This window comes from Artemia sp. Qi Xiang Cuo, chromosome 19 (genome assembly GCF_049724085.1).
Source record: "Artemia sp. Qi Xiang Cuo chromosome 19, ASM4972408v1, whole genome shotgun sequence".
Taxonomy (NCBI): Eukaryota; Metazoa; Arthropoda; class Branchiopoda; order Anostraca; family Artemiidae; genus Artemia; species Artemia sp. Qi Xiang Cuo.
The window spans coordinates 32124306-32196394 of NC_142812.1; the positions used below are offsets into that span (position 1 = coordinate 32124306).

Here is a 72089-nt window from a genome sequence, read left to right on the forward strand (position 1 = left end):
ACCAAGCTTATCAAAACGGTGCTGACGTTGTCGCATGGCAGCGCAGATGTTGAGTGTGGGTTCTCGCGTTCTGATAGGATTCTCGGTGAAGACCAGGCCTTGATGTCTGAACGCGTTTTGGATGCGAGACTCATGGTATATGACACGTTGAGGCTTTATGGAGAAAAACCAGAACGGTTTGTTGTTACAAAAGAGCTATTGAATCTTGCACGTTCCGCACGGTCTCGGTATCAATAATATCTGGATGAAAAGAAAAAAGAAAGCTATCCGAGAAGGAGAAAGCAGTTTTCGAAGAGGAAAGCAAGCAGAAGTAGCAGGAAGTCCTCGACAAAAATAAAGAAGTCGAAGACCTGGAAAGCAAAAGGAATAAACTTAGAGCATCACAGCAAGAAAAGAGAGCAGTAGCGGATGTTATACTTCAGGAAGCGGACGACAGAATGAAGAAGGCTGCCGAGTCCAAGAGTTCCATAGACATTGCCCTAGCTGTTTCTTTGCTCGAAGGAGCTTTGAAGTCCAGAACTAGTGAAAGAGAGCAGATGGTGGGATCTGTGAGAATGGAGCAGTCTCTTGCAAAGAGAAAAACTGACCTCATATCAAAATTGATGCCCAAGAAGCAGCGAAAGTGATTCCAAATGTTTGACTTGTATCATTCAATCATTAGCAAACTATGTTTATCAGATTTTTTACTGTTTTTTACTATTTTCACCGTTTGTATTTGAAATAAAAAAAAAAAAAATAAATGCAAAAACTCGGGACATGGCGAATTTGTTTGACCAGGCATCCCACGCCATCTACCACATATCTGATCCCGAGCACTTCCGAATCCTATATTTGACCTATATTTGGGGCCAGGAAATCCTATAAAAATAGGATAGAGCCTATAATTTGAAACGAACCGACCTGTCCGAACCCTGTTATCAGAAGAAATTGTTGGCCCTTTTTGGAACGTATTTTAGGACAAAGCAATATTTCCGAGAAAAAAAATATTTCGGCCTTGTCATCCCCTCCCCAAGCATCAAATTTCAAGTTCTTTTATCCCGCCCAATACTCCCTGCAATGTTTCAAATTAATCCCCCTAGCTGTTCCCGAGACATTACAACAGTGGAGCCATTTTAGGGGGGGGGGGGGGCCGGGGGAGCCCTGCCCCCCCCCCCTTATTTTTTGAAGGGCCCAGTTTTCAACTCTGAAGCTCTTAGTTTATTCTTCCTTTTCCAAACTTTTTTGTTGCTTTCGATTTATTCCTGAAAAACCAATAACCAGGTCATTCAAAAACAGCAAATTGAAGACACCTAAAGATTTGCAGCGAAGTCACCCATTTGAAGAATATCTCTTTTGGCATGGTTTCGTCGGATTCGGCCTATCACATTATACTGTTTCCCGTAATTTATGATATGGCGTGCTAAAAACATAATATCATATGATATTATGATAAGATATGGCGCAAGAGAATTCATCGACGTAGGATTAAGAAAGTGAGAAGACATTTCAGAGCTGGTAAGGCAGCACGAAAGCAGTGACCGGCTCACAAAGTATGTTCCATTTCCTGGACCCAATTTAAAACTATTCAGACGGAGACGGCCGAATCAGATGCCTCATGCCTCTCCAAAGAACGGGGAAAGGAAATATTAGAGAACAAAAGGTATGTAAAGGCTCTGCAAAAAACTACAGCCTTACTTGGACGGCAAGGTCTTGCGTTTCGTGGCCATGATGAAGGAGAGTCCAGTGCCAGTCGAGGGAATTTCGTTGAGACGGTAGGTCTTTTAACGGAAATCAACCCGGATCTGATGGACAAGTCTCACAAGGCCTATGGCCATTACTTGTCACACAAGTACCAAAACGAACACATTTGGGTCATAGGAAATAAAATTTAAAGTTCTATCGCAAAAGAAGTCAGAGAAGCAAAATATTTTGCCGTTCTTGCTGACGAAACAAAATACCTCTTAAAAAAGGAACAACTTGCGATCTTAGTGTGCTATGATCATGATATTAAAATCAAAGAAAGAGCCATAGGTTGCTACCACATGCGCAAAGTTAACGCTGAGAGTTTGACCGACTTGATTTACAACGAAATAAAGGGTATCGGCCTTGACTGGTCAAAATGTGTTGGGCAGTGCCATGACGGGACGAGTGTAATGAGCGGACGTTTTTCAGGAGTACAGGCCCGTCTCCTGGAAAAAGCAGCGCAAGTGATGTACACTCACTGTCATTCCCATAGACTTATACTTGTTATTGGCGATTGCATGCAGGAAAAAATGAAGAATTTCGTCAGTATTTTCAGTTTTGCAAATAGTTATGGTTTTGTGTCTAACAGCAACACTCGATACCAGTTGTTTGTCGAGGCCCAAAAAACTGTCAACGTGTCCATGCTAACGCTTGAAAGGACAGTTGTGACACGTTGGTCTCGCTGGTATAGATCAGTGGCTAAAATTCTGGTAAGTTATGATTTTATGCTCGCAGTTCTGTCAGTTGTTCAAGAATCTTCTGACAGGGAGGATGTAGCAGAAGCTACAGGTCTTAAGAATCAACTAAAATCGTTTCCCTTCATATTCAACTTGCATGTAATTAACGAAGTTCTAGCAGTGATCAACCCTCTTTCTGAACAAGTGTAGGCCCCAGATCTGATAATTTGAGACGCCTACACTTTAATCACCACAACAAAAAACCAACTGAAGACAATGCGTGATGTATAGTATTTTCGAGTCCTATACTGCAAGTCTAAGGAGATGACTATTAATGTCAGAGCTGATCTGTCGGAAACAAGAGCTCTTGCTTCAACCATACCAGCAAAATCAAAACCAGTTCAGAAGATAACTGGAAGACTCAGGGACTATTTGATGACATCAACACTTGGAAAGCACAGCACTGAATATGAGGGCACAAGAACAGAAGAGAAAATGCGAAGAGAGTTCTACGATGTTTTGGACAGAGTAGTAAATGAGTTTGAAGAGCTTTTTTCTGTCCATTTGCCAGTACTAGAAGCCACGCGATGCTTTAACCCCAAATCCGAAGATTTCATGAACACAGATTTACTTCTCGAGATCGCGAAATACTTTTGATAAGGCTGGCATCGATGTTATAGAGCTGAAGAGTCAAGCTTTGATAGCTCGTGCATATGTATCGCAGCTTCCACAGAAACTGTCTAACGCTTTAAATCTTTTCGAAAACATTAAACTGAGCCTTTGTTAAGTTACCTTCGTTTAACATACTATCTTCAATTACGGCATTATTTGTGTATGTATAGGCCTTAAATTTTGTTTATTACTTGTGCAAGATACTGCTTTGCTGTTCCACTGTTATACGTGTATCGTTATTACAGGTTTTTAAAGAAATTAAAGTCGAATATCACCTAGTTGAATTAGATGAGCATCCCGAAGGATCTGAGCTGCAAGCAATTTTGCATAAAATGACGGGTGCTCGCACGGTAAGTTTATGATGATTGCCTTTCTTCGAATTGTTTCGATTTTTTTTCTCTGTCAGAACTACTGGTACCTGTGTTCAATATATTATGTGTAATACGCGAAGTTTAACTTATTTTGTGTGTTTTTACATTTTCCGAGCCAATTTGCAGTTATTGCTGAAGTAAACTAATCTGTGTACGGGTGGACGTATATAAGTGTGTATTTGACATTGTTAATTAAAATGAAATCATTACAAAGTGAAAAATTGAAATTATTTCAGAATGCGGGGCTAAGCTTAGGCAATAAATAGGTACTATTTGGAAGATGAAGATGGCTTTAAACGATTGTTTGCCTGTTATTTCAAGCAAATTAATGGTCCTGTGTCAATTCTAAATTCTTGGTCAACCTTCTTAAGACCATAGGCGGGCGTGCCTTGTTTGTCTCTCATTCCAGGCAATCTAAAGGTCCTATGTCAATTCTAAATTCTTGGTCAACCTGCCTGAGACTCTAGGCGACGCAGGCGTGCCTTTCCAAAAACTAACAAACAAGTATTTGTCCAATAAGAGAGTTATACTTACTCCCGCCATTTACCCGTGCAGCCATTTAAACATTTGCCTCTGAATTACTTGGACTATCTGTCTTGGCTTTTTCTTTCTACAATTAGCCATGTCTTGATGCACACTACTGCAAAATACTTGATTTTCAATTCAATTTTCGATGAATTTTAAATTTTAAACAAAAATTAGGTGTCAAAAGACTAAATATTATATAAAGACTGGCCGGTTATATCTTGCCGAAATAACGTATTAGGGTAATTATGATTTATTAATTAAAAAGACTTATCAGGAAATTGATTTTTTTTAACATCTTTTGCGCAAAAAGAGATTTTAAAGAAAGATAAAGAGTAATATAAAAACTTCAAAGAAGCAGGAATGAATTATTGAATGAACTTTGTTCGAACAGAAATATGAATGAACAACCAATTTCAACGTTAAATGAACAGAAATCACTCGAAGTTAATAAATTAAACCTCAAACGAACAGAAATTAAAACAAAGTAATCAGGTCAAACTTAAACCTATCAAAAACTACCAGAAGTAATTGTGGGGCTTCCATCTCTTCAAGCAGCTGAAAGGCTAGAGTGTCATTTACCCACAAAAAGCAACAAGTCATTTCACCCACATAAAGAAATAAATACCCACATAGCAACAAGATATTCAATATCCTGAAAGATAATTGGCCCTTGAAGTTGCCCTAAGTGACATTGAGCATTTTTTTTTTTTTTTATACCGTATTGGGTATCTTTTTTGCCAAGTATAAAGACATTGAAAACATTAAACAGGCAGTTCCGTGGATTTCAGTGTGACTTGAAGTCGTCTTTTTGCGACTTCGATGGTCGTACTAAATCAATACTGCAGTATTCAATACTAATCAATAGATACTCTATAGTTTAGTTAAAACTTCCACATACCATGAAATTTAAAAAAAAGAATAGAGTATTTATTACTCTAGTTCTAATAGGCTTTGATGATGTATCATATTTTAAGGTTCGTTATGTGTGCACTTTTGCAAAGCTTACGGAATTTTAAAACAAGTTGTAAACGTCAGCTCTCTGTGGAATAACTGGTGAGTCGCAGAAACATTGTGTCAAGTCATAGATATGATAGTGCAGAGAACGTTTGACGCATCAGCATTGTATACACGACAATAAGAATCCGAATCTATGAACTAGCGTGGGCAGCTCTCCTCATAGTGAAGCCTGCCTTAAAACGAATAGAAATTACCATAGATACGAATCAAACTACTGTCCCCTCAATCCCATTAAAAGTTAGAGTATTGTTTGTATTTTACGGAAAACAAAATATATCCAAGCACTTTTTCTCCTATCATTATAACCTTCAAAAATTAAGTTGTTCAAATTTGAAGAATTATATATTAAAATTTAGAAATGACCGAGTTTCAGCACGAGTAGAGCCGCATTCCAATAATTTCTTATTACGAGAGCCAACAAAAATAGAAATATGAAAAATATCAGTTGTTACGGAAATGTACGTTTGCAAACATACATGTATTTGAATTTTGTTACATGTCAGCTATGTTGTCTGGCAGATGGCATGTGTGTTCGTATTTTGACTGTGAATTTTCTTAAATTGGGTTCGTAGTTTGTTTGCGCAGTATGAATTTATTCCGTTAAATGATCATTTCTGAGTTGTGAAAGGTTCATTGATTTTATAAGCTACTTTGTTGGAAAAAATGACTCAAAACCATATGTTATGCTGAACACAAACAGTACTCTGGATGCATTTTTTTCTTAAGTTTATGTATTTTGATTGTGGCACGAGTTACCAAAACTCATTTGCAGATCGTAATGATCCATGATGTATTTTGAAACCCGTTCTTCTTCTTCTTCTATTTCACAGCAGGCGGGCTTTTCAGTTGATACTATTTAGCCCTTTTCCTTTTGCTTCACTCTGTGGGCTACAGAGCTACTGGCTTGGTAGTCTCTTATTTAGTAGATATTCTCAGATACCTTTCAGTAGATCTTTCGACTCAAGGAGTTCAAATATAAGATGATAAATATCGATTTCTCTGTTCTGTGTGCAGGTAGAGTTGGCTAGACTCGTGGCTGATAGTGAGATTATGTGGTGTTTGAAGAACTTTAACAGTTTACAGTGCAAGGTATGCTGTGCAGACGTCAGCATATTACATTCAAATAGGCAGTGGTCAATTATTTCATAATACAATACCTGCAAAGAGGGTACAGGGGAACTGAACCACTTGAATTTGGAAACTGATACGAGAATGCAAGAAAATTTAGTCCATTTGTTCCAGAACGAATTCTATGATAAATTTTAGAAAAATACTTGTTGGGAAAGGAAGAAAGAGTAGGATTTTTCTTATTAAACATAATATCTGATTGTCTTCATCGGTAAATATCTAATGGGGATTGGTCTCCTACTTGGCTGGTCAATATTTATAGCATTTTTTGCTATTTCATCAACCTGATGATTACCACTTATACCAGAGTGGCATGGAATATACTGAAGATAAGTTCTTATGCCACTTGAAGCAAGATTATCTATAATACTAAGACAATGATAAGTGTCAATATCCAGCTTATACTGAGGAGCTGAAGACAGCAATTCAAGGCTTGATAAAGAGTCAGAATAAACTGTAATATTATTTGAATTAGCAATCAAGGGTTTATTTTCCATAAGGTGTTCTAATGCCATGATTATGGCATTTAACTCTGCAAACATAATAGATACATTATTATACAATATATCACCCATTGGAATTTTCAGGTGAGGAAGGAAAGCACCACTTGCTACCTTCTCATTCATTTTGGACCCATCAACAAAGATTTGAAAATGGTTTTTATAAGTAATTGTATTAAGGTCAGCGAATTTCTTCTAGACAAAAGCAATGGGGTTTAACCTTTAGTCCACTTTGAGAAATCAGTATTTATTATGGGGATTGACCAATTCCATGGCGAGGATTGGAGGAAAGTTGGTGCAATAGACTTTGCGGGTACAGGGAATTTCTTCTGAATATTGGCATACTCATTTGCAATGCCTCTATACATGGCTGGATTTTTTAACCAATTATGTAGGGTGTGTAAGCTATTTGATTCAATTTTTGTAAGATGTTTTATCAAGAAAAAGCTACGTCTCTCCCTTATTGTTGTTAATCCACTTTCCATGAGCAGAAACTTGGTGCTTGTGGGTTTTCTAAGACCAAATATGAGACGTATTATATCGTTTTGTATTGTTTCAATTTTTTGCAGCTGGGTCTTTGCCCATGCACCATAGACGATGAGCCCATAGTCAATATGGGGCCTTATATATCATTTATAAAACTGGAGTAAGGTTTTCTCCTTACAGCCCCAGGGTGTGGAAAGAAGTCTTTTTAGTATACTTGTTTTTCTATAACATTTTGTTATTGTGTTTGAAATGGGGAGGTGGAAATTAAGTTTTTGGTCAAGCTTGAGACCTAGGTAATTAGTATGATTATCTTCTGGAATAGTTTTTCCATTTAGAGTTAGTCTTGCATTAACATGAATTCGCTTTCGGTGAAATTGGATTATTTTTGACTTGGTATGTGCAATGGGTAAATCTGAATGTTGAGAGAATTTTTCAAATTGGAAAAGTGACTTTTGCAGCTTTGACTGTGCAATCTCACCAATCTCACCCTTGATGCTCTTGAAGTTCTAATAATTCTATTTCTTCTGCAATTATTTGGCAATTATTATTACAATAACTTTTATATTTTGTTTCAAGACATTATGATGGTACAGTTAGGTGTGAATAGCATAAAGTTTTTCAACATGTTTTCTTGATTTTCATTACAATTAACTATTATAACCAATCCAAATCCCGAAGTACTTAAATTCATTGACCTGTTCAATAAAGGGCAGCTAAATTCTAGTAATAAGAAGTAATATCAGAATTCCTCCAGATGCATTGGTCAATCGCTTTTATTTTGTTATAGTTTATTTCAGCAAAAAAAGAAAAAGAAAACATACGCAATGACGGATCATAAGACTGATTTATTTGTAGGTGCCAAGAGTTTTCATTAATGGTACGTGCATTGGTGGTGGTACTGAAACTAGGCAGCTGCATAGAGAAGGAAAGCTGCAAGCTATGCTTTCATAGTATAAATTTTGTCTGAAGAATTCTCAGTACTGGATCTTTTTGTCTTTTTCAATGATATAATTTTGTTACTGAAGTCGTTTGACATACAACGGTTCTAGTTTAAAAAGATACTAATTTAGCATATGATTGAAGCAGTAAAGATTATCTGTATCTAAATAATAATCATAAATGTGTAACACGTAGACGTTGGACATCTGCAAGAAGAGGGGCCAGATGCTTGACTTCCCCTTGAGACCAGAACAAAAACAATAATCCCCGGTGCCGGGAAAAACTTGCTCCTTTGCCCCCCGTATTCACACTGCTGTGTTTTTTATTATTGTTGTTTTTTGTTGTTTTTTTTTTCTGATACAAAACGGCTCTCACATAATGGGTACAGACAGACATGAAAATTGGAAAATAGAATTTCGAGAGGAAACAGCCTTAAAAGCTGCATGTTCTAAGCTATGAATTAACTATGACTTTGATATTGGAAAACAGGATAAATTCCTCACATATAACATTATTGAATCTGTCTAAAACTATCATTTCGTATAGAATTTAGTATACAAAAAGAATTTTCGAAATAGAATACAAAATAGAGTTTTCGTATACAAAAACATTGGTTTCGCACGAAAAGGTAGCTTTGTGAACCCAACTCCAGATAGTCAGAAACCCAACTGTTCGAACCCAATCGTTCAGAATCAAAACACACTGTTGTAAAACTTAGCTTTTGAACAATTATAGTCTGGAGTTTCTAGATTGCTTGGAAACTGGTCATAATATTGTTTTGATGATAAGAACCAAAAAATCGGGAAAATTTTCTACCAATCTAATAAAATGGACAAAAGCATATATTTTGGCAACAATCTCCTAAGCCCTTATTAGTGCGAAAAATATGTTAAAGAAATTAAAATTGATATTGATTTGTGTTGACAAAACCAACACGTTCGTCGTGAAAATCAGCTTACTCATCAAAGTTCACGAATCTGAACTTCTTTGATAAAGCAGAAAAATAAATCGCATATGAGGTAAACTAGTTCAAACAAAGTGGATATTAAAAATTGATCCTGGCCCTCTGAAACTGTCCATTTATTTTACCTCAAGAGCAGACTGGTGGGCTTGCAAGCATGAGCTATGGTTTCAGAAGAAATAGGAGATGAAGGTAAGATTTCTCCGACCTTTAGTATATTTTCAAATCAACCCCTGTAGATAGACCTATTTTTTGAAATCTCCTTGAAAACAAGTGCCAGTTCCTTTTGTTCTCCTGCATTAATTTTATGTCGTCTGTGCCTTACAGCGATAGCGAGCACTATGCTGCTACTTATCTAGTAGTGAAACGTCTAATTTAGCGCAATGCAAGGTGGTCCTGGCAGTCAAACTGTTAGCTAGATGAGATAGCCATCCAGGAAGGAACCTAATAGCCACATCAGGTCCTGGGAAATTACTCTCCAGCTTCTATATCCGCTTGTGTCTGATTTCAAATATCCTGAAGATTTTGAAATTCTATCCGCTTAACATTGAATAGAGCTAAGATTTCAGTATGAATCCTATATTATTTATTGCACTAACTTATAACATTTTGATTAGGTGTATATATGAGGGCGGCTGCTTCGTTAAGAACAACTGCTCAGAACAGTTGACCGACAATCCATACCAAGGGCCGTTGGTATGGATTAAGAAATATTTTTAAATCACTATAAAACTTTTTGTTGGTTTAGCGGTTTAGTCACTGCCACCTCCCGAAACCCCGTTCCTTTACGCTAGAGTCTTTTAGTGCTTTGTAATGTAAGATTGTGTCAGAGCAGTAGTTTTTAAAGAACTGAGATAAAAAGTCAAACTTAAGGGTAAAAGACGGGGGATCAGGAGGGGGCACCCATTAAACCACCCAAAATTTTATTAATAGTTTAAAAATATTTCTTATTCCATACCAACTGATCCCTTTATTTGAGCAGTAGTGCTTAAAGCACTGAGACAAAAAGTCAAACTTTAGTGTAAAGAGGGGTGGGAGGCTCAGAAGGGAGCAGTCTTCCTCATATGCGGAATAAAATTTGTTTTATATTTGGCTCCTTACTTGTTTTTTAAGAGGTTAAAAAAACTTATTGATTTGATTTAATTTCTTATGAATTTTCAAATCATGCCCTAGACTATCTAAGTTGTATTGAAGGGCCACCGCCCCCATAAACCCCCACTGTTTGCTGTTAAATTGTATAAATCAATACTTTTTTTTATCAGAAGTGTCTTAGATTATTAGCGTAAAAATTTCGTGCGGATTAATTTCTCTAGCACTTGATTTTCTTTTATGTAGTAACAAGTGACTAAAGTGATCGAATGCATTTGAATAAATAAATGTCAGAAGAATATCTAGGGTGAATTTGATGTGTGAGTTCAATTTGGGAATGCATGAACATAGTTGTGAAAGTGTTCCCCCATTTTTGTAAAATCCCTATCATACCCGAACCCCATTGATGGTTTCCCCACCATTTTTATATCTGAATCATTGAGACGCCTTATATACCTTCCAACGTTCGCCTGTACGTAATAATGACCTGAGGTGAAATTAACACCAGTATGAACAACAATGGTAATTGCTTCATCCTACGATGCTCATTTAGTAGTCCTAGGTCATCATCATGTCTATATTTAATCTTTCTGTGGAGTGATGCTGATATGGTAGTTTTAAGTCGATAAGTCTCATCGTTTTCATATTTGCTTTTAACTCTTGCTGAAGCAGATATGACAGAAGGACTCCGATACTCCTCGTCGTTGGTTTATGTTTTTAAAATCTGAGGTTTATTGACAAGCTGCCGTCTTCTAATCCTGTAAGCGTCTGTTTTTACACTCGATTTGATAGCCCCATCGTTTTTCTTGTAGTTCTTTTTTTCTGCTTTATTTTTTAAGCTCGACTTTCTTATATTTTTTTCTCTTAGTTTTTTCCTCGATATCATGATACCAAAATGTTTGGATCTGGTATCGTACCTCAGTGGCTATTTTTTGAAGTCATTGTTCTTTATTAGGGGATTCACTTAAAATGGCTACTATACCCCGGAATTAGTAATCGAATAATCCCTTTCAACCTCCTACCATCATTCCTTCATTATGATGTTGTCTGGAAAATAAAATTCTAATTGCCTCACTCCTTCCTTATTATTAAACTTCAGTATTAAACTATATTTCAAAGCGAAAACACCTATGTGAATTGTTTGCATCTCAAAGGGATTAAAGTATTAAGTGACTTTTCATTCTGACGCAATCTGGTACTGCTTATATTTTTTGGACTGACTTAATGCAGTAATTAAGGTTGATCAAAAATCAATCTAAAGTTGGATTTTCGGATATATATTCGTGATTAATGATTATAAAATATAGACATGGAAAACATCATTTGGAATGCGGTGTTAAATTTTGTTTCAAGAGCAATGCTTGCCGGAATAAAACATCAATTGATTATTAATCGCGCTGTGGAGTTTTTTTCCAGAGATAATATACTGAGTGCGAAAGAATTGATCCTACAAAAATCTGACCTACCTTCTGTAAATCAGTTAAAGATGAAGAAAATGTCGTGGAAAGTTTGAAATTATTTGCCACATCAGCTACAGAAAAGCGTCAACTTCCTATATTCGTCATTTTTGAACCAACCGAGGTCCCTGCATGCGGAAAAGAGATAACTACATGCGTAGCAACCAAAGTAAATGATATATGCCGTCATTTTGAAGGCTACATGGAACGATTGAATAAAGGTGACTTAAATCTTTTCACTCGAACTAGATTCCCTACCCAACCAAATGCCGCCACAAAGCTGTCTTACCCTGTAGTTGTTACAAACCCTCCGCCACTGAAAACCCCATCGGAGCGGAAAGCGTTTATAGAATCTGCGTGTGGCGAATCCCTTGATGCTTCTAAGGTTAAGCTCAAACCAGGAAAAAATCGGTGGCGGGTAACCATTGCGCAGAAGACTACTGTGGAGAAATTGGCGCTTGGGATTAATAATCAAAACCAGGGTTCCAGTGCAAACATCAGAACTCCCTCACACAACGGTATAGTTAAAGGGATTCACGAGTCTCTTAGTGCTGAGGATATACAAAGATTAATAGTCGGCTGTGAGAAAACCGAACAATATGGGAAATCACGCACCTTCAAGCTGTATTTTTCAAGTAGAGATGCTTTTGACACCGCCGCACAAATGACGATAAGAATTGACTTCGAGCGTTTCAAAATACAAGAATATATTTGTCTCCCGAAACGTTGTTTTAATTGTTATGAAATCGGCCATATGTCGACACAGTGCAAAAATACCAAGAAATGCGGCCGTTGCGCCCAAAATTACCACGGTGCGACGAAAGAAAGCCCGTGCCAGAACCCGATCTGCTGTTTGAATTGTCAAAGCACCAAACACTCGTGCTACCATGCTAACTGTCCGTTCAACAAGACTTTGAAGCCAAAGAGCCAATCTGTTCGAAATGGTTGAGCCCTATATTAAAAAGAGCGTCTTGTCATGGAACGTAAATGGTAGTCTCAGTGTAAAAATCACCGTGGTGGAACAACTTTGCCTTACTATAGAAATTATATGCTTACAGGAACATTTTCTCTCTGCCGATAATATGAAACTACTCGATATAGTGTCATCACATATGCTCCACTTTCTAGCCGCAAAAAGGCCCAGGAAACAAGGCCACCCCTCGGGTGGACTTGCTAAAATAATAGATATACATACTAACTCTGAACTGTTTGCAAAACCTGACCATTTCCTTGCAGTTAAAGTGGATGATACTGTCATTGTTAATGTATACCTGCCGAAAGACTCTAGAGACGAAAATTCTGAAACGAAGTTTGCTCTAGCATGCAAAAATTGGGTAAATGAGTAAAATCAGAACCTCGCACTTCCATTGGGTTCTGTTGGGGGACTTTAATTGTGACCTATTGAAAAGTGATAATCCACGTACGGCTCTGCTTCTTAGCCTGATTCCAAATGAAAGTGCTCTCTTACCAAAATCTACTGATTTCACATATATACACCCCGCAGGATCAGTGTCAAATCTTGATCATGTGCTTGTTTCCGGTAGTATTGCTAGTCGTGCAATAAGCGTGCAATAACCATTTGCCGTTGTCTTTCAGCATTATGGTTCCATTTAACCGTGCACGGGTAATCCAAGATTCTAAGTGGTATACTGTGGTAGAATGGAATAAGATTTATATACCCCAGTACCAGAATGACAATGATAATATTCTCGCAAAGATAAAAATACCATTTAAACTTCTCCAGAATTCGGTTCCGTCTTCAATTAATGAAAATCGTATTAAGTTAAACATATATGCGTCTCTTATTTCACATGCTTTATTACAAGCAGAAAAGCAGTTTGTCCCTCGCACTAAAGTACGAGTCGGATCCCAGGTGAAGGGCTGGTCCCAGAATTCTTTACTTGTTGAGGCTTGTAAAAGGGCAAAATTCTGGCTAAGTATCAGGATAGATTGCGACCGTCCCAGACCTGGTATCGTAAACCAGATCTGTTTATCCGCCAAACGCCGTTTTTCAAAAGAGCTAGATAAACATAGAGCTACTATTCGTTCCAATTTTTCTGAAAGATTTTAATAACCCAGGACTTTTGTGGAAAAATTTTACACATAAACTAAAACAAAATCCAAACAAGTCATTTAATATCCTTCCCGAACTATGGGAAAAACATTTCTGCAAATAGTTTTTAGAACCAGACCCACTAATGGAAAATCCCTCCAAAATTACATTCGAAAAGATACTTTCGATAAGGGACAAATCAATGTTTACTGTATCAGTTTTGATGTTTATAATATAATTCTTAAAACTGAGAAACCTTTTTCAAGAGGACAGATCACGTTTGTGCCAAACACCTCCTATATGGAACCCCTTTTCTTTTTTCCCACCTTGCCCTACTTTTCCAAATGGTGTTTACAAAAGGAATAGTTCCTGCCTCGTTTTCAACTGGCGGTCTTACTCCTGTCCCTAAAAAAAAAATAAACCCCTAAATGAGTGACAGTCATCCAACTTTTTGTATAATTTTTGAGAAGTTGATAATGCCTGAGCTGGTTGATAAATGCTATATGCCCCCACACCAATTTGGGCTCCAGAAAGGAATAGGGTGCACTCATGCACTGTCGTCGGTCTTGATTGATTCTGATAAATCTGGAGAGCCGCTTATTCTAGGGAGCCATGATGTCAGTCGTGCTTCTGATTCGATAATTCACGCGCATATCCTCACTGAATTGTATAAACGCGGGGTTTGTACCTGTATTATTTGTGCTTTGTATGATATGTATTATCATTTAAATGTCATTGTTAATCTGCCTCATGGAATAATTACAAAGATAACCATACCTGTTCGTTGCGGAGTAAGGCAAGGCGCCCTTACAACCCCAATTCTGTTTAACATCTGTATTCTCGACGCACAATCTCAAGCAGTTTCTTCCTGTATTTTAGAAGGGATAGACGTGTCTCTTATTGCTTATGTGGACGATGTCTTTAACCCCAGCCGAACGGTAATGGAGTTTGAGAAAATTTTTTCCATTTTGAGTCGACAGTATTCAAAAATACATCTTAAATTTAATGCTGAAAAGTCAACAGTGGTATTCAACTGGGGCCCAGTTCCCGAAGGATTTAATATTGATCTCAATGGAGTATTGCTTGCTCCTAAATTTGAAATGAATTATCTTTGCGTCCCAATCGGTAACTCCCTTAAAGCAACTAAAAAGCTTCTCATTCACCATTTCCAGCGCCGAACGTCCAGTGCCTACGGCGGCATAGTTTCCAATAAACTTCGTTTTAATCGCCAGCTGCTAGCTAAATTATATACCTCATATGCGCTCCCGAATTTTTTATACCTTGCACCTTTTTGGCGTACCTTTTCGTCAACGGAATCAGTAGGGATGGGTTATTACATACTGAACCTACATGTATGTTTGTTTTTATGTTTTTTCTCACTGAGGATGTTTTTTCATGTTTTTTTTCACTGTTGTTGGATGTTTCTTGGATGTCAACAATAATTTCTGGATGTTTCTTGGATGTCAACAACAATTGATGGATGTTTCTTGGATGTCAACAACAATTGCTGGATGTTTCTTTGATGTCAACAAAAATTGATGGATGTTTCTTGGATGTCAACAACAATTGCTGGATGTTTCTTGGATGTCAACAACATTTGCTGGGTGTTTCTTGGATGTCAACTACAATTGATGGACGTTTCTTGGATGTCAACAACAATTGATGGATGTTTCTTGGATGCCAGCAACAATTGCTGGACGTTTCTTGGATGTCAAAAACAATTGATGGATGTTTCTTGGATGTCAACAACAATTGCTGCATGTTTCTTGGATGTCAACATAAGTTCACATCAACAATTGTTGGATGTTTCTTGGATGTCAACAACAATTGGTTGATGTTTCTTGGATGTCAACATAAGTTCACGTCAACAATTGCTGGATTATCGATCGACTCTGAAGGGAAAAGATCACATGTCTCTTTCTATGTCAATTCATTGCTTGTTTCTAAGTGTATTGACTCCGGGACGAGATTTCATGTCCTTGGTAAAAAGTCTGAACGAGATTTAATATCATTGAAAAAAGTCTGAACGAGATTTAATGTCCCTGGTAAAAAGTCTGAACGAGATTTAATTTCATTGGTAAAAAGTCTGAACTGGATTTAATGTCCTTGGTAAAAAGTCTGAACGAGATTTAATGTCCTTGGTAAAAAAAAGTCAGGAAGAGATTTAATGTCCTTGGTAAAAGTGTTCTTTCTAGACCAGTCAGGGAACTTGGAAATACTATGGGGAAAATGTGCATGCGTACAGAATTCTAACGGTACAATGTTATTGAATACTGACACTACACAATTTATGCATGGTGTTTTGATCCGCTAACGGTACATAACCGCATAGACAATGTTATCGATTCTAACGGGACAGAATCACATGTCTCTTCCTAGGTCAATGGACTTACGTAAGTTTCTCTTTCATCACAATTCATTCTTGAGATTTTGCTTATAATGGACATGCGTTGAATTATCATACCGTCTCAAGACATTATGGAGATAACATCGGATATTGTTGACTTGGAAGCTTTAGCTACAAATATTTATAGTGTGAGTTCTGTTTAGTAAATTTTCTTAGGTTGTTTCTCAATAAAATCATTTTTTTAGTCTCCCTCCAGTATATTCAAATTCAGGGCGTAACCCCTCCCCATAAAAAAAAATCTCCATTAAGCGGTGTTTATAGTCGTTAGAAAGCATAAAATACGCTCTTTTTCCACTACATAAACCCCTCATCCCTCCTCCCACCGTTTATCACCATTTAATTCTTTCATTTGAAGTAGCTTCTCAAATTGTCTTTTCACATGCATTTAAAACCAACAGAATCGGTACACTCGTTTTATAGACAAAAACTATGTGATTATATCTTGAGAGGGGAGATTTAGTAAACAACCTCAGCACGCGCCTTATCTAAATTAAGAAAAACAAAGGGTGGTCGCAACACATTGAAAGGATTAAGATTGCGGGCTCGCATAACTATGAAAACTATGCTTTTTAACTATGATAGTATTAGGCTAGAAAGCAAAGTCTTTAATTTAGGAGGGGGGACGGTTGCTAAAATTAGGCCTTTGTCTCTTACACTCTAAACGAAATACCTCTTTTATTATTAAAAGCGGGAAAGACTTTCTTTTGCAGACATTTGTACCTTATAAGGGGGGTGTTCTGTTCTTGAATGGCTTTGATGAAAGCAAATACCTGAAGGTAATGCTAACAGGTTCTGTTGGTTTTAAATGCATGTAAAAAGACAATTTGAGAAGCCACTTCAAATGAAAGAATAAAATGGTGCTGACTGGTGGGAGGAGGGACGAGGGGTTTACGTAGTGGAAAAAGACCGTATTTTACGTATTTTAACGACTGTAAACATCGCTTAATGAAGTTTATTTCGGGGGGGAGGGGTTACCCTGAATTTGAATATACTGGAGGGGGGCTACAAAAATGATTTTATTTGGAAATAACCTAAGAAAATTTACTAAACAGAACTCACATTATAAATCTTTGTAGCTAAAGCTTCCAAGTCAACAATATCCGATGTTATCTCCATAATGTCTTGAGACGGTATGATAATTCAACGTATGTCCATTATAAGCAAAATTTCAAGGCTGAATTGTGATGTAAGAGAAACTTACGTAAATCCATTGACCTAGAAAGAGACATGTGATTCTGTCCCGTTAGAATCGATAACATTGTCTATGTAGTTATGTACCGTTAGCGGATCAAAACACCATGAATAAATTGTGTAGTGTCAGTATTCAATAACATTGTACCGTTAGAATTCTGTACGCATGCACATTTTCCCATAGTATTTCCAAGTTCCCTGACTGGTCTAGAAAGAACACTTTTACCAAGGACATTAAATCTCTTCCTGAGTTTTTTTTTTACCAAGGACATTAAATCTCGTTCAGACTTTTTACCAAGGACATTAAATCTCGTTCAAACTTTTTACCAATGACATTAAATCTCATTCAGACTTTTTACCAAGGACATTAAATCTCGTTCAGACTTTTTACCAAGGACATTAAATCTCGTCCCGGAGTCAATAGACTTAGAAACAAGCAATAAATTGACCTAGAAAGAGAAACGTGACCTTGTCCCGTTAGAGTCGATCGATAATCCAGCAATTGTTGATGTGAACTTATGTTGACATCCAAGAAACATCCAGCAATTTGTGTTGACATCCAAAAAATATCCAGTAATTGTTGATGTGAACTTATGTTGACATCCAGATCCAGCAATTGTTGTTGACATCCAAGAAACATCCATCAAATGTTGTTGACATCCAAGAAACATCCAGCAATTGTTGTTGACATCCAAGAAACGTCCATCAATTGTTGTTGACATCCAAGAAACATCCAGCAATTGTTGTTGACATCCAAGAAACGTCCAGCAATTGTTGTTGACATCCAAGAAACACCCATCAATTGTTGTTGACATCCAAGAAACATCCAGCAATTGTTGTTGACATCCAAGAAACATCCAGCAATTGTTTTTGACATCCAAGAAACATCCATCAAATGTTGTTGACATCCAAGAAACATCCAGCAATTGTTGTTGACATCCAAGAAACGTCCATCAATTGTTGTTGACATCCAAGAAACATCCAGCAATTGTTGTTGACATCCAAGAAACATCCAGCAATTGTTGCTGACATCCAAGAAATATCCAGCAATTGTTGTTGACATCCAAGAAACAACCATCAATTATTGTTGAAATCCAAGAAACATCCATCAACAGTAATAAAAACCAGGAAAAAACATCCACAGTGAGAAAAACCATAAAACATACTTAAATTATGTAAGTTCAGTATGTAATAACCCATCCGTACTGATTCCGTTGCCGAAAAGGTACGCCAAAAAGGTGCAAGGTATAAAAAATTAGGGTATATAATTAGCGCATATGAGGTATATAGTTTAGCTAGCAGCTGGAGATTAAAACGAAGTTTATTGAAAATTATGCCGCCGTAGGCACTGGACGTCCGGCGCTGGAAATGGTGAATGAGAAGCTCTTTAGTTGCATTAAGGGAGTTCCCGATTGGGAGGCCAAGATAATTCATTTGCAATTTAGGAGCAACCAATACTCCATTAAGATCAACGTTAAATCCTTCGGGAACTAGTCCCCAGTTGAATAGTTCCACTTCTGACTTTTCAGCGTTAAATTTACGATGTAGTTTTGAATACTCACGACTCAAAATGGATAATTTTTACTCAAATTCCATTACCATTTGCCTGGGGTTAAATACATCACCCACATAAGCAATAAGAGACTCATCTATCCCTTCTAAAATACAGGAAGAAACTGCTTGAGATTGTGCGTCGAGAATACAGTTGTTAAACACAATAGGGGATGTAAGGGCTCCTTGCCTTACTCTGTGACGAACAGATATGGTTATCTTTGTAATTATTCCATGAGGCAGATTAGCAATGACATTTAAATGATCATACATGTCATACAAAGCGCAAATAATACAGATATAGACCCCGCGTTTATACAATTCAGTGAGGATATGCGCGTGAATTATCGAATCAGAAGCACGACTGACATTATGGCTCCCTAGAATAAGCGGCTCTCCAGATTTATCAGAATCAATCAAGACCGACGACAGTGCCTGAGTGCACCTTATTCCTTTCTGGAGCCCAAATTGGTTTGGGGGCATATAGCATTTATCAACCAACTTAGGCATTATCAACTTCTCAAAAATTTTACAAGAAGCTGTAGCTACCGTTATTGGCCGATATGATGAGCACTCATTTAGGGGTTTATTTTTTTAGGGACAGGAGTAAGAAGGCCAGTTGAAAACGAGGCAGGAATTATTCGTTTTGTAAACACCATTTGGAAAAGTAGGGCAAGGTGAGAAAAAAGAAAAGGGGCTCCATATAGGAGGTGTTTGGCACAAACGTGATCTGTCCTCTTGGAAAAGGTTTCTCAGTTTTACGAATTATTTTATAAACACCAAAAACTGATACAGAAAACATTGGTTTGTCCCTTATCGAAAGTATCTTTTCGAATGTAACTTTGGAGGGATTTTCCATTAGTGGGTCTGGTTCTGAAAACTCTTTGGAGAAATGTTGTTCCCATAGTTTGGGAGGGATATTAAATGACTGGTTTGGCTTTTGTTTTTGTTCATGTGTTAAATTTTTCCACAAAAGTCCTGGGTTATTAAAAATCTTTTCAGATAAATTGGAACAAATAGTAGCTCTATTACATTAAAACTAACATACTCTTAATGAAGACATACAAGTTTCTCTTAGAAATAATATTTTTCATCAGTGATATCACTCTTTCAGCTTGAACTAGCAAGTTCTCTATAAAAGTTGCCATATTTTTTCTTACAATTAACAATTTGATGATTGTGAAAGCAAAATTTCCGTCAGAAGGAGCAGCTTCTGCTCACAAAAAACGAACGTTATAATTAAAGTAACACAATTCTTCTTTAATACTAACATGATTTAACTGAAAACACACAATTTTCTCTTAGAAATAATATTTTTCATCAGTGATAACACGTTTTCTGTTGGAACTAGCAAGTTTTCTGCCAAAGACACCAAATTTTTTCTTAGAAGTAACTTTTCTTTGATCGCGATAACAACTTTTCTGTCAGAAGTAACAAGTTTTGCTTAACACTAACAAATCTTCTCTTCAAAGTAACAACATATTTCTTTAATACTACCGTACGTTTACTTAACACTAACAAGTTTTCTCTTCGAATCATCAATTTTTCCATAATACTAACATACTTTTACGTAAACACCCAAATTTCTCTTAGAAATAACACTTTTCATCAGCGATAACACGTTTTCTGCTTGAAATAGCAAGTTTTCTGTCAAAGATACTTTTTTCTTAGAAGTAACATTTTTTTGTTATGATAACAAGTTTTTTGTTCGAACCAGCAAGTTTTCTGCCAAAGATACCACATTTTTTCTTAGAAGCAACTATCTTTTGATTGTGATAACAATTTTTTTGTCAGAAGTAGCAAGTTTTGCTTAACACTAACAAACCTTCTCATAAAAATAACCACATTTTACCTTAATACTACCAGACGTTTACTTAACACACACACATTTCTCTTAGAAATAATATTTTTCGTCAGTGATAACACGTTTTCTGTTCGAACTAGCAAGTTTTCTACCAAAGATACAAAATTTTTTCTTAGAAGTAACTATTTTTTGATTGTGATAACAACTTTTCTGTCAGAAGTAGCAAGTTTTGCTTAACAATAGCAAATTTTCTCATCAAAGTAACAACATTTTACCTTAAAAGTAACATACTCTTACTTAACACACACAAATTTCTCTTAGAAATAATATTTTTCGTCAGTGATAACACGTTTTCTGTTCGAACTAGCAAGTTTTCTGCCAAAGATACCAATTTTTTTCTCAGAAGTAACTTTTCTTTGATTGTGATAGCAACTTTTCTGTCAGAAGTAGCAAGTTTTGATTAACACTAACAAATCTTCTCTTCAAAGTAACAACATTCTTCTTCTTTAATACTACCAAGCGTTTACTTAACACTAACACATTTTCTCTTCGAATCATCAATTTCAGAAATAACAAGTTTTAAGTCAAACACAAACTATCCCTAACACTAGAAAATCTTCGCATCGAAGTAACAACATTCTTCTTCTTTAATACTACCAAACTTTTACTTAATACCATCAAATTTCTCTTAGAAGTAACAGGCTTTTAACAAGTTTTCTTTCAAAGTTAAGTTTCTCTACGTTTAAGTTAGGTTCATCTAACCTCCAAAACCATAGGTTAGGTTAGGTTAGGTTAGAAAAGGTATAAATAAATATCAATAAATAAATAGAAACACTTCTCCATGTTTAAGTTAGGTTAGGTTTTGTTAGCTTATCATGAGCGCTCATGATAAGCTAACCTAACTTAAACATGGAGAAATGTTTCTATTTATTTATTAATATTGATTTTTACCTAACCTATGGTTTTGGAGGTTAAATGAAACTAATTTAAACGTAGAGAAACCTAACTTTGAAAAAAAACTTGTTAAAAACGTATTACTTCTACGATAAATTTGATAGTGTTAAGTAAAAGTTTGTTAGTTTTAAGAAAAAGTTGTTACTTTAATGCGAAGATTTGGTAGTGTTAGGTATAGTTTATGTTTGACTTAAAACATGTTATTTCTAAAAGATAACTTGTCATCATAACGAAAAGTGCTACTTCTAAGAAAAAAATTTGGTATCTTTGAGAGAAAGCTTGCAAGCTCAAGCAGAAAACGTGTTATCACTGATGAAGAAATGTGACTTTCAAGAGAAATTGGGGTGTGTTAAGTAAAGGTTTGTTAGTATTAAGGAAAAAGTTGTTACTTCAAAGAGAAAATTTGTTATCTTTGACGGAAAACTTGGTGCTGTTAGAAGAAATTCGTTTCTTTTAAGAAAAATTTGTTATCTTTGCTGGACAAATTGCCAGTTCTAGCAAAAATTGTGTTATCAGTGATGAAAAAATGTTACTTTCAAGAAAAAATTGGTATCTTTGACAGAAAACTTTCTAGTTCGAACAAAAAACTTGTTATCATAACAAGAAAATTGTTACTTCTAAGAAAAAAGTATCTTTGACAGAAAACTTGCTATTTCAAGCAGAAAACGTGTTATCGCTGACGAAAAGTGTTATTTCTAAGAGATATTTGGGTGTGTTAAGTAAAAGTGTGTTAGTAATAATGAAAAGTTGATGATTCGAAGTGAAAATCTGTTAGTGTTAAGTAAATGTTTGATAGTATTAAGGAAAAATCTTGTTACTTTGAAGAGAAGATTTGTCAGTGTTAATCAAAAGTTGCTACTTCTAACAGAAAAGTTGTTATCATAATCAAAGAAAAATTACTTCTAAGAAAAAATTTGGTAACTTTGACACAAAACTTGCTAGTTCGAATAGAACACGTGTTATCACTGATGAAAAATATTATTTTTAAGAGAAATTTGTGTGTGTTAAGTAAGAGTGTGTTAGTTTTAAGGTAAAATGTTACTTTGATGAGAAAATTTGTTAGTGTTAAGCAAAACTTGCTACTTCTGACAGAAAAGTTGTTATCATAATAAAAAAAATTGTTACGTCTATGAAAAAATTTTGTATCTTTGGCAGAAAACTTGCTACTTTGAACAGAAAACATGTTATCACTGATGAAAAATATTATTTCTAAGAGAAATGTTTCTGTCTTAAGTAAACGTCTGGTAGTATTAAGGTAAAATGTTGTTATTTTGATGAGAAGGTTTGTAAGTGTTAAGCAAAACTTGCTACCTCTGACAGAAAAATTGTGATCATAATCAAAAAATATTTGCTTCTAAGAAAAAATATGGTATCTCTGGCAGAAAACTTGTTAGTTCGAACAGAGAACTTGTTATCACTGATGAAAAATATTATTTCTATGAGAAAATTGTATGTGTTAAGTAAACATTTGATGGTATTAAAGAAGGATGCTGTTACTTTGATGTCCACGTTTAAAATACGTCTGATTTTATTAATAATATTTGATTTTTTTAATAACGTTGGTTTTTGGTTTTTAGATATATGAGCGACCACGTTTAAAATGAGTGTGATTTTATTAGTAATATTTGATTTTTTAATAAAGTTGGGTGTTAGTTTTCAGAAAGGGCGATACGGTTTGAGACATTTTAGAGGATGATTTGGGCGAAACGGAGTGAGACACTTGAATTGACTTAGCTTTACTTCTTGGCTGTGTTCTGTATAATACACTTGGCTGTGTTTAATAATGTTTTATTTTTTAATAAAGTTGGTTTTTAGTTTTCAGAAATATGAACATCCCAATTTTCAATTTGGTCGGTGAAAGTTCTAGCAAAAAGTGTTTTTTTGTGATTTCAAGTAAAATTCTATGTCTTTTTAATATTCTCTCTGCTCAAAGGTTCAAATGCAAGAACTTTAGGCAACTTTCCATAAATGTTAGAGTTGTTCCTAAGCAATGAGCAAACTTCAGACACAGAAATTAAATTTCAGATGAATCTACAGAGTTTCATTTCTTACCACTAGATATAATTTCATACATTGAACTTCTATAAGAAATACGGTTTATTAATCAACGACATACTTGACATCTACATTATATGTATAAACGAGTTTTCCACAATTCTTACATTTGTGAATAAATTCCAAGGTTTCATAATTCTTTGATATCACACGAAACTTCCGGTTTTTACACCAGTGGCAACGCGAATCATATATGATGTCCAGAAGATGGAGGTGCCCATAGTTAGGAGATTTTTTCCATAGAGGATTCTGAAAGAAGATTAGCCTTATGACAAAGCGGAAAAACATGACAAAAATCAAAGCGTTACTCTCGCAATCATATTATCATATTTGCTTGTGAGGATCCCACCTCAACTCAATCCCCGAATCTTACTTACTATGAAGTGGTACTTGAGGGTTTATATTAAACTAAAATCATCGTCGAAGCGCTAAATTCAGTCAATAAATTTTTCCAACATTTTGTTGTCCACCATTCCCCTTAAAAAAGAGTGTGATCTCTCATTACCCTAAATTTACAGGAGGGGAAAAATAATTTATAAGCCCAAACTCATCAAATCACTAAATTCAGTTACTAAATTTGTCCAACATTTCCTTATCCACCCTATTTTCATGTTTTTACAAGCCATTCATATTATACCTTAACTGCATTCAGATATTTTCTTGATAGACCATAGCTGTATTAACCTCAGGTGTCCTTATGTTCCAGAGATTTGCGAGTAGTAGCATTATTTCATGTTTTGTAAATCATTCATACTTTAATCTATAAATTTTCTATTATTTTCTTGATAAAACGTACATTTGTTGACTTCAGATGCCTTAGTAGCGCAGTAAATTGTTAGTACTAGTAGTATTATCATGTTTGCAAGACTTTCTTACTATCATGTTGCAAGACTTTCTTACTATACATTCAACATTTTCAGATATTTTCATGATAAAGGGTAACTATTAGCATACTCAATTCAAACATCGCATTAATCCCATTCAAACAATCAGATTTTATTTTTACTGTCATCAATCCTTTAACCGTAAACAATAAGCCATTGTGGGAGGATCTTACTCCAACTCAGCCCCTGAACATGCTATAAATTGGTACTTGAAAGTCTCTAGTTTTGAGACACACCCCCAGGTATCTGAAATCTCCTCCGATGCTTTTCCAGACAGAACTCCAATGTGACTAATCCCACCCCCCGCTTCGTGATGTTATTCTAGACAAAAATATACCTCCTTATGGCTCACTGAATATAGTAACGTCACGCTGCAGGAGCCTTCTGATAATAATTTTAGCTATTAACTTCATGATTTTCCTTAACTCTCTATTAACGTTTTCTATAAAATTTTAAAAATTTATTTCAAAACATTTTTTATTTTCAAAAATACTATAATATTAATAACATGGTTTTCTCATTATTTTTACACAATGATTCAAGCCATTATCGCTATCATATCTTACTGTTTCCTTTAAAAAATCTTGCAGTGTATGCATATCCTTACTCACACTATATACCTATTCAATATTATCTTTTATATACGCGTAGAATTCCATGAAGCGAAGAGGGAAAGACAAACTCCTCTCTGTGTAAGAAGGTTCACCAAATTCTAGCCAAAATGCTAGACTGTTTTCTTCCTTAAATATAGATTAAACCATTATTTCCAATAACTTTATTAATGTTTTCTATACAATTTAAAAAAAAGTAATCCGCAAATTATTTAGACATTAGAATTTATACACAGTTTCAACTGGTTATTTTTTGTCTGGCATAGTTGAAAGGCCTATACCTTACCCTTTTCCAAGAAAAGCATAAAAAGTTGGACCAGCCATCTCCAACCGTTGCATATGAGTAGCGTCATTATTCTTAGCTCTCTTTTCATGAGCAGGCGCTCATTTCTCAAAATTGTCCTTAAAAAGAAGAAAAAATTTAGTTTAAAATAACGGATCCCTTTTACAGAAAAAAAATAGTGAAAGTAGGATTTTTATGAAAAGCCTCTTAAACTAATAATAATCTAAAGAGTAGATAAAATCTATGAATATAAAAATAAGAGCATTTAAATTATCATATCCCTTCCTTTCCGGGAAGGTAAGACATTGAAGATTTAACTAAACCATTATATCTCTTCATAACGGAAGTATTTGCTTTCATCAAAGCCATTTGAGAATAGAACAGCCCCCTCATAAGGTATAAGTGTCTGCAAAAGCATGCCTTTCCCGCTTTTAATAAAAATGTATTTCGTTTAGAGTGTAAGAGACAAAGGTCTAATTTTAGCAACCCTCCCCCCCCCCCTAAATTAAAGACTGCTTTCTAGCCAAATACAATCATAGTTAAAAAGCATAGTTTTCATAGTTATGCGAGCCCGCAATCTTAATCCTTACAATATGTTGCGGCCACCCTTTGTTTTTCTTCATTTAGACAAGGCGCGTGCTAAGGTTGTTTACTAAATCTCCCCTCTCAAGATATAATCACATAGTTTTTGTCTATATCACGAGTGTACCGATTCTATTGGTTTTAAATGCATGTGAAAAGACAATTTGAGAAGCTAGTTCAAATGAAAGAACTAACATCGCTTAATGGATATTTATTTTTGGGAGAGGGGGGCATACATTGAATTTGAATATACTGGAGGGAAACTACAAAAATGATTTTATTTGGAAATAACCTAAGAAAATTTACTAAACAGAACTCACATTATAAATCTTTGTAGCTAAAGATTCCAAGTCAACAATATCCGATGTTATCTCCATAATGTCTTGAGATGGTATGATAATTCAACGAATGTCCATTATAAGAAAAATCTCAAGGCTGAATTGTGATGCAAGAGAAACTTACGTAAGTCCAATGTTCTAGAAAGAGACATGTGATTCTGTCCCGTTAGAATCGATAACATTGTCTATGCGGTTATGTACCGTTAGCGGATCAAAACACCATGCATAAATTGTGTAGTGTCAGTATTCAATAACATTGTACCGTTAGAATTCTGTACGCATGCGCATTTTCCCATAGGATTTCCAAGTTCCCTGACTGGTCTAGAAAGAATACTTTTACAAAGGACATTAAATCTCGTTCAGATTTTTACAAAGGACATTAAATCTCGTTCAGACTTTTTACCAAGGACATTAAATCTCGTTCAAACTTTTTACCAAGGACATTAAATCACATTCAGACTTTTTACCAAGGACATTAAATTTCGTTCAGACTTTTTACCAATGACATTAAATCTCGTTCACACTTTTTACTAAGGACATTAAATCTCGTCCCGGAGTCAATACACTTAGAAACAACAAATGAATTGACCTAGAAAGAGACTTATGATCTTGTCCCGTTAGAGTCGATCGATAATCCAGAAATTGTTGATGTAAACTTATGTTCACATCCAAGAAACATTCAGCAATTGTTGATGTGAAATTATGTTGACATCCAAGAAACATCCAGCAATTGTTGTTGACATCCAAGAAACATCCAGCAATTGTTGTTGACATCCAAGAAACATCCATCAATTGTTGTTGACATCCAAGAAACATCCAGCAATTCTTGTTGACATCCAATAAACATCCAGTAATTGTTGTTAACATCCAAGAAACATCCATCAATTGTTGTTGACATCCAAGAAACATCCAGCAATTAATGTTGACATCCAAGAAACATCCATCAATTGTTGTTGATATCCAAGAAACATCCAGCAATTGTTGTTGACATCCAAGAAACATCCATCAACAGTGAGAAAAACCATGAAAAAACATCCTCCTTGAGAAAACCCATAAAAACATACATAAATTATGTAGGTTCAGTATATAATAACCCATCCCTACTGGAATCAAAGCAACTCCGACAAATTTATTACCGGTTCGCTAAATATCTTCTCAGCCTCCCACCCCCCCTGGGTAAGTAATTCTTGGGCCAATAGGAAATACGGTCTAATTGACCCCAATGCTGCCATCGGCAGATGCAGTGCAGCTTACAATAGGGGAATAAATGGACACCCATGGTGTTCCATTTTAAAACAATAGGTCTTTCACGTTTACTGTTTTTGTGTTTGTTATGTATACCGTATGATTGTTTGGTTTATTATTGTGCTTGTGGGCTTGTTCCATAAGTTTTATCCTTGTTGTATTCGTGTTTATCAATGTGCTTGTTACGTTGGCTTGTGCTGTCATTTTCTGGTTTATTACTATGCTTGTGCGATTGTTCTATGAGTTTTAATTTCGTTTTATTTGTCATTATCCGTCTTTTTCTTTTGCTTTTGTTTTTTGTTTTTTTCTTTTTTTTATACTCCGTTCATCATTGTATTTCAGCGGGTTATAAATAAATTCAATTGAATTAAAGCCCAGCCCTAATTGAAACTTTCTCCCGTGCCCTTAAGTACAACCCCTCCCTGCAAGTCCAATGATATTGGGTCCTAATTTTGAGATGGTTATTTTATTAAAATGTTTTGAAAGGCCTAATAAGTATACCTCCAGGGTCAATACAACACTCAGTATAATCCAGAATTATGTAAATTAGCCATTGTTCACAGATTAGTTTTGGTAGAAAAGTTCATAAGTTTTATCTGGTAGGCTTAGATTCTCAAGGTTTCACTGGGCTAGTCTGGAAACGGTGCGGGTAGCTGTGTAAATGAAAAGGTGCTATGAGCTCCCAAGTTTTCAAATTATTTTTCTTCTTCTGTTTGATCCTGTGTTCGTTATTCTGTTCATAGCTCCAAGATACTTTGACAGTGGTATGGTAGAATATCAACTGTTAGTTGTTTTGTTTTGAAAAACAGGTGATTGTTCAGTTACGTTGTTTTTTAATATCTTTCCCAACGTAATTCCGAAACCCTATAAAAAGTGAACCACTATTTTTTAATAGTAATATTGCATGATGGCATTGCGTCATATGGGTAATTAAATAAAAAAAAACAAGTTTTTTCAACAGAAAGTAATGAGCAACATTAAAACTTAAAACGAACAAAAATTATTCCGTATATGAAGGGTTTTTTAGTACTTTTGAAAAAAGCTTCTCATTGTTCCAATTAAACAAACATAGTGTTTCAGAAGTCGTTCTTAAAGAATTAGGAGAAAATTTAAACTTTAGCGTAAAGAGCGAGGTGTTGGGTTGGAGACAACCCCATGGGCGCCCATATGGGGGGGCAGGGGGGGGCTTTTGCTCCCCCGGGATGAATGATGCTGCCTTATTTTTATATTTTTGTTCTGAGATTTCTATTATATAGCATTAAAAGTAGCAATTAGACAAAGTTTGCCCCCCCTGGAATTCACCTTATGGGCGCCCATGGACAACCCCCTTCATATACGGAATAATTTCTGTTCATTTTAAGTTTTAATGTCGCTCCTTACTTTCTGTTAAAAAAAATTTGTGTTTTTTTCTATTTAATTTCTGAGTGTTTTTTTAATTCATGCAGGTTTTGAAATTAGCTAACCGTATATGAATAATTCAAACGAAAGTTGTATATTAATTTTACTTTTTTTTGGGCTAAATGGCTTTCTCAAAATTTTGATCGTACAAATTTGAGAAAAAAGGGCAAGGGAGGGTGCCTAGTTGCCCTCCAATTTTTGGTTCCTTAAAAAGAGCACTAGAACTTTTAATTTTATTTACGAACGTTTTTATTAGCAATAAATATACGTAACTTACGAATTTTCTATCAATCCTTTAAGAACTATGCTTATTTGACTGGAACAGTCTGAAGTTTTTTTTTCATTATAATGCTGAATCAGCATAGCATGCCCGTTCTTTTGATATATTTATTGATATCAGAATTCCGTTTTTTCAAATTTCGATTACTATTGAGCCATATCGCTTGTTTTTTATTGTTTTTTTTTATTAAGTATATATTATTACGTATATGAGGGGGTTCGCCTCCTATTCAATACCTCGCTCTTTACGCTAAAGTTCAAATTTTGTCTGAATCACAAAACCCAGAATCACAAAAGTCGTTTAATTAGAATAGATAGCTCTTTTGAAAGTACTAAAAAAAACTTTAGCGTAAAGAGCGAGGTATTGCCTGGGGGGGGGGGGCGAACCCCTCGTATACGTAAAAATTTCTGTTCGTTTAAGTTTTAATGTTGCTCCTTACTTTCAATTGAAAAAACTTGTTTTGTTTTTTTAATTTCTAATCGTTTTTTAAATAATGCTGGGAAATCCGGCCCCCCTTCATACAAATGTCCCTTCCCTTCCCCCAAGAAAATATCCTCCATGGAAAGATCCTCCCACGTAACCCCTAGGGTATAACTTTCAACCCTTGCCCTGAGGGCTGTGGAACTATGTTGAACAAAATGGATATCTCCAAAATTTTGATTGGATGTGTTTGGGGAAATGGTGCGCGTGAAAGGGGAGCTATTTGCCCTTCAATCACTTTCGACTATTAAAAAGGGCACAAGCCCTTTTAATTTCCAATCGAACGAGCCCTTTTTGAAGTTTCTACAACATCACCATCTATAAAAAAAAATCTTATATGCCCCCTGGGCATAACTTACAACCCTTCTCCCGAGGGTTCTGGGGAGGTTATCATCCTCAAAGACCTAATTTCTAAAACTTTTAACTACGTTGAACAAAATGGCTATCTAACAATTTGATTGGATTTGTTTGGGGAAAAGGTCGGCGTCAGAGGTGGGTTAGTTGCCCTCCAATCACTTCCGACTATTAAAAAGGGCACTGACCCTTTGAATATCCAATCGAATGAGCCCTTTTTCAAGTTTCTTACGACAAAGCTTTCAATAAAATCCTTATATACCTCCAGGGCATAACTTACAACCCTTACCCTGAGGGCTCTGGGGGAGTGTAATCCTTAAAGATATAATTTCCGGGCCTTTCAACTACTTTGAATAAAATGGCTATCTCAAAATTTTGATTGGATGTGTCTGGATAAATGGTGGGCGTGGAAGGGGTGTTAGTTGCCTTCCAATCACTTTCGACTATTAAAAAGGGCACTAGCCATTTCAATTTCCAATCGAATCAGCCCTTTTTGAAGTTTCTACGACAACGCTTTCTATAAAAGCCTTATATGTCCCCAGGGCGTAACTTACAACCCTTGCCTTGAGGGCTGTCATGCTCAAAGACATAATTTCCAGAACTTTCAACTACGCTGAACAAAATGGCTATCTCTAAATTTTGGTTGGATGTGTTTGGGGAAAATGTGGGTGTGAGAGTGGGGTTAGTTGCCCTCCAATCACTTTCGACTATTAAAAAGGGCACTAGCCCTTTGAATTTCAAATCAAATGAGCCTCTTTCGAAGTTTCTACGACAAAGCTGTCTATAAAAATCTTATATGACCCCAGGGTATAACTTATAAACCCTGCCCTGAGGGCTGTGGGGGGGAGGGGTGTCTTCCTCAAAAACCTAGTTTCCAGAACTTTCAACTACGTTGAACAAAATGGCTATCTCAAAATTTGATTGGATGTGTTTGGGGAAATGGTGGGCGTGGAAGGGGTTTTAGTTGCCTTCCAATCACTTTCGACTATTAAAAAGGGCACTAGCCATTCCAATTTTCAATCGAATGAGCCCTTTTAGAAGTTTCTACCACAACTCCTTCGATACGAAGTGCCCTGGTTTGAAAAAAAAATACATTGTGCCAACATAGTTCTTTACTCAGGCAGTGCGATTGCGCTGCCTATAATAAACCTCAGTTAAGTTTGTCTCTGTAAAATTTGATTAAAATTCTTTTTATTACCAAGTGATTTCTTGCCTAAGTCAGCTGCAAAAGCTGCAGTTCCTCTTTTCATGTCTGTAGAAATACGGGAAAACCACTGTGGAGTTATTTAAGAAAACAAAACAAGAAGCAAAGTTTTGGTTTAAGACTATGGGCTGCCTGTGCCCGGCCCAGTTCAGGTGTAGTGTTTTCTCCGAAGGAAAAAACGAAAAGAAAATATAAATCAAGCCTTCGTAATGCTCTTCTTAGCTGATTAAATGCTCCTCATGATAAGAAGTCGTCGAAAAATGCTCACCAGTTTCTACTTCACCTTTTAAGCTAAGTGATTTTTTTACATATTATCTGTCTATTTTTCAGAGTTTTATACCACAATTGAGTCTCATTTTTGTCTTCTTTTAAACCTGTTTTACTAATGTCTCAGTACAGTGTGCTCCCAGTTTCTATTAATGATATATTGTATTACTCTTCAAAAGGTGAAGAAGTCGTCACCTTGAAAGGTGACGTTGGATACTGATGGTATTTACTATAGTCGTTTTCTTTATGAATGTCGTTTACTCATGTCATTTACAGTTAATTTTTCAAGTGTTTGTCACTCAATCTCATGTGCCAGGTAGTTTTTTATCTGGTTCAGTTGCTTCGATACCTAAACGGGGGAGTATTCACCTGCTTGTATGAGTTACCATCCAATTACTGTTTCCTGTTATCTAAGCAAGATCTCTGAATATATTCTTCTTCCAGAGATGATTAAAAAGGAATGTGACTTTACAGACTACCAACTCGGATTTCGAAAGCGATTTGGTTGTGCCAAGTCTCCTTATATTCTTGGGGATTTTTTAAAGGAGGCTACTCGACAGAAAAATGCACTGTATTTTGAACTATTCACATTTCTAGTACTTTTGACAATGTTGTTCATTCTCAGTGTATTTTTCCTCTTAGTCTTGATGGACTTAATGTGTCAGTTGTGTCAGGCCTATTTTATTGGTATTTAAATCTTAATGTTTGTATGTGGTGGCAAAATACTATTCTTGGTCAGATTCCCGTTAAAAAGGTGTCAAACAAGGTGGAGTATTGTCACTATGTATTTTCAAAAATATTCTTGGTAATTGTTCGTGTTCACTGTCGAGGTGTGTATATTATGGCGGTATTGATCCGAATCATCTTGCTTATGTGGATGACATTCTCTTGGATTTTTGAACACGTCATGGTCTTGAAATTAATCTTTATTCTCATACTGACTCACTAGCTAAAATAGGTTTATCTTTAAATTCTGCTAAGTGTGGATTTATATGTTTAATGGTCCTATTTCAAATCTATCCTTCTATTGGAATAGTTCTTTGCTTCCTAGTTGAAAGAAAATTAATTAGCTTGAAGTTTCTTTTTGTTCAACTCTGTCTTCAACTTGTTCTTAGTTAGTTAGTTTAACGATTTAAAAAATTAGAATCCCGAATAATTGGCACATACCTTGGTTGATTTAATTGAAACGACCTTAGCAGATTATAGGTTTTTGTTTTTGCTTTCTAGTATTTTTTTTTCTTTCTGGGCTTGCTAATCTTCTCTGGAAAAAGATTATAAAAAACTGAGAGTTGCATATTTTTGTTTCGTAATTTTTTTTCTGTTTTTGCTTCGGTGTTATAAAATATTAAAATTGTGTCGAGGTTCCAACTCAGTAATGCTCCTTCCAGACTTGATCAATTACCTGTTGAGATGTGTTCAAAAGCAGTGAATTTCTTTTAATGATAGCGGTCCATTGTTGAGGTTTTTCCATCGTGATAGTGGTTAGTTTTTGGTTTTTGTGTTGAAAATGTCTGTTATTGCTTGTTGAATATTTTTGTTTTTTTTTTTTTTTTTGTTTTTTTTTAATTGTGCTCCGCACTGTCTGTATTAGTTGTGGGAAAAAAAACGGTGTTAATATACACTGGAACAAAACGGCTGGACTCCTTGGCTGACAGTTTGTTGTTTTATGTACTTTATGGCCATTAAGTTGTTCGACAGAAACCTCTAAAGACTAGAAATATTAATTTTTATGAAAATATGCTCGTGCAGAAAAAATAGTTTCTTGGGATAACGAATTATACAGCTGGTGTTTATCCTTTTTGCCATAAATGCTCAAAAATACTATTTATGTATGTCCCTCAAAATTGAGGAAAATATAAAATACATAAATGAAATTACAAAACCAAAGAAATACTTCGACAAATGAAACAAAGCAATCGGTTTAAAATAGTGTTAATAACAAAACTGAATAAAATACGTAAGAAAAAAAATATCAAACGTTGTTTAAAATCTGGAAAAAAGGGAAAAGGTTGTGCATAAAGAGAACATTTTCAGACGGCTCTTTATTTTTAAATTTCAAAACTAATTCATTATAACTAAACTAATTGGCAAACCAAGTAAAATTTATAATATTTAAAATAGCACATGCGAATTGAAGAACAAATCGAAGATTTTGAAATTTAAAAAAGAACGGCAGAATGGAGAACACGCTGGAGGGCGACTGCATTAAAAGAGAAATTAAAATATAGATACCACGATACCACGAAATAACTATATAACTATAGAATAACATAACTATAGATAACGAATAACATAACTATAGATACCACGAAATGGTATTATTGAGCCAAAGGCCTTTCTAATTTTTCCTTGAATATTTACAATTAGTATTGACTTCGAATCTTGAGCTGAAGTACAATAAGGTAACCCCAGATATATAATTGTATCAGAAACCGGAAATGAAGAATTCCTGCCGCAAGTAAGTTCAGCTTGGTTATTATCATTGATGGGAAAATATTGCCATTTTTTAATACTGGTGGAAAGGCCACTATCTTTAAGCTTACTGGAAAGGATGTTAAAATTTTCAATTAAACTAGGTTTAGAAAGACTTAATAAAATGATATCATCAGTCCAGTTAAAGACATACCCCGCCCCTGAGAGAAAAGGGTTGTAGAAAGTGAACGGAGAATCTCCGCCAAATATATATTAAAAATATATGCACCTTGTCCTTCTTCAAGACCAACAGAAATTGAATTAGAAACAGAATCTGAAACAGTAGAAGCGCTGTGCTGATATGGATAATTTTGAAAAATTGGACATAACTCTATTTTGAACTTTCGCATTTATAGTTCTAGGACACATGGTCTTTTCCACAATTTTTACATTCTGGCATTGTACTAATGGATTTTCCTTAGTGTTTGCATGGGGTACGGAATATCTGAGGTACTTCATCAGTATTGGTTTAATTTCTAGTTTTATTATGGGTTCAATTGCAGGGATATTTAAAAGTTTTTTTCAGCATTTCTTTGTAGGAATCAAAAAGTTGCAACAGAATTTGACCCTTAGGTAGAATCTGAATATTCAGAAAAATGATCAACGAACTGTGGTGTTTGTTAAATAACTTCTCAGTTACGTTTCTAATATAAAATTTGAGTTTCGTAGGAAAGAGGACTTTCAATCCCACGAATTGAAAACCTGGAACTTTTGGTCTTCTTTGGAGGTGAAGCCAGTATAAGCAACATCAAACAGACCCCTTTGAATATAAACATATTTGAAATCACTCATTTGATTAGAAGAACCTTTTCATGCTTTTTTTGCAACTGTCAGCGCAGTTCATAAATAAAAGCCTAGGTCATTTTCAAAAGGAATCCGTTTTTTTGTCATAAAAAGTAATTTTGAAATTCACGACAGCCGTCGTTGGCATACTCATGGTACAGACTACACAAACCCATTGATGTCCTTGCAACATGTTAAGGAACAAATTAATCATGTTGGTAAAAGCCTAAAAATCAATCAGAACCTGGGATTCAGAAACACTAAAGTAGAGCATGCTGTCTGTTGAAGCAGCTAAATTTATAATTTCTGCAATTCTTTGGCTAATTTATTTATTTTTGAAGAATCCAGCGAGTTTTTCATCTGATCGCGATAAGAGTGGCCGAACGCCGAACCACAAACAGAGTTGCCACCAAGGTTACGTTCGTACCATTTTTGGTACGTTTTAATTAAAACGGTACGTTTTACGTTACGGTCCTAAAAATGTTACATTTTTGTTACGTTTTTGAATTTATGTTACGCTTTTGAATAATGAGAAGTTTCACATTTTCTGAGAAATCTATATTTCCCCCTTGAAAAAATTCGCTGTTCCCATTTTAATTATACTGACATGAGTATCGACATTTTTTTACGTCGCGGTCATTTAATCTTATCAAACAATCACTCAGTTATTAGGATGAGAAAATACCCACTTCGCTTACTCGCATAGTAAGTTAAGATAACATTCTCTCTCATGAGAATACGATTATGATTTGTTTAGTGACAAGTGACAATAGTCAGTTAGTCACCTCACCAACTTTCAATTTCATCAGTTGACTTTGAATCTTGTTCTGTTAACAGTCATTCTAAAATTATATGGAGAAGGAGCGAGTTTCATTAGTTAATGATAATGAAATAAAACAAAATATGATGACAATATCAAAATTCAGAACCAAATTTGGGCTATATATTTGCACATTAGGGGGGGGGGTAAAGCATAGTATATATTAAAAACTTAACCTAATCTAGGTACTTCCCCCCCCCCCAAAACCCCAAAAAACAATAGTTTAAATATTGTAAACGCAATGACAAACCACGCTTTGCAATTCAATTCTCCACTGACTGATAACCGTTTGACTAGTTTCCTTTAGCATCTATCTTGCGTGTGTATCAGCTAATTGACTAGTACCGATTATATATGTATTATTCTTTCCGTAACAACCTCACCCCCCCCCATTCTGATTGGTTTGATATAATATCAGGTTACATACAAAAGTTGCTCTTTTTATATGGGATTATGAACAGCTGGTATTGACAAAATGTATGAAACTGTAAAAATAAGCCATTTTTGGTTATATCTAAGCATTGAGGTGGGGGATTGGTTAGTTGAGCCGGAATTTTTGATTTTATGCTAAACTATTTCCAAATATCATGGTCACTTTTCTGAAATTATACCCCCCTCCCCATCTGCGGTCCCATATATAACTGTATAAATACATTTCATCGTTTTGGTAAATCTTGTGATGACAGTGTTTCCTGTTACATTCTTTCGTGTTCTTTCATATTGTAAAGTAAGAATTTTATTGGTCGATTTTTTTTTAATATACTCCTAGGGCTATATTCCCGACCATCAAGGGGTGGGGTGTATTTTCAGAAAAGAGGTCATGATATTTGGAAATAGTATAAAATAAATAATTTAATTGTACTGCTTGTGTGTTTAGAATGTTTTCTTCAGAAAAGGACAATGACTAGATATTTGGCTTTAGAAAACGATAACTAGAGTAATGCCCATTTTTATGAAGAAGATAACAGTCTTGTATCTGTATAGGATAGGTTTACAGTTTACTTAAAAACTGATCCATAGGGACCACGCACGCTGGACTGGGGCCCCAACTTCTTGAAAACATAAATTTCTCGGCATTTCTTTATTAAATTATAGGTTTTTTACTATCCCTCTTAATTTTCTTAATTAAATTATTTCCAGTTCATTTTTATTAACTCACTGATCTTTTTGTTCCATCTTCCTTTTATTTCTTTATCCCACAATTTTTTTTAAATTTGTGAACTATTTTTCAACCACTTTCGAATGTTCAGTTACTTCCCGCTTTTATCAGTATATAGCACAGCGGTAAGAGCACATCCAGAGGCTGTGTTAACTTAAGTTGTAATCTTGGATGAGACATTATAAATTTTTTTTAAATTGGAAAACAAAAAATTTCAAAATATTAAGTATAAGTGAAAATTTGGGGCAAAAAATAGATTCGTTTTTGCATAGTTTGATCTTTTTTATGTGTATTCCTCAACTCATCGACTTTTTCCGTTTATCCATTTAAAACCTAGATAAATTTGGTGTTTATGTTATGTAAAACCCAATGCTTTTTGTGCCCCTTGCGTTCACTTATGTTCATATATTCTTGAGAGAAAAAATTCTCTACTTTTTACTTCAATTTAAAAATGAGTTTAATTTTTTTATTGTTTGACCCCCTCCCCTAGAATTTCTTTGTACGTGCCTGGAATTTTGAGACCCACCAAAACAGCTTTATGCTAACATGCTTGTGGTTGAATTGTGTGAACTCTCTTTTATTTCTGACTTTCTTTTGGTTGGGAGTTACGAATCAAATTACAAACGGAAAAATGCATATTATGCAAAATAACTGTTGTTTCGTATGGGAACTAATGACAACGATTAAAATATTTTTTGTTCGCTAAAATAAAAACAAAACAAAACTCTGTCACTCGGAATAGCTTAAATCTTCATGGTCGAACGATGCAAATTTGAAGCTAGAGGAGGTGAAACTGAGACTGAGCCAATCTAAAATATTAGACGGGAAGGGAGCGATTAAAATGTTTTATTGGGTGTTTTTAAGAAGCTGGATTTATTAAGATCGTATTTATTGAAATTTAGCAATAAAAATATCTAGTTGGTTTTCTTCTTTTCTCTAAAACTCTAAAGTGTCCTGTGTTTATTGATTTGCCTTTTATTTTGTACGTATTGCTCATCAACTTTTGGTTAAAAACACCAATAATGGAAATTAAAAACAACAAGATATGCAAAATAGTAGCCTGGGATTTTATAGACGCATCGGGGGGGGGGGTCTTTATGTTGTGCAGGTAAACTGGAAGCAGCACTTGCAGTTGAATAAATAGGAATTTCCTGAAGGTAAAGAAGCATGAATTGTTATTATTGTATACTTTTTAGGCACCTTTTAAAAGTTGGAGGGAAGATCTTTAATGAGATTACGTAAAATATATTTCTCAAATTATACAGGTGAAAATGTCCCATCCCCCCTTTAAGTACCGCTCTTGATAGTGAAATTAAGGCACCTTGCCTTGAAAAGAGACTTTCCTATCACAAGCTACGAAAAAGTTACGTTTTTAAGAGTTGGACGTTACGAAATGTTTTGGTCTGGCGGCAACCCTGCCCATAAGAGATTAAATTCAAATTGCTGTAATGCGGGATGTTGCCGATTAATCTATATCTCTTCAAGGCGAAAATAGCGGCAGTTTGAAATTTAGGTAACAGGAGATAGTAGTGGTTTCAGAGAAGGAATCATGTTAGTAAAAGCGGAACCCTTCAAGTCCTTGTTTTATAGCCAAATCTTTTCATGTTGCCTTTGTGTTTGTTATAGGCCTAATGTATCCCATATCCCCCTGAAAGCCTAATCTCATAAATAGAAACGGTAAATATCTACCAAATCATATTATTGACCTACGCATAAAGTGAGTATACCACTCGATGCCTTTTTTTATGCTGATTATGAATATAATAATCATTTCTATCAGAAGTAAATATCAGCCCCCCCTATATATGCCAATTCAGGGTATATATTTCTAAATTAGGGGGGTGGCGGTAACATTAGGGGGTAATTTTCAGTTATCAGTTTCTTTTTCTCTGGCTTTAGTTCTGAAAATGCACTGCCTTTTGTTTGAGTAGAATTTTAAGACATATAGGCTAGATGTTTTCTGGTAAAATTCTACTTTAGTGGTAAAGTTCTATCAAATCATATTATTGAGTTAGGAATAATGAGAATACACAATTCAATACCTTTTTTAAAGCTTGTTAAAATTATAAACCGAATTTTTTTTAGAAATTACTTTCAGCCCCCCCCCTCTAGGCCTATATGATACACCTAACCCTGCATGTATCTTATTAGGGGGGGGGGCAGAAATTAATTTCCGATAGAAATTCTTATTATATTCATAATCAGCATAAAAAAAAGGCATCAAATGGTGTATTCACTTCATTCCTAACTCAATAATATGATTTCATAGAACCTTACCACTTTAGCTACTTTTGGCTATCATGGAAAGGGATTAGGTTAGGAAAATGAAACTTTCAGGGATGGGTCCACAGGCTAAAGTATGTCACAGGAAGGAATTTTGAAGGACCTACCTCCACTCCTTTTTCCTCTAGAGGGTCCTCTAGATGGCCTTTAAAAATTGGTAGATATTTACCAAATCATATTACTGAGTTACAACTAAATTGAATATACCATTTGATGCCTTTTTTTGTGCTGATTACAAATATAACAATCATTTCTATTGGAATTGAGTTCTAGCCCTAGATTTGTTAATTCAGGATATATATTTGCACATATGGGGGTGGGGGTTAGGTTAGGGGGGGGGCTCAAATTCTCATATATATATATATATATATATATATATATATATATATATATATATATATATATATATATATATATATATATATATATATATATATATATATATATATATATATATATATATATATATATATATATATATATATATATATATATATATATATATATATATATATATATATACATACTAACAACTCATCGCAGCACCAAGCCACCTGATGCCAGCACCGCTACGCACGCTCCTCCTCCACCCCCACGCGAGTCCCCTCCTCCCTGTCTACACCTGCACACGAGGGGCACAGGTCCTGTAAATCTTTCTTTATGAAGTCCTCCCACCCCAGTCGGTGCCGACCTGCTTTTCCTTTAGCCCTATATGGTTGGCCGAAAAGAACAATCTTCGGCACTCTGTCATCCTTCATCCGCACAACGTGCCCTAGCCACCTCAACCTTTCTTTCATTATAGCCCTAGAGAGCGGTATTGAACCACATTTTTCTTATTGCCTATTGTTTGAAATACGGTCAGTCAGCCAGGTACCCAGAACAATCCTTAAGCAATTTCTCTGGAAAACATCTAGCAAATCTTCATCCACTTTTCGGAGCGTCCATGCTTCAGAGCCATATTTGACCACTGTTATTACTGTAGCTTCTAATATTCTAAGCTTGGTTAGCAGAATTATTTTCCTATTCTTCCAGACTTTTTTAACTGTGAAAAAACACCCTGAGCCTTGGCTATTCTATTTTTAACATCTTCACTGCTCCCACCATCTTTACTAATAATACTACCAAGGTAAGTGAAGCTTCCCACCTGATCAATCTTTTCATTACCCAACGTCACCTTTTCATCTTCACTTATTCCTAGCCTTAGTGACTTAGTCTTCCTAACATTAATTTTCAAACCAATACTAGCACCCTGAACTCGCAAAACCTCTAAAACTTCATTCATTTTGATCACACTTTCATCTAGGATGCTTAAATCATCAGCATAATCCAAGTTCAGGAGACTTTTGCCTCCCCATTTGATTCCATGGTCTCCCATTGCCTTTCCTGTGCTCCTTAAAACAAAGTCCATCAAAATAATCCATATAAAGGGGATGGAACACAATCCTGCTTAACTACTGATTTAATACAAAACCAGCTGCTAACCTCATTTCCTACCTTAACTGCAGCACTGTTATTCTCGTACATAGCACTAATCACTTTAATGTATTTGTCTGGTATACCATACAAGGATAAAACCTTTACTAAAGCTCTTCTATCTACAGAATCAAACACTTGCTCATAATCTTTAAAACTGAGGACTAAAGGTGTTTGAAAACTCAGGCACTTCTCAATTATTAGCCTAAGAGTGATATTTCGTTGACACATCCTCTACCTTTTCTAAAACCGCACTACTCTTCTCTTAAAACTTTGTCTATGGCATCTCTCAGTCTAAAAAGTATCATATTACTAAGTAGTTTACTATCTACAGAGACCAGACTAATGCCTCAATAATTACCACACTCACTTTTATCACCTTTCTTATAAAGTAGCTTAATTAAGGTTTTCCTAAAATCGTTAGGTACTTCTTCTTCTTCTATTTAACAGCAGGCGGGCTTTTCAGTAACACTATTTAGCTCTTCTCCTTTTGCTTCATTCTGTGGGCTACAGAGCTACTGACTTGATTGCCTCATATTTATTAGATATATTCAGATATCTTTCAGCAGATCTTTCGACTCCAGGAGTTCAAATATAAGATGATAGATGTCGATTTCTATGCTCTGTGTGCAGGTATAGTTGGCTAGGCTCTTGACTGATAGTGGGATTTTGTGGTGTTTGAAGTATTTTAACAGTTTAGAAAGCAAGGTATGTTGTGCAGACGTCAGCATATTACATTCAAATAGGCAATGGTCAATTGTTTCATTATTCATATTACAATGCCTGCAAAGAGGGGACAGGGGAATTGAACCACTTGAATTAGAAAGCTTATATGAGAATGCAAGGAAATTTAGTCCATTTGTTCCAGAACGAATTATATGATAAATTTTAGAAAGATACTTATTGGGAAAGGGGGAAAGGATAGGATTAATCTTATTAAAATTAATATCTGATAGCCTCCATCGGTAAATATCTCTAATTGGGATTGGTCTCCCACTTGGCTGGTCAATATTTATAGCATTTTTTGCTATTTCATCAACCTGATGATTACCACTTATGCCAGAGTGGCTAGGAATGTACTGAAAGTAAGTCTTTATGCCACTTGAAGCAAGATTATCAATAATACTGAGACAATGATAAGTGTCAATATCCAACTTATATTGAGGAGCTGAGGCCAGCAACTCAAGGCTTGATAAAGAGTCGGAATAGATGATAATATTATTCAATTTTTCAATCAAAGATTGGTTATGCTTAAGGTGTTCTAATGCCATGATTATGGCATTTAACTCAGCAGACATTATAGATAAATTATTAAATAATATTTCGCCCATTGCAATGTTCAGGTGAGGAAGGAAAACACCACTTGCAACCTTCTCATTCATTTTTGACCCATCAACAAACAGTTGGAAGTGATTTTTATAGGTAATTGTATTAAGTTCTGCAAATTTTTTCTGAACAAAAGCAATGGGGGTTAAATCTTTATTCCATTTTGAAAATTCAGTATTTATTATGGGAAATGACCAATTCCATGGAGGGGATTGGGGGAAAGTAGGTGCAATAGACTTTGCTGGTACAGGGAACTTCTTTTGAATATTGGCATACTCATCTGCAATACCTCTATACATGGCTGGATTTCTTAACCAATTATGTAATGTGTGTGAGCTATTTGATTCAATTTTTGTAAGATGTTTTATCAAGAGAAAGCTACGTCTATCCCTTATTGTTGTTAATCCACTCTCCATAAGCAGAAACTTGGTGCTTGTGGGTTTCCTAAGACCAAATATGAGACGTATTATATCATTTTGTGTTGTTTCAATTTTTTGCATCTGGGTCTTTGCACATGCACCATATACAATGAGCCCATAATCAATATGGGGTCTTATATGTGATTTATAAAACTGGAGTAAGGTTTTCTCCTTACAACCCCAGGGTGTGGAAAGAAGTCTTTTTAGTATATTTGCTTTTCTATAACATTTTTTTATTGTGTTTGAAATGTGGAGGTGGAAATTAAGTTTTTGGTCAAGCATGAGACCTAGGTAATTAATATTATTATCTTCTGGAATAGTTGTTTTATTTAGAGTTAGTTTTGCATTAACATGGTTTCGCTTCCTGTGAAATTGGATTATTTTTGACTTGGTGGGTGCAATGGGTAAATCTGAATGTTGAGAGAATTTTTCAAACTGGAAAAGTGACTTTTGCAGATTTGACTGTGCTATCTGAAAGGTGTTGCCAGATGACCATAGCACCAGATCATCAGCATATTGTAGATTCGTGTGGGGTAGGTTCATGTCCCAGAGATATAGGGCAAATAGGAGGCAACTGAGGACTGCTCCCTGAGGTAGGCCTTTGGATATTGTCTTTTGGGGTGAAGAGGCTGAACCAACACAAACAATGAAACTTCGCACTTCTATGAATGATTTAATAAAGGATACTAGCTTGGGAGGTACTCCAAGGTTTGCAAGTTTATTTAAAAGGATTTGGTGGTTCACATTGTCATATGCTCCTTCAAAATCAAGGAAAGCTGCCACTAGGATATTATTTTTTGAGAAAGATTCATTTATTGCATTTGTTAGCAAAATGAAAGCATCTGTTGAGGAGTGGTATTTCCTGAATCCAGTTTGAGTGTGTGGGATCATGTTATTTTTCTCAACAAACCAGAAGAGTCTGTGATAAATCATTTTCTCCATTATTTTCCCCATCACAGGTGTAATCATTATGGGCCTATAAGACTCAGGGTTATCTTTTGGTTTATTTTTCTTTAGAATTGGTAGGAGGGACGAACATTTCCATATATTGGGGAACCTAGAGGATGCCCAAGCGTGATTATAACAATTTAGCAGTTCTTGTTTGTATGAAGGTGTGAGATTCTTTATCCATGTAGGGTGTATATTGTCATAGCTGCTGCTAGTTTTGGACCTAATATGATGTATTGCATTATTCAATTCCTGGATTGAAAATGGATTAGTTATGTACTCGGATCCTGGGCGTGGTTGGTAACTAGGGTTCATAGGAATTGTGGACAGATTGCTTTGATTGTTTGACGTTAGCTTATTAACAAAAAGAGTTGCAAATAGGTTAGCCTTTTCAATATCATTGTCATAATGGGTATTATTATGTATAAGCTCATACAGGAGTGGGTTGGGAGAAGTCTTTTTCCCACATATGTGGCTTATGACTTTATGTATAATTGGCTCATGCGTTTCTCTGGAGAGATTATTTGCAAAATTATTCCAGTATTTATATTTAGAATCTATTATAGTCCTTTTTAGATTAGATTCTGCTTGTAATTTTTTTAAATATGTAGTAGGTGTTGGTTTTTTTATGAATTCTGTCCTAGCTGCCTTTTTTATCTTCCATTTATTTAGGCACTCATTTGTCCACCATGCTTTAGGAATTTGTTTAGGGAATGTTTTCTTAGGTGTTGTCCTGGAGATAGTATGATTAGCTGTATTTATTATTAAAGATGTCAAGGCTTCAGCATGTGTGTCAAATGTTGTGTTAGAAATGCATGAACTTTGGGTGAACCTTGTAATTTCATCATTTAGCTTATTTTGGAAAATAGACCAATTTGCTTTAGCTTTGATATATTTGGAGGTATGAGATGAAGTTTCAGCAGGTTCATTTAGGGAGCAAACTATAGCAAAGTGGTCTGTACACAGACTATCAATTTTATTTATGTAAATTTTGTTCAAAAAGTTTAAAGACACAATTTGTAGGTCAATTGTGGAGAATTTGGCACTTTTGGGGTTAAAATATGTATTTAGGTTTGGAGGGGTAGCAACAGCTAATTCATTATTATTTGAAGTCATATGCTCAATAAATTTACCAGCTTTATTTGCTGGTTTATTCCCCCACAAAAGGCTGTGGGCATTGAAATCACCACAAATAATGATGTTTTTTAACATATTAGAATTATTTATATAATTAAAGAAATCCTTGGCATCTGAAGTTTGGCCATTAGGGTTATAAAAGCTTATTATGTAGGTTTTTAAATTATTCAGCCAAACACTTATACCAATTACATCAACATCATTTTCAAAATCTGGAAAATTGATGCCACAAAATTTTATATTATTATTAACTAATAAAGCTACACCACCTCCTTTTCTCTCTGAAGATCTATCCTTTCTCAGGATAGTGTATCCCAGAGACTTAATTTGTTGATTTTGGGTTAAATGAGTTTCCTGGAGGCAAGCAATATTAATCGAATTATTATTCATAAATGATATTAGTTCATTTAGCTTATTTTCTGTGAGTGATCTTAAATTCCATTGGAGTACTGATAAATGTTGTGTTGTTGATTTATTCATCATATGACTATGTATCAATGTTCAGCTTTGTTAAAAGTAAAGCAAGATCTTTTTTTGCTTGAATGAGCATATCATCTGGAATGTAGATTTTTGCCAATTCTGCAAAAATTTTTATTTTCTGTAGTTGATGTAAGTTCATGGCCTGAACTGCATTAGAGTTTAGAATGAATAAGCATATATTTGGGGATTGCATTTTTGGTAGTGCATCCTGTTTGGTGGTTAAGGGATTGATTCCTGGTAGTGTTTCTGGTTTGTTTCTTCTTGGGAGGGAGGGCCAGGCTGGCCTTATCTCACTGGAAAACAAGTCTTGCTGGCTTGGTGATTCCTTCTGATTGGGATTTGAGCTAGGGGGCTTAGAAGATATGGTTTTATATGGGGTGCTTGATGCATTTGGGGCATTTGACTTGGGGGTTTTGGTTGGTTTCATTACAGGCTTTATTTGGTATTGTTGGGCAGCATTTGCTTCCATTGCTGCAAAGGGGTATGGGATGGCCTTCTCTGTTGATATTTGGAGTGTTAGAGCTCTTTTCTTGTATGCAGGGCATAATGATTTATTTGTAGATTCATGTGGACCTTTGCAATTGATGCATGTAGGCTTGGTGTTTTTGCAAGTTGTCGGCTCTTTAGGATGGAAAGATTTACAATTACTACACTCTTGGAGAATTTCATTGCATTTGTTTGTCGTGTGTCCCAGTTTGAAACACTTCTGACACTGAATAGGCTTAGGTTTGTATTCCTTGTGTGGTTTGATTTGCCCAAATAGGAATAATTTTTCTGGGATATCAATTTTATCCTTTAGTGTGAATAAGAAGGATCTACTAGTTTTTAGGCCAGTAGAATTAGGTTTTCCAAGTTGGGTAACATCCTCAACTGGGATTGTGTTTCCAGCCCTATCTGAGAGGCCTTCTTTTAACTCCTGAGTAGATATCTCTGGGGGAACATTGTAAACTACAATTTTTGTTGGTGATTGTTTTGGGTTCCAATTAGATGCAATAATTGGGATATTCAGAAGGGATTTAAGGTTAATTATTGTATCTGCTGATTTCTGATCTTCTACAGCTATAAGCAGAGATCCATCACGGTTAATGTTAAGAGAGAACATTGATTTTAGCAGTTTAAAAATTGCAACTCTTATTGCAGTTATCAATTTTATTTCAATGGGGGTACTGGGTGTAATTTGCAGGTAACTTTCTAAATTCTGGGCGGAGTGATAGTGGGCAGGGAGAGGGGACATGTTTTTAATTGGGGAGATTTTTTCCCTTTTTTTAGAGCTTCTCGAGAGGAACTCTTGAAACCCATTATCATCATTTATGTTTGAATTAGTACCTACAGTTATCATTGTCCTATTCTCAGACTCGGAGCCATCATTAGAACTTTCAGATAATGTGCTTGACCAGCCAGGATGGGTATCTTTCACTATGGAATTTGATTTGGGATCTGGGGGGACGTTTTTTTTGGAGGACTTCTGAACATTGCCCATTGGAAAAAGCTTTAAACACAAATATAAAACTAAAATAAGAAGGGAAAATAGATTATATCAAACCATCTGCACTATACTATGGGAAGGACAAACACCACAGTATAGTCCTGAGGATGACTTGAGCAGGATAGGTTTGGTACAACTACTGGTTAGAAGCGATAATAATCAAGAAAATATATTTCGATTTTCTTGTACGGTTGCTGTTGTTGTTGCTGTTGTTGGTGGTACTTCCCCTTTTTCAAAAATCATTTTCATAATCTTCAGTAACTTAATTCTAACCTCAGAGCCACCATATTTAAAAAACTCATTTACCACCCTATCAGCACCCGGAGCCTTATTGTTTTTTAATCCTTTTAGTGCTGTTGCTAATTCCTCCTCACAAAACAAATCTTCCTTCACATCTAAGGTATCACAAACTTTTTCATTTTCCTCTATGTTTTTTCCTGCAACTCTATCTTGGTTAAGCAAATTCACAAAATGTTTGGCCCATCTCTCTTTAGTTTTTTTCTTATTGCTAATTGTAGCCCCATTTCTATCTTTAACTGGGCCAAGTCCAGATTGACTACTCCCTCTCAATTTTTTAACATGCCAGTACAATATTTTACTATTATGTCTTCTAACTGCATCTTCCAGATCCTCTGCAATACCAATTTTCTATTCTTGGTTTGCAGACTTATCTTCCTATTCTTCCAGACTTTTTTTAACTGTGAAAGAACACCCTGAGCCTTGGCTATTCTAATTTTAACATCTTCACTGCTCCCACCATCTTTACTAATAATACTACCAAGGTAAGTGAAGCTGCTCACCTGATCAATCTTTTCATTACCCAATGTCACCTTTTCATCTTCACTTATTCCTAGCCATAGTGACTTGGTCTTCCTAACATTAATTTTCAAACCAATTCTAACACCCTGAACTAGCAAAACCTCTAAAACTTTATTCATTTTGCTCACACTTTCATCTAGGATGCTTAAATCATCAGCATAATCCAAATCCAGGAGACTTTTGCCTCCCCATTTGATTCCATGGTCTCCCATTGCCTTTCCTGTGCTCCTTAAAACAAAGTCCATCAAAATAATCCATATAAAGGGGGATAGAACACAATCCTGCTTAACTACTGATTTAATACAAAACCAGCTGCTAACCTCATTTCCTACCTTAACTGCAGCACTGTTATTCTCGTACATAGCACTAATCACTTTAATGTATTAGTCTGGTATAGCATACAAGGATAAAACCTTTACTAAAGCTCTTCTATCAACAGAATCAAACACTTGCTCATAATCTTTAAAACTGAGGACTAAAGGTGTTTGAAAACTCAGGCACTTCTCAATTATTAGCCTAAGAGTGATAATTTGGTTGACACATCCTCTACCTTTTCTAAAACCGCACTGCTCTTCTCTTAAAACTTTGTCTATGGCATCTCTCAGTCTAAAAGTGTCATATTACTATGTAATTTACTAGCAATAGAGACCAGACTAATGCCTCAATAATTACCACACTCACTTTTATCACCTTTCTTATAAAGTGGCTTAATTAAGGTTTTCCTTAAATCGTTAGGTACTTCCCCTTTTTCAAAAATCATATTTATAATCTTCAGTAACTTATTTCTAACCTCAGAGCCACCATATTTAAAAAACTCATTTACCACCCTATCAGCACCTGGAGCCTTATTATTCTTTAATCCTTTTAGTACTGTTGCTAATTCCTCCTCACAAAACAAATCTTCCTTCACATCCAAGGTATCACAGACTTTTTCATTTTCCTCTATATTTTTTCCTGCAACTCTATCTTGGTTAAGCAAATTCACAAAATGTTTGGCCCATCTCTCTTTAGTTTTTTCCTTATTGCTAATTGCAACCCCATTCCTATCTTCAAATGGGCCAAGTCCAGATTGACTACTCCCTCTAAATTTATTGACATGCCAGTATAACTATTATGCCATTTAGCTGCATCTTCCAGATCCTCTGCAATTTTATCCATGGCCTCCACTTCAAACCACCTTTGTTCATATATATATATATATATATATATATATATTATATATATATATATATATATATATATTTTTTTTTTTTTTTTTTATATATATATTATATATATATATTATTTATATATATTTATTTATATTTATTTATATATATATATATATATATATATATATATATATATTATATATATATATATATATATATATATTATATTATATTATATTATATATTATATATATATATATATATATATATATATATATATATATATATATATATATATATATATATATATATATATATATATATATATATATATATATATATATATATATATATATATATATATATATATATATATATATATATATATATATATATATATATATATATATATATCAATTCAGGGTATATGGGACCATAAAGAGGTGGTCCCTATATATGGGACCATAAAGAGGTGGGGTAAATTGCCATAAACATAAATATAACATTTCCAAAGAGTGAATGTTGTAGACCTATATTAAAGTAAGAATACAATCACTTTAGTGTTTTCAGTTTAGTTTTGTATAGCCCATGTCTTGCTGTATTTTACTAAAAATTGGGTACTTACATGTTATAGTACATAGGCCTATGTTAAGTTCTTTGTCCATTGACACAGTATATAACTAGTTTCATTGTTAGTTTCTTTCAGCTTATAATAAGATAAACAAAAGACAAGTGACAGAATAGATAGGAAATATGTAATTTGGGCTTTATATTTGCACATTGGGGGGGGGGGATGAAAAAATTTGGACAGTGTGAAGTTAGAAAATAATTCTTACTTCATAATGTGCAGAATAATTGTAGCCTACCTAACACATTTTGAATGCAGACCCACTATACTTTACCCCCAACCCCCCTAATGTGCAAATATGTAGCCCAGATTTGTTTCTAAAGCATTGTATTTTCATCAGTTTTTGTGATATTTCATTAGGATTAGTCAGAGAAATAGGTTCTGCTTAGATGAAGAACTTAACATAGGCACTATAACTTATAAGTGGTGCCAAAAATTGTAGTTTACTATTTTTCTTAGGGCATGTAAGAATCTTGGATAAGACTTATTCATAGCAAATTAACTATACATAATGATGTCACCTTATTTATAATGATGTCAATCTAAGAGCTGTATCAAATAGGGTAGAGACAACTAGGATAAAACTGTTACTTTTATTATTGAACCTTCTCATGAAAAAATTCCTGCAGATTTATTTGTGTTGACAGGCAAATACATAATGTGGAAATTTAGTACTAGAAACTATATAAGGGAAAACAGTATCAACAAAATTGGGTAATGTTTATATTAATGGATTATTGGATAGCTAAGAAACAAACTTACCTCTATAGTCAGAACTGCATCCTTAATCCAAATATAACATTCATTTGCATTGGAAATGAACTTAACCCCCATTCCTACATATACCATTACTACTTTAACAATTAAGGGAGGGAGAAACGGGCAGTTCCCAAACTCTTGTTTGTAGTGATTTTTGCATGTTTTAAGTTTCATTTGAATATTCAATTTAAGTTTTACTCATTTTAAGGTTTATTTATTAATCTATATTAGCAGCTGTTGTATGTTTGTTTGCTATGATTTTTTATTTAATTTCTTGTTGTTTTGAGTTTGAATTATTATAGGAATTCATTTCTACTGGTCTTAAAATTAATATGGCTCTTCACTTTTCTTAGAAAAACTTCTTTTTAAGAAAGTTCCTTTTATTAATTAATTTTTGTTTGTTTTTGGTTGCCAAAGTTTGAAGTTTTTCAACATCACAGTTTTGTCAAAGTGTCAAAACATCCAAGTGGTGTTGGAAGTAGTCACATTTGCAGTCACAACCATTCTCATTCCCGGCCACAATAGCAGCAGTAGTAGTAGTGGCCCTGAAAGTTTCCAGTCAATGCCCTTATTGATTCCTAAAATAATGCAGATACATCTAATTGATAGCTTGGATACATATAGTTTCTTTTGCTTTAGCTCAACACACCCGTCAACATCTCCCAAAAATTTGCCTCAATACCCTTAGCCTCTTCAGACACACCCATGATTAAACATTCCCCCATTTTCCAGTGATAAATCATGCATCTAAAAATTGGACAAGTTGCATAATTACATTCCTTGCCCTAGAGGCTATGGGGCATGGCATTCCCAAAAGCATAGCTATTAGAATTTTTGACCATTTTGAATAAAATGGCTTTTAAAATCTCTATCAGTATTAAGGGGAACATATAAAAGGGCAAGAGGGGGGGGGGAGTTGCCCTTCATTTCTTTTCGACATCCTTCTCAACATGCCAATAAAGCTTCAAAATAATACCCTTAGCTCTCCTTAGATATTGCTGCTGTGTCCTTTTGACAAGCCTCCTGCATATAGTGTGCTTTGATTTTCTTTGAGATCCCCCTCAACATTTCCCAGAAGTTTTACCATAATACTCTTAACCTTTTTGGAGACTCAAGATCAAACGTGCCCCCTTTTCCCAGTAACCAATCTTGTATATAAACAATGAGCAACTTACATAACTTACAACACTAACCCCAGGGGCTGTGGGAGTTACATTATCCTTGGAGATATAGTTATTTGACTCTTTAACTATTTTGAACAAGATGGCTACTCCACACTTTTGATCAGATATCTTTGGAGGGAAAGCAGCTAAAACGGGAATGGGGGGGGGGGACTGGCTGCCCTCTGACCACTTTTTAACATCCTCCTCAGCATGTCCTGAAAGTTTAAACCTCAGCTGTTCTTGCAGTACTGCAGATACCCATTCTTGATATACAGGATGCACATTGTATCTATGTATTTATTTTAACATGCCCCTCAACATTTCCTGATATTTCTTCTTAATGTTCTTAGCTTTTTCAAATACACCTAGAATCAGACACCCCCCTTTTCCTGGTGATAAATCCAATATGTAATAAAGCGCAAATTGCATAATTTACAATCCTTGCTCTGGGGGCTGTGGGGGGCATTGCATCCCCAGAGGCCTAGTTACTAGACCTTTTGACTGTTTTGAACAAAATTGCTTTTTCAAATTTTTTCATTGGTGATGAGGAAAGAGAGCATCTAAAAAGGGCAAGGTGGGCTAGATGTCCAATAACTCTTCAACATCCACCTGAACATGCCCTGAAATTTTCAACTTATTAACCTTATTGGTTTATTATATATTGCTTATACATCCTTCCAACAACAAGCATGTACACAGCAAGTTTTATTGTGTTCAGCATCTCTCTCCAAAGCTGTGGTAGGTTATGTCATCCCCATAGGCATAATTGCTTGATCTTTTGACTATTTTGAACAAGATGTCTATTTCAAAGTTTTGATTGAATGTTTTGTGGAAAAAGGGGGACAACTAAAAAGGGCATGGGAGGTGGATAGTGGCCCTCAAACCACGTTTCAAAATCCCTTTCAACATGTCCGAAAAATTTCAACTTAATACCATCAGCCATTCTTGTAATATTGCATGTTTTGCCTTTTTTATAAACTGGATGCACACAGTGCCGTCTGATTTATCATAGCATACCACTCATTATTCTCCAATGTTTCAGATTATTGTTGAAACTTTTAGCTTTTGGATGCGAATTTTCTGCTTTTTGGATACATCCAGAACTTAGTATTTCCTCTACCCCTAATGATAAATACTGGAAATGGGCTTTTGACTAGTTTGAACTGAGCAGCAAGTCCAAAATTTTTATCAGTTTTGAGCAGAGAGACGCCTAAAAAGGGCAAGGAGTGGGAGGGAGCTGGTTTCCTCCTAATATGTCTTCAACATCTTCTCAACATACCTTCAAATTTTCAATTTAATACCATCAGCTGTTTTTTAAATATTGCTGATATTCCCTTTTGCACAACCAGCAAGAACATAGTGTTTTGGTTTTGTTCAGCATTTCCCTAAAGTTTCACCTTAATACTCTTAAGCCTTTTTGGGGACCTAGGATCAAGTATTCCATCTTTTTATTAAAAATCATTATATGTTAACAATGGGCAACTTGCATAACTTAGCCCCAGAGACCATAACTTAGCCCTTGCCCCAGAGACCTGGCGGGAGGTGTCACTCTGGAGGCACAGTTATTTGACCTCTGAACTATTTTGAACAAAAATGGCTATCCCAAAATTTTGATCTGATGCATTTTGGGGAAAAGGCAGGGGAGAGGGGGCTTTTTGCCCTCCAACCGCTTTTGACTTTTAAAAAGTGCACTAAAACTTTGTATTTTCAATCAAATGAACCTCTTACAAAGTTTATACAACCACTCCTTAATTAAAATATTATATGTTAACAATAAGCAACTTGCATAACTTACAGCCCTTAATCCAGGTGCTGGGGGGGGGGGGGGTAACTCCAGAAGCATAGTTATTTGAATTTTGGACCACTTTAAACAAAATGACAATCTCAAAATTTTGCTCAGATTTATTTTGGGAAAGGGCACATTTTTATTTTGTGGTGGTTGTTGCCCTCCAATCCATTTTCATTCTTAAAAGGTAACTAGAACTTTTGGTCTCATTGAATTTGCCTCCTCCATAGTTAATACGACTACCCTTTCCATAAAAAAATTATACATTAACAATGGGCAGCTCAAATAGCTTACAGCCCTTGCTATGCAGGTTTAGAGAGGGTTGTCCGACTTGGAAGCAAAGTTATTTGATCCTTGTACTATTGTGAACGAAATAGCTATCTCAAAATTTTGAGGACATACATCTGGGAAAAAAGGGTGTTTGGGGGTCCGGTTGTCCTCTGATCACTTTAGACTCTTAAAAGGGAACTAAAACTTCCAGTTTCAGAGAGGTTTGTCAACCCTGGAGGCATAGTTACTTTCCCTTTGGACTATTTTGAACTAAATTGCTCTCTGAAAATTTTGATCACATCTATTTGGGGAAAACAGGGCATAGGAGGGCACATTCTGATTGGATATATTTGGGGGAAAGGAGGGCGTGGGGTTGGTTGCCCCCAATAACTTTTGACTCTTAAAAGGAACTAAAAATTTTGATTTTAAAGAATGAGCCTCTTCTAAAGTTTTATGACCACTCCTTTTATAATAACCTTAGCCTATATGTTAACAATCAGAAGCTTGCATAACTTACAACCCTTGCCCTCAGGTTGTGGGGGGGGGTTGTCAACCCTGGAAGCACAATTATGTGATCTTTGGACTATTTTGAACAAACTGGCTATCTCAAAATTTTAATTGGTTACATTTGTGGAAAAAAGGTGTGGGGGGGGGGGCTGGTTGCCCTTCAACCACTTTTGATTCTTAAAAAGGGCACTATAAATTCCGATTTCCAATTCAATGAGCCCCTCCAAAGTTTACACGACCATCCCTTCCATGTGAACCAGCTCTGGAAAAAAAAATATAGATATAAATATAGGCAGCACTAAATAATAAATATAGACAGTGCTGTAGCATTGCCTCTGCAATGCAGCACTTAACCTTTGCACTAAAAATATTTTCCCAAGAGACACTCCCTCTTCAGAATCTGTTTGCTCTATTCTATTCCTCAACCTGTAACTGTCTTATCCCTCATTATTCCTTTACCTTGGGGTTTTAAAATTCATTGGTCCCCCTTACAACAAAAAATTAACAACTCATCATAGTTTTTCCATTTTGGTTTCCTTGGACATTGTTTGTTTATTTCTTTTTTATCCTTTATTTTTTTTTGTTTTTAGTACGACTGTCCCTGTTTATTGTTTTTATCCACTTTTGATGATTTTTGGATCTTTTTTTTTTCATTTATATTTTGCTTGAATTTTTCTTTGTATATGAACATTGCCTTATTTATTATTGTGGCAGGTTTTTTGAATGTTCTAATTGTCTTTGTTTTACTTAAAAAAGCTAATTTGGACATTTAGAGCTTGTGGTTTTTGATTAATGGTACATATCTTATCTATCTTTTTCCTACTGTGTGGCATTATGGCTTCTCAAACTAAGAGGCCACATAATTAGGTTTTGAAAGTTTTAAATCAATTGGCTGTCTCGAAATTTTCACCTGATAGTATTATGTCCCTCTTCATTCCAAAATTTTTTTTATATGCCTTAAAATGGTAGATATAACTGCTGTATGATCTCTTTTATTACTGAACATGGGCAGTAGAAATTTTTTCTGTTCAATTGAGCCAATGCACTGCTGATCTTCCCTTGGATTATCTAAGATGTATAAACAAATTAGGCTTACCTAATTGGAATATATTCTACTTAATTCTTTGAATTCAACACTTGCTAATTGTATGACAGTTTTTTGTAGACTAACATGGATTTCTATGAGCATATCCCCCCTCCCCAGTTTTTCTTTTCTTCTCAGCATCAATTTGTTGATATCGTAAAGTTTTATTACTGCCTTCTTAATAATTCTCATGTTCTCAAAAGCCCCTGTCTTGATTTGCTTCAGCATTAAAACCTTAAAACTTTTTCTTGTGGTCATCATTAAGTTAGTTTAAAATTTATTGAAAATGAAACAGCCAATCCTTGGCATCAAAGTATACTTTCACATATAGATATTCTTCAACTTACTGTTTAGAATTTTTCAGGTACAAATGCTTCTTCTTAGTGATACCCCTGTGGAATATCAGCAGATTTTTAAGGATGTTATTAAGAAAGGAGAAAGGGACTGTTTCTTACCCCTGTACTCTTCGTCGACTGCATTTAGTGATTCTATCCCCAATGAATTATATGAACCTAGATTCTTGTATGTAATGCAAGAAGAATATTGCATTGTCAATTCAAAAGATTCTAGCATAAAGCACATAGGAACATCTGAAAGTACCACCTGTCATATGATTATACTTTTTTTTGGCGAAACAGTTCTTCTTGCCCATACTGGAATCCAAGATTACAATGCCCTCGATTCAATGGTTTCTGGGTTCTTAACTGATGCCAATGCTACTGGAACAGCTAAAGTAGATTTATATCTTGTTGGTGGTTATGGTGATAACAGTGGTGTTTCCTTTGAACTTTTGAAATTTCTTTTACATTATTTCGCTAAACATGAGACAAGATTTAATTTGAAGCTAGTATGTTGTGGTCTATTCAATTCAAGAGAACAAAGTTTTTTTCATCTTCCAAAAGTTACTGGAGTTTTGGTTGATATTGATGCTAAAAAGGTGCTGTGTAGCCAGATCAACAAGGACAGACGAGGCCCAGTTCCCATTTTGCGGCACATATGGCTCTACAGTTCATTCTGTTTAAAAGAAATCTATAATTCGAAAAATGGATGCGTAGTTTTGCCTAGGTTCAAAATCACCCTACCTGCACAATTTAAATTGCTAGAAGTGATTGATGATGAAAAAGCTCTTAGTATTTTTTCAACATCACCAGAAGCTGAAAGTGATTTTTTCGTAACTGGATTAAGAGAAATGTATGGATTTGTTAAAGATTGTATTAAGAAGAAGATAGATCCATTTAATGGAAAGGAAAGGCTTTGTTTCAAAAATGAAGCTGATGGAAAATGGATTGAATGTGATGCCTGATTTGAACTTTTTTTTATCTTTTTCATTTTTATGCTCATAAAAGGAAGTGCTCTGTTTTATTTAATGAAAGATCAAAACAATTCCCAATGCTTGGGTTTTTCATTTCGGCTTTAACAGTGATGAATATAAGATTTTGGGAAGACTGGCTAGAATTTCCATGACCTTTTTTTCTTTGTACTGAGGTTTAGGATTTCTTTGTGTAGAGAATTGACTGTTTTTTCCCTGAAAGTTTGTTCCAATGAAATTAAAAATAGCTCCTGGAACTGGAGATAGTCAGCTTCCCACCCTTCACCTGGATTCGCAACCTGATTGATGTATTAATTTTAGTTTTATCCATATAATTTGAGTAATCAGTTCTAATCCAGTCGCTACATTTTTGTCATATTTTATACCTTGAGCCAGATACGAGTTTTTCATGAAATGCTGGACAGCAAGCTTTCATTTGTCAGTGATTTGTTGCCGAACATTTTTCTTGATGCTAATCGGTACTACTATTACTACTACTACTACTACTAACAACTCTCCAAAACACCAAGCTGCCTGAGGCTGACACAGCTACGCACGCTCCTCCATCCTCCCAATCTACTCAAAGCTTCCCTCTTTATACCCTCCCAGGAAGTTCCCATTTCCTTTACATCATTTTTTATGAAATCTTCCTACCCCAGATGAGGACGACCTGCTTTCCGTTCAGCCCTAGACGGTTGGCCAAAAAGGACAATCTTCGGCAATCTGTCATCCTCCATCCGCAGAACATGCCATAGCCATCTCAACCTTTCTTTCATGCTAATCAGTGATCAGCCCAGTTAACTAAATGTGGCTCAGATCAGAATTAATTTGGAAGTAAATTCTCGTAGCCTATTTAAGTTTTTAAAAGCTGTCTTTTGCAAGGGGTAAGGCGCTTCAATATCATTTTGGAATGACTCTTCCCAGGCCCTGTCCTGCCAAAGCTGACATCCATAGACAAAAAGTGATGTGTGGTTTCCTGCAATTGAACTTAGTTTTCTACTGCTGTTTTTAAAAGATAATATTCCTTGTATAAAGTTATTTTCGCGTCTGGTGCTTCAGAAGTTACTATACTGAAGTGATAAGTGTGAGAAACTTATGGTGTATCTTATTGAGGTTTGCACCTAGCAATCAGTGGAAATGTTATGAATGTGTGCCCTCATTGATATAATGAATTCATAATTTTCATTTTGGCATAATGACTTTTTGGACAACCTGTTTGTTATTTCAAAACTTCTGGCTATGTAATTGCTTATTGCTTGGAGCATATCTAGTGCAAAATATTTTCTCATTGCCATCGGGTTACTATATGCATTACTGAATAAATCTTGCAAGATGAAGTGATATATAAAAAAATCTTTGGTTAAGTTTCTATTGTAGAGCTTAGGCTAATTTAAACATGGTAATAATTTAGCCAGCCAAGGTTTTATCAAAGTCTGAAGTCATTAATTCATTTGATAATCATTCCGAATTACTAAACAAAAATCTGAATGTTTAATGGAAGAACATTTTCACTTGCTTTGCTGTCCAAAATGTAAAAGTTTATCTTGATAAGCCTGAATTTCCATAACCAGCATTGTAATTAAACAGTAACTGTGCCTACTTATAATCTGCCTCATCTTCTTAGTAGTTTAATTTGCACGTACGGCATGGCCTTTTAATTAACGGTCAAGGTCTGTTGACTTATAGATTGCTCTAAAAGTGTTTGTAAGGTTTTATTTTCTTAGTAATTTAGCCTATTTCTAAACGACGTATTGGTTTTTCTGTTCGTTGACATGGTATGTTATCCTCTTGAGATTTCTAAGGTAAAAAAGAAAGATATAAAATAGCAAAACGGTTGGTGTGGTTATATTTTAGTCCCATTCTTCGTCAACGCACCAAATGATGTTATAACCAAAAGACAAGAAAAACTTATCAGTATGCAGTCAGTGTATAAATTTGTCAGTTTTTTATGCAGTCACTATGAGACTGCATCGCCGTCCCCTGCTCTTGTTCGTCGAAGACTAAAACGCGCTGGTGAAAATCGTAAATTGTTTCATTCCACTTTCAAGATGGAAGAGGCGTTAGGGCGAAGGAATCAAGACATGGATGAGCACTGTCAAGACGAATGTGGAGCTGCTCGGAGTATTCCGTCCGTCGTGGCCATTGTGGCAGCGCCAGGAAGGGCTGCCACCTAGCTCGTGTCCTAATTAAAGTAAGTAAGTACTCGTGTGCTTTATTTGTGTTGCCCGTGAATATTGGCAATAATAGTGCAATACTACGGTTACTACCCCAAATAGGGTGTCCGTCCATATCTCCAGAGGGAAACCCTGTTGGAGTGGCCTTAGGATGAATCTTTCACTTAGCCTCGTCAGAACCGTAACGACAGATAGCGCTGCAGGGTGAGCTTGAAGAGTGGCAACCCTCTAAGAAATTTTAGTATAGTAAATGACACTGCATTCCATTGAATTTTGATTAATAAATAATTCTGAGGGTTTTTGTTTGTTTTGGTCGGCTATTCCGGGCTGAATAGCCTCGTCAATGTATTAAAATCCAGATTTCCTTTTAAATATAAAGTAAAAGCCGGAAATTTAAATAATCATAAAAATACCAACAAATCCCTATCCACGAAAGGAAAATCCTACTTGTGTAGCATCATAGTGTGTTGGGGTGGAGCTTTGGTGGAATAAAACTCGAGTTTTTTCAACTAGAACCGAGGATGTAAACGGCGTTGTAGGGTGGTCTTGATTAGCGCCTCCTTAGGAGTGGCCCTGAGGAGCACCATAGTAGTATATTTTTGTATGCTTGAGATTGTTTGTGCGGGATTTTGACTTATTAATAGAAGAACCTCGCTAAATGTGGAAAACCGTGGTGTGACCAAAATAGACCCAGGATTGCGCAAAGCCTCCATCCACGCTGGAGGTCCAAGAAACTTCTTGCTCTCCAGTTCTAAGCCGGCTTAAGCGCTCTTTATTAACTTGACGAGATGTATTGGCCCCCTGTCTTGCACTCGTTTCGGAACCATTGTTTTTCCTGAGCCCTTAATATTGCCAATGATTTAAATAATGTGAAAATTGCAACTTGGAATGTTACAACGTTAAAAAAAACCTATCGTAATGTCATTTTGACTGACGAACTAGGATGTTTTGAACTAGACTTGTGTGGAGTTTCTGAAACTCATGTCCCAGTATCCCAGAGTAGGAAACATGAAATTAGATAATATAGAATTTGTCGGCTCAGGCAGGAAGGGCAAGCTGCGGAGGCAAGGAGCAGGGCTCATGATGAACGGGGAAGCTTCTAAGTCTTGGTTAGGTTGGGAAGGTACTATAGAAGTATAATAGAATGCTAAGGTATAATAGAATGCTAGTTAAATTTCTATTACTAAAAACTGCAAGTTATCAGTCATAATACCCCATGCACAACCGACTGATGGAGATAGTAGTGAATTAGGTGAATATTACTTACAGCTACAGGAACAAGTAGAGAGGATCCCAGGTAGAACTAAGGCATTTAATCAGTGGATTCTAATGCCAAGGTGGGTAGCTACAGGGGTATATGGTATTCTAGCCTTTGTAAGTTGTGTGTAGGAAAAGGAAATAGTAACGATTATAGACTGCTGCAATTTTGTAGGTATAACAATCTAGTTATAACCATTACAGTATTTGGTCATAAAATGAGCCAGAAGTAAACATGGTATTCGCATAATGGTAAGACGGCTAACTTGATTGCCTATGTTACTGTAAACAATTAATCTGAAGCTAAATTTAGGAAGGTAAGTACCTTTCAAGAATGTATGACGTTGGTTGACTCCAGGATGAGTATTTGGGAAAACATTAATGGAACATTTGAATATCTAACTAAAGTTTCTAAAATCGGACAATATAGATGGGCAGAAAAATTTCAAGAAAATATTTTGTCAACTAGCAGATGCTGTCTTAGGGAGGAAAATTATAAACATAGCTAGAAATATTTGTGAAAATGCTTCAAGTTTAATAAAGAAGGGGGGGGGGCTTGTACAAGAAGTATTTGAGCAATATATCATATGGAAATAAGAGGAATGTAAAGAAAATAGAAAATGTCTTAAAATATATATTAAGGATGTGTCACCTGGAGGCCATGGATAAAATTAACGAAGGTCCAGAAGATTCAGCCAAACGGTGTAATATTAAAGTATTTTATAGGCATGTTAACAAACTGAGAGGGAATAGCCAATTTGGACTTATCATAGACAGCTAAATAGTGCTGCCTAAGTAGAGAGCAATGTGTTATTACTTTTTTTTTTTTTTTGACCAGAAATTGATCCAAAATTTATAATTGTTTTTTTTTTCTTTTTTTTTGGGACCAAGGCACTTCGTATAGAATGAGTTGTCGTAGAAACTTCGAAGGTGGTTCATTCGATCGGAAATTGAAGGTTTTAGTCCCCTTTTTAAGAGTCAGAATCGATTGAAGGGCAACCATCCCCCACCACGCCCATTATTTCACCAAAAACATGTCATCAAAATTTTGAGATAGCTATTTTGTTCAACACAATTGAAAGGTTAAGTAATTATGCCTTTGTAAATGACCCCACCCCCACCTCACAGCCCTCAGGACAAGGGTTTTAAGTTATACTAGTAGCCCATTATTATTACTAGAAGGGATGATCGTATAAGTTTCGGAGGGGGCTTATTCGATTGAAAATTAAAAGTTCTAGTGCCACCTTTAAGAGTAAAAAATGATCGGAGGGCGACTAGCCCCACCCCTCCCCCCAGCGTCATCTTTTCCCCAAGTGCATCCAGTAGAAATCCAGTAGAATGCATCCAGTAGAAATTTTGAGATCTCCATTTTATTCAAAATAGTCCAAAAATCATATAACAAGGCCTTTGGGGTTGAAACAAACCGATTGAGCCTGGCGCAAGGGTTGTAATTTATGCCCCGGGAAGGGGTGGTCGTATAAAGTTTAGAGCAGGATCATTTGATCAGAAATTAGAAGTTCTAGTTTCTTTTTAGAGTCAAAAGCGATTGATGGCAACCATTCCCCCCTCCCGACGCTCATCATTTCCCAAAACACATCCAATCAAAATTTTGAGGCAACCATTTTGTTCAGCGTTGCTAAAAGGTCCAGGAATTATGCCTTTGGGGATGTCAAATCCCCAACTGCCATCATGGTAAGGGCTGTAAGATACGCAATTCGTTCAGTAATTGTAGGTTGTATATCTTATTGAAAAGGTGGACATGTTTGGCCTTTATTTTCCAAAAAGACGAAGGGCATTCAGGTAAGCCTTTCAGAGAATGTTGAGGGAAATATTGAACTAAATCAAAATCCTTTATGTGCATACAGGTTGTCAAAAGGGTGTAATTCTGGAATGACTGAGTATATTAATTTGGAGCTTTCTGGAAATGATAAGGGAGACGATCAACTGACCAAAATGCAATGTTTATGCGCTACTACTGCTACAACTACCAATGCTACTACTGCTGCCACTACTACTGCTGCTACCACTACTGCTACCACTTCCACTAAAACTACTGCTTCTATGGTGAACACTACAAAGGCTGAGGATTTTGAAATGGACATCTGAGGAAACGTTGAGGGGACAGTTGAACTAAATCTAAACATACTATATGCATACAGATTGCTGATATAGGCGTATCAGCAATATTTTTTGAACGGCTTATCGTATTAAGACGAAACTTCCTGGGCATCATGAGGGGGATGACCAACTGACCAAAAGGCAACATATATGCTACTGCTGCTATCAATGCTGCTGCTACTACTGTTACTACTACTACCAATGAAACATTATTACTGCTACTACTGCTCCTGCTACTACTATAATATTAGCACTATTAAGACTATGCTGATGAAGCTGAAAATTTGACGGACTATTGAAGGGGAATTGGAACTTAAATAAAAACACACTAAGTGCAAGCAGATAAAGGGCGTATCTTAAGAATGGATTTGGTTTTTAAGTTGGAACTTTCAGAGAATTCATAAAGGGGAATATAAATTGACCAAAAGGTAATATGTGTATGCTACTACTAACAATGCAACCACTGCTACTTCTAATGCTACTACAGCTACTGCTGCTTAAACTACTCCAACTACTACTTCAATCGCAACTACTTGTAAGGATAAGAGTATTATCATTTTAAGGCTTTTAATTTGATTGGAGATCGGAAGTTCTAGTTCCCTTTTTTAGAGTCAAAAGTGCAAAAGTGTTCGGAGATACTACAGCATCTACTGCTTTTGTAGCGAGTGCTTCCAAGGCTGAGGATATTGAAGCTAAAATTTGAGGAAATATTGAGGGGAAAGTTGAACTAAATCAGAACATACTATGTGCATGCAGATTTTCAAAAGTGCGTATCCGCAATATCTTTGGAGCTGCTTAGCGCATCAAGCTGAAACTTCCAGGGCATTATGAGTAGCAGTATAGGCTCCTGTAGAACTGACTGACGGAGATATTAATGACTCAGATGAATTTTACTTACAGTTACAGGAGCAAATAGACCGGGCCTCAGATAATCATGGGCACTGTTTCTGTTTTCTGTTCTGTTTTTAAAGTACCTGTTTCTGTTCTGTTCATGCAAAAAAACAGAAACAGATGACCTGTTTTTATTTACCTGTTCTGTTCTGTTTCTGTTTTTATAATAGCTATTTCGTCCTGTTTCTGTTTTTTCCTACCTGTTTTTCTTCTATTTCTGATTTTATTTAAGTGATACGAGAATGAGATATTTGAGAACTTTGAACTTACAAAATTATTTTTAAATCATAATTTGAAATTTTGTAGAAGCGTGGTTACGCCTCATGCGATTTCTAGAACTGGAACGTAGATCCGCCCCAGAATGTTAAGACGGTAAAAGTGCTGTTTAATTCCACTAAAATGACGTATTGCTTACAGTAGGCTATATTATTCCATTAATTGAGCAGGAAAGTTGCACAGTTACTGTCCAGGAGAAGCAGGATACCTTTGCACTTTTAGCCGCGAGAACTTTAATCTAACTGTTTTTATGGAATTTATACTGCTAAATAACATTGACTTGCTACGATTACCGTGCTGACCTATGTATGATAAATACTGATTATTAATTTGTAAAATTCTCTTAAATACTTAGTCAGAGATCAATATAAATGTATTGAAGTCTTGTCCAGTAGAAATATAAGTTTTTGCTAGCAAATCTTTATTGCATCAACATAAAAAGATAGCCAAATATACTTTTTCTCATGTTACTAAAATCATCTCTAAAATCAATAGAAATCCTTTCAAAGAAAAGTCTAGAGTTGAAACTAGCTGATTTTCTGGAAGGGATAAATTCTTATATAATGCTGATATATTTTTCTCATTCAGTAGGATACCAATCTTCCAGTGAACACAGTATTTTTTATCATACAGCAAAAGAAATTAAAAAAAATAACACTAAGCGGTGAATTATTTCATGTATCTGTCTCATAAATACCAATTATAGACAAGCTAATTCCCGTAAAAATTAATATTGTGCTTCAAATGGTCAAAGTTGTTATGAAACCGTAGTTGGGATATGTCATTTTGCTTTTATAAGCAGACAGATTCTTTGGCTTATTGTGCCAACAAAACTGCTCAGGAGGCAATTGGTCCCTTTCCCCCTAGTTATGCCAGTGAGGTGAAAGAGGTCAGATATTTGGGTTGAGGTGCAATTTTTAAAATAGTAGGCTACTGGAAGGTGCTTCTAATTTTGTAAAAAAAAAAATCCTAAAATCAACCTTTGTGCTAAGAAAATCATGATGTCACCTTCTGATGACGACTTGGAAGTTCCAACTAAAACTTCTAAGCTATCTCTCTGGGTATCCCATTTGAAAAAGGAATCACAGAAAGTAGCAGGTGCAATTTCTTCAAAGTGTCTCGAAAAGCTAAGGGAGTCTCTACCCCGACATATATATACCATCTTAAAAGGAAGGATATAATTGATGTGCACAAAAATAAAGTATATGCGCCTGGTGCAGTAAATAACAAATCCAAAGCAACTAAAAAAAATATGTATCAAGTCATGCTGCTGCCCTAAAGAAAGCTCCCAATAGCAAAGCAAGTGACACAGAGGATAATGAAATAGTGAAATATAGAATAAGAAGAGTAGACATACGACCATTCCTTATTTCTAATTAATCAATACAATCGTCTCTGTGGAAGCTCTGCTACAAATCCCTGTTTAAAGACAAATTGGCACTTTCTGTGTTTGTTAGGCCAGATATGAAACAGCTTATTTAAAATACAACAGGGGGCTTGAAAGCACCATCCTGGGAAACTATGCATCATCAAATAAATATTGCTGCCAGAAAAAAAGTTAAACAGAAGGCTGGTGAAAATGATTCAGACGGCCTTTCTGAAAACACTTTTTCTGAAAACTCCGAAAGTGAAGATACTTTTGCAGAAGAACCTGATTAGATTGATGCACTGTCGACGGAAGAGGGTGGCAAAAGTAATGGAGAAGAATAGTGGGGAGCTGGGAGTCTGTCAGAAAACAAGGTCGCAGAATAGGCTATCCGATGATACGTTACACAGCTTATCTGGATCCTTCAGCATTTGGAAGGTTTTCACTTGGGGGTCGTTCTCCGGTCTTTCAATCTTTGGCACCATTACTGCAGAATATATTAAGTAATGGTGCAGAGACTGCAAGAGAGCCCACTCCAACTCGCCTTTGTACTGCTGAAGTCCTTGAGGCTATGGTAGAGTCCGATGAGGAAAGCTGATTCCGGTCCTTTTTGGATACAACAGGTTTCAAAATCATAAGACGCTCATGCAGTGTAAGCAGCTCTGGCGTTAATGCCTTAAAATCTTTTGAGGAGAAACTGCTAGTCTATCTTTTAGAGTGTTATAGAGCTTTCCGGTAATGTGTTTCTCCTTCATTAATTTAGATAAATACAGTAGTGCAAATTTATATAAATCCTAGGGACGGGTGCAAAAGTACAATTTTCTTATATTACACCTTTGAAGTATTGGCAGATCCAGATTTTCGTAGGGAGGGAGGCTCGGCTAAGAAATAAAATTAGTATTCTTGGATTGTGTGATTATAGTTAGTTATAGTCGAAAATGTCACTAACCTTTCTCCTTTGGGAATGGACTATGAAAATGAACCTACATAATCAAAAGCATGGCTACTCTTCTTCTTAAAACAAAATTTAAAACAGTAACGATTTCTATGATAGAGTAAGTGCATTCGTTAGAGAAAGTACTTTCTGCCGCAAAGCAATGGGAAGTTTTAAAATAAATTGTGAAAAAGTACAATTGTCCTAATATTTGCATCCTTTTGAAAACCTATTCAAGAGAAGAGAATTATTAAAGAAAGTATTATGTAGTAAAGAGTCTAAGTTCCTTTGAAATTCAGAATTTGAGGAACTTCACATTACTTATTTACTTAAGAATGAATTTGCTGGAGGGCATAGAACAATAATTTCTAGCGCAAAGCACCGTAAAAATTTCCGAAGTATCCTTAAACTCTTAATTTATTATTTGAAAAATGTTTACACAAATTGGTTTGGAAATAATTAATCTTAAAAGGCTGCTTTAAGCTACAAGGTAACAAACAATTTTTTAATTGGCAGTAAAAAGTGTCATTTTCCCGTGCATTTTTCTTCTTTCTTAATTTTGTTTAAGATGACTTCCACACATCAGGTAGAGTGGGGGGGGGGGGGGAGGGGAAAGCATTGTCTGTCAGGAGGTGAAAATTTTCTCCTCCCAAATCAATTATATGCTCTGCTTAAATACTAATGACTTTGAGCTGACTGCGTAATTTCATGCTGAAAATTATTTTTTTTCAAATGTCTCGAATAACTAGTATATATTATTAACATAAAAGTGTATTTTCGGAATGGGAAAATGGAAGAAAAATAACCATAAAAAAAATGATAGCGATATTTATGTACGCAGACATTCTTTCGCCCCTCTATTAGAAAAACTGCTCTTTTTTGCGGAAAAAATGCTGCAATAGTACTACGTTTTCTCAAAAGTGTTACCGCCACAGAAAAGCACTACCCATGGCAAGTACAGTTTTGATCAAAAACAGCTGTTTAAACAGCTGATTTTTGATCAAAAACAGCTGTTTTCTGTTTTTATCACAAAACAGATCAGAAACAGAAACATGTCTTCTGTTTTTTGTTGACCTGTTCTGTTTCTGTTCTGTTTTATTCAAGCCCTGTTTATTTTTTTTCTGTTTCTTCAGAAAAACAGAACAGTGCCCATGCTTGGCCTCAGATAGAAATACGGTGTTTTTACTAGGATCTTTTAACGCCCAGGTCGGTAGAAATATGGATAGATGGTACCCTAGCCTAGGTAAATTTGGTGTAGGAAAAGAAAACAGTAATGACTACAGACTTTTGCAATTTTGTAGGTATAACAATCTAGTTATAACCAATACCTTCTTTGGTCATAAAATGGCCCGTAAGTTAACATGATAATCACGTGATGGTAAGACAGCAAACCTTATTGATTATGTTATAGTAAACCGAAGAATGGCAGGATCAATTCAAGATACTAGGGTATATAGGAGGGCTGTTATCTAGTAGTATCTAGAATTAATTTAAAGCTGAAGTTTCGGAAGGGTAACTACCTCCTGAGAGGCTATGACGTTAGCCCGCTCCAAGATAAATGTGACAGGACATTTCCAGGAATAGCGGAGCACTAAACAGAAGAATCTGAAGCTTGGCTATGTAATGTATAGACGGAATTATTCTCGACCAATAATATGTATAATCTATAATTATGTCCCTGAGACTAAATTTACGGATACATCTAGAAATGTTAGTGAATCAGCTTTATATTTTATAGAAAAGAGAAGGGGCTTGTATAAGAATTATTTGAATGATAAATCATATTAAAACAAAAGGAATGTAAAGAAAGTGGAGAAAGCATTTAGGCTACATATGAACTAAGGAGGTTTGAAGTGGAGGTCATGGATAAAATTGCCGAGGATCTGGAAGATGCAGCTAGACGGCATAATAGTAAAATACTGCACTGGCATGTAATAAATTGAGGGGGTGAGAAAGAGCCAAACTTTAGAGCGTAAAGAGCGAGGCATTGAGGAGGGGACATCCCCTATCATATACGGAATAATTTCTGTTCGTTTTAAGTTTTAATTTCACTCCGTACTTTTAGTTTAAAAAAATCGTTTTTTTATTTAATTTCTGAAAGTTTTTAAATTAATGCAGGTTTTGATATTGGCTCATCGTACATGAATAATTAAAACGAAATTTGTATATTTTTTTTTTTGCTTAAATGGCTTTCTCGAAAGTTGTTAAATTTTGTTTACGAACATTTCTATTAGTAATAAATATCCGTAAGTTATGAATTAACTTTTGTTACAAGGTTCTACAACTGTATATTTTAATTAGTTATATTAGGAACTTCTCCCCCTAGCCAGAACTTTACTCCTTACGCTGAAGTCTGGTTTGTTTTCCAGTTATGTAGTAATGGACCCTTAATAACAAAGCCGTTAGCTACAACAAGTAGTTCTGATGAAAGTACAAAAAAAATGATGTTGATGTTGTTCCTTACTTTTAGTTGAAAAAGTTTTTTTTATTCAATCTCTGAACAGTTTTTTTTAAATAATCTTGGGAAAGCCGGTTCCCCCTTCATAGCAATGTCCCTTCCCCCATGAAAACTTGCTCCATGGAAAGATCCTCCCTTTTAACCCCCGACCCATCCACCTCCCCCCCCCCTGAAAACGTCTGTATACTTGCCAATAACCAATACTATTTGTAAACATTGGGCAAAATTCATGACTTCCAGCCCTTTCCCCGGGGACTGTGGGGAAATAAGTCATCCTCATAGACATAGTTATTATATTTTTTGACCATTCTGAACAAAATGGCAATCTCAAAATTTTATCGGGTGATTTTGGGAAAAAATGAGAGTGGGAGGGGGCCCAGTTGCCCTCTATTTTTTGGTTATTTAAAAATGGCTCTAGAACTTTTAATTTTCGTTCGAATGAGCCCTCTTGCGATATTCTAAGACCACTGGGTCGATACCATTACCCCTGGGGAAAAAAGCAAAAAAAAAACAACAATAAATAAACACGCATCCGTGATCTTTCTTCTGGCAAAAATACAAAATTCCACATTTTTGCAGATAAGAGCTTGAAACCTCTACTGTAGGGTTCTCTGATACGCTGAATCTGATGGTGTGATTGTCATTAAGTTTGTATCTCTTTTAGGGGGTTTTCCCCTCTTTTTTCGAAAGTAAGGCAAATTTTCTCAGGTGCGTAACTTTTGATGGGTAAGACTAAACTTGATAAAGCTTACATATTTGAAATCAGCATAAAAATCTGATTCTTTTGATGTATCTATTGGTATCAAAATTCTGTTTTAGAGTTTCGGTTACTATTGAGCCGGGTCGCTCCTTACTTACAGTTCGTTACCACAAACTGTTTGATATAGATAAAACCCTGAAAATTCCAATTGACATGTCTCTGACTTTCGGAAAAAATTTAGTTCGCACCTTTCCAACTTTAGAAGAAAAAAAATATCATGTTCATCTATCTTAGACTCCTGGTGGAGGGGGGATTTACCTAGAGTAGAATTTTGCCTTTGAATTAGAACTATTTTAAAGAATAAAGACGGATTAAGCTTAAAGATATTTATAGTTTAAACATGTTCAAATTTTTTTTTTTAGAAAACATATTTACATAAAGATAATACATATAGTTCACTGTTAAACATCCACGAACGAGGATCCCATGATATAGAATAGTTTTTACCGTGTCTTGTGCACTTATCACTATCAGGTATATCCCTCGGTATCCACTGCGCGAGGAACCCAACCTTGTCTTCGGGACGGTGATAAGCCCCTTCAAATTTAGGATATTTAATTTTTTCTAAATTGAAAAGTGGAATTTTGGAGTCACAGTTTTGAATTAAAACTTTATCTGTAGGCAAATTACCCTTACATACAATGCTTCAACTCCGAAAAAATTGCATATTTCTCTGACTTCTTCATGAACAGTTCTCAGTTCTTTATCACTTTTATTATATGGTGTAATTAATCGGTTATAGAATCCCAGTCTGTCCATATGGCGGAATGTAGGACTTCACAAGCTTTTTATCATATTGTAGTTCACTTTCCAATGACAAGAGTCAATTTCTTCGTGTTCCATAGAAAATAACAAAGATGCACATTCAAATATAACACCACAAGATGATTTTTTAAACCAATAAATTTTGTGTCATAGAGTCCAATCATCTTGGAAGCTATTGATGTAGTGCTTAAGTAAAGATGTGCTTCTTCAAACTTCTATACCTTTGTCCAAGGTTAAAAAGACTTGTTTCGTAATAGCGAAAGTTGTAGTTCATTGATCCCAACAAAATCTAAGTGCCTTATGGTTAAATCATTGCGCAACTAACATTTAAGGCCAGAGAAATCGATTGTGCAAGATTTCACTGACTACAATAGTTACACAGCTGGTTGTTTTTCCTATGGTTTGGGGGAGGAGTCGTTTTTTCGCGCCCTTGTTTTTTTGTTAAGTTTTTTTCAACTTCGTTACGTTTTCTTCTTCGAGACGTTTTTTGTTAACATCTAGATGTTGTTTTGTAACTTCACGGTTTTTTTTTACTTCGAGACGTTTTTTAACTGAGATGTTTTTTTCTTCGCGACGTTTTTTTAACTTCGTGACGTTGGTTTTTCCTTGTGATTGTTTTTGTTCATCGAGAAGCTGTTTTTTCAACTATGAGACGTTTGTTTTAAATATGACTTTTTTTTAATTTCGAGACGTTTTTGTTTTAACTTCGAGACGTTTTTTCTTTTTGACGTTTTTTCAACTTCAAGACATTTCGTTTTAACTTCGTTACGCTTTTTCTTAACTTTGAGACGTTTTTTCGTTTTAACTTCGAGACGGTAATCTCTTCGTGAGGTTTTGTTTTAACTTTGAGACGTTTTTGTTTTAACTTTGAGACGTTTTTCATGTTAAGGCTTTGGTTTTAAGTCCAAAAATAATTTCAATAAAAAAATTTTGTTCACGGAAGTCCAAAAAAAATCCCATCCCAAAATATCAAAATGTTCAGAATCAAAAATAATTAAGATTCGCCTCCAGGGCTAAGCTCGTAAACCACGCGAAGGCTGTGTAATTGCGCTCTTTAGTTTTGATAATGCTCTTTATCGTCCCCTGAAGGTCCAGGTTTGAAAATATTCCGTGGATTGAATTCAAAAGTTCAAGAATGGCTAGTAAGGAGTGGTGTTTCTTAAACTAAAGATGATATATGATATACAACCCCTTAAAGTTCAATGGTATAGCAAGTGTATGAAATCTATTGCTTAGAACGTATTTCTAAGAACATGATAATATCATTGACTTATTAGTTCATATGGGTAACGCATCGTTAGCCAATCCCCCCCCCCAAGAAAAACATAATTGTTCAGAATAAAAAATAATACAAATTCGCCTCAAGGGTTAAGGTCGTTAACCACCCGAAGGCAGTGTTTATGCGCTTTTTAGTTCTGATATTGCTTTTAACATCCCCTGAATGTCCAGGCTCGAAAGTATTTAATGGATTTAATTCAAAAGTTCAAAATTGGCTAGAAGGTTGGGGTGTTTTTTAAACTAAAGATGATATACGATATACATGCACATACAATTCAATGCCATAGCAAGTGCATGAAACCTATTGCTTAGAACTTATTTCTAAGAACATGATAATAGGATTGACTTGTTGGTTCAAATGACTAACGTATCGTTCTTTTACCGTAGGAAACCTCAGGTCTCAACTTCGATTCCTACACCAGACAAATAATTCATAAATTCAATGGGCGTGGTCGAACGTATTAATAGGATACTACTCATTTCCTTTAATTGTTAATTCATAAGGTGATATGTGAGGGTTTTTGACAATATTTTTCTAGGAACATTTTATTAGCATCAACTTGTTAGTTCAGTTGACTAGCACGTCATTCCATTATCCTTAGGGGTCCCTAGTTCAAATTCTACATCAGTCAAATATTTCTGAAATCATCGGCAAATGCTTAGCGAACATCTTATATCATTACGCAATCTTTTTTCAATAGTATCTATCAAGACTACACCCGTCAAATATTACTGAAATCATCGAAAATGCTAAACGACCATCTTAGATCATTATGCAATCTGTTTCGCAATAGCATCAAAAAAGGTTTAACCGCCTTGTCCGTGTTTGTTCAGAGTTCATTTTTCTTCAGGAGCGCCTTAGGAAATCACTATTGCCGAGTTTGTTCAGATCTCTTTGGTCTTCCAGTACACCATTAGAATCGGGTTTGTTCAGAGTTTACTGGCCTTGATAGAGTTCATTGATCCTCAAGAGTGCCTTAGGGAATGTTTCAACTTCGAGACGTTTTGTTTTAACTTCGTGACGTTTTTCGTAACTTGGAGACGTTTTTGTTTTAACTTCGAGACGTTTTTTTCTTCGTTACATTTTTGTTTTAACTTGGAGACGTTTTGTTTTAACTTCGAGACGTTTTTTTTTCTTCGTGACTTTTTTGTTTTAACTTCGAGAGTAAGTGTGATTATGAGCGTAAGTGTGAGCGTGAGTGTGAGTGTTCAGGGAATTTTGAGGGGAAAGGTGAACTGAATCACAAAACACCGTCTGTATGCAGGTTGTCAAAAGGGCGTATCAGCAATATCCTAGGAACAGTTTGGTTTGTGAAGTTGAAACTTACAGGGTTTGTTTTGGGGAATGTTTAAGTAACCAAAAGACAATATTTGCATCGTAATGTTTCTGCTTCTAGTCATACTACTGCTACTGTTATAACTACTGCTACTAAAGCTAATACTGCTACTATTAATTCTTTCGCTATTACTATTGCAACTAGTATTACTACTGCTGCTACTAAAGTTGAGTTAGGCGAAAAATTTGGGGAATATTGAGATTGTGTTGAACTGAATGGAAACACACTATGCCCACATAGGTTGTCAAGAGGACGTATCATCAATGCTTCAGGAACGGTTGATGGTATTAAGTTGAAACTTTCAGCGTGTGTTGAAGGGGATGTTGAAGAAAACCAAAGGTGCTAGGCGCATACTGATACTAATGCTACTACTGCTACTACAACTATTGCTATTATGCAAGCTAAGAGTGTTAAGGCGAAGCTTTCAAGGAATATTTAGGTGGATGTTGAACTAAATCTAAACAAACTGTGAGGATGTAGATTGTCAAAATGGAGAGAAAGTAATATCTCAAGAACGGCTCACATTATTAAGTTAGACCTTTCAGGGTAAGTTGTGGCGGATTTTGAACTAGCCAGAAGGTACTATGTACATACTATTAATACTACAATTACAATTACTGTGAGGCTAAGGGTATTAAGGTGAAACTATTAGGGAACGTTTAGGGGGAATTTCAATTAAACGAAATACCTATATGTTGCAGGTTTTCACAAGGTCTTATAAGCAG

The 72089-nt window shown here is 35.4% G+C and overlaps 3 protein-coding genes across 6 annotated transcripts in view; all 3 read left to right on the forward strand.

Annotated features, from left to right (window-relative positions):
* Positions 1–8176, forward strand: part of LOC148940736 (glutaredoxin-like) — a 23593-nt gene extending 15417 nt beyond the window's left edge. For all 3 annotated transcript variants that reach the window (XM_089104842.1, XM_089104843.1, XM_089104841.1), the window contains exons 3-4: positions 3317–3421; positions 7957–8176. In XM_089104842.1, coding sequence (XP_088960968.1) covers positions 3317–3421; positions 7957–8052 — 201 coding nt within the window. In that variant the 3' untranslated portion in view covers positions 8053–8176. The remainder of the gene's footprint in view (positions 1–3316; positions 3422–7956) is intronic.
* Positions 8177–14076: 5900 nt separating this feature from the next.
* LOC148940737 (uncharacterized) lies at positions 14077–16150 on the forward strand. Its single transcript, XM_089105059.1, has 2 exons — positions 14077–14725; positions 16074–16150. The coding sequence occupies exons 1-2, from the start codon at positions 14077–14079 to the stop codon at positions 16148–16150; spliced, it is 726 nt and encodes a 241-aa protein (XP_088961185.1).
* A 22022-nt stretch (positions 16151–38172) lies between these two features.
* LOC148940738 (protein N-terminal asparagine amidohydrolase-like) lies at positions 38173–56330 on the forward strand. Of its 2 annotated transcripts, none has more exons than XM_089104951.1 (2): positions 38173–38235; positions 54806–56330. In XM_089104951.1, the coding sequence occupies exon 2, from the start codon at positions 54812–54814 to the stop codon at positions 55742–55744; it is 933 nt and encodes a 310-aa protein (XP_088961077.1). In that variant the 5' UTR covers positions 38173–38235; positions 54806–54811; the 3' UTR covers positions 55745–56330. The 2 variants fall into 2 exon arrangements, with proteins under 2 accessions (XP_088961077.1, XP_088961078.1); XM_089104952.1 differs by having other exon boundaries at positions 38183–38273.
* The last annotated feature ends 15759 nt before the right edge of the window (positions 56331–72089 follow it).

Excerpts from the sequence above, each read along its gene's own strand:
- LOC148940738 (XM_089104951.1), top strand. The coding sequence starts at position 54,812 with ATGCTTCTTCTTAGTGATACCCCTGTGGAATATCAGCAGATTTTTAAG.
- LOC148940737 (XM_089105059.1), top strand. The coding sequence starts at position 14,077 with ATGCCTGAGCTGGTTGATAAATGCTATATGCCCCCACACCAATTTGGG. Across the intron at positions 14,726-16,073 it reads TTATCTTTGCGTCCCAATCG|ACATTATGGAGATAACATCG; the intron begins GTAACTCCCTTA and ends TACCGTCTCAAG.